At 39.3% G+C, this 66,403-nt stretch overlaps 1 pseudogene; it reads right to left on the bottom strand.

Moving 5' to 3' along the window:
- Window positions 1-27,457: 27,457 nt before the first annotated feature.
- Window positions 27,458-27,792, bottom strand: LOC116481702 (small ribosomal subunit protein eS27-like; annotated as a pseudogene).
- Window positions 27,793-66,403: the final 38,611 nt, after the last annotated feature.

Below are 66,403 nucleotides of genomic sequence, written 5' to 3'. Positions count from 1 at the left end.
AAAAATACGATTGTTCCCCCCTGGCTTAGGACCACTCTTTTTTCTGCTTTGAGCACTCCTCCTCTATAATTAGTTGGCTCACTCCTTTACTGCATTTAGGTGTCTGTTCAAATGTTTCTTGCAGAGAAAAGCTTTCTGACATTTGGATGGAAGGGTGTCTTCAATCTGAAATGAATCTGCATGGAGGATCCATTATTCCAGGGGAATAAATACTCAAACCTCAGTCATTTCTCTGAGCTCTTACCTGGCTCCTCAAAACCAAACCTAACTGAGTTTAAATGGGAACCAGCTGATGAAGTTGACACAGGCCAGTCATTATTAGCACAGAGCAGGATGGAAAAGGGTGGAGAGTAAATTTGGAGGGGCAGTTGGATGATAAACAGCATAACTGGGATGCTGCTTTCTATCTGGCGTCCCATTAGTTTGCTGGCTGCAACTGCTACAGATGTGTCCCATTTATAATTGTATGACAAGTTTTTTCTCCCAGAAGTCATTGATGTGTGCAGAGTGTAACAAGAGACATTGCCTGATAGGTTGTGCTCCCTCAGTTCTGGTGCCTGCTGCCTTTCATTTCTTAGGTTGTGACCTTAGGATGCTCTGGGTTTTTCACCTCTGGCTTGTAAACATCTCTAGATATTAACCCCCAGCTCTGCCAAGCAGGAAGGCTCTGCTCCCTTATGGGGCCAGCTCTTTTGGAAAGGTTACTTGTAGCAGAGCTACTGGGCCTTGGTGACATGGTTGTAGCTTGTCTCATTGCTCTTTGTTTTCAGTTGAGGGTTGGTAAGGTTTAGTTTAGGGATGCTACAGAGGAGAGTGCTTTAGGGGAGATCAGGCACAGCCTCACGCTGGACCTGGAACTATTATTTCCTTGGATGTGCAGGTCTTTTGTCCTGTCTGATCTATTCCATTAGACTTCAGTTTTCATGTTAATTTTCTCTCAGGGGTCCAGTTGTCTTTCTTTTCTGCCCAGCGGCTTCTCAAAAGACTTCTAGACAGATTAGTCTACCTTCTATATGTCAGTATAGACCAAGGTACAGAGATTAGTATCTCTTGATGAGGTCATTACATGGATATGCCATGGTTTATTTTATTCAGTAGACCATAAGATTAATTATAATTTTGTCACTAAAAAGATACTTCAAATATAATTTTACACATACCTGTACATATGAGTACACTTGGAGGAAAACTTACTGTAAGTGATATTGCTAAGTCAGTGGTATGTGCATTTACAATTTTAATGCAGTTAATTTATTCTCCCATCTAAAATATGTAAGGCTGTTTCAAAGGCATTTTCTTCCTTCCAAAGGCATTTGATGCCTCCAATTCCTGAGACCTTCTAGGATTCTGGAATATGAAGTGCGTTTTCGAGTTCACCCTACTTTATTAGTTACTAAGCATTATTTAAGTCTTCACTTTTTAGCTTCCAGAGCCTTTTGTTGACAGTTCTCATCTATTTATATTTTATCTATGTGGGTAATGTACTATTACTCCTCTATAGTCATTTTAGTGGGGATTCAGAGCGAATAGACAAATGTGCGTTCAACCTACCATGTTTAATTAGAGGCACACATTCTTAAATTTATTGCTAGGTATTTTCTTTTTCTTTTAAAAGTCACATTATCTCTACCTGATTATTTTTATGTACAGAATTTTGATTTTTATAACTATTCTCTAGATAATTCTAATTATTCATATAATTTTCTAATTGTCATTTCGAGATAGTATGAAAATGTGCTTTACAAAAGCTGTCCAGGAGAGGGATTTCATGAGTCATAAACTAGCATTACTTCCCTTCACCCCCACAGAAATCAAAACAAATTCACAGCACTAAAATCATCACCAGTAGTATGAGAACTCAAATACAAGGATGAGACAGTTACTGTGACCACAGAGGAGTAAAAACCTCTATGCAGATAAGAGAATAGGACCTCTATATCTACAGTGCCTTTGTCCAACCAGCTAGACACCAAGCATACAGAAAACTTCTCCCCAATTCATGGTTATTATACTGGAAAGAGTGGGATTGAGGTAGATACCCAGCTTCCCACCATCTTGGGTTCACTGACAAACCTGTGCCTGCCTCAGTCTGTGGGAAGCATTGCAAGTGCCTGAAGGGAGAAAAATTCCTGGGGACAGCCAGAGATGAAGGGGAGAGGTTTTGCAGACTGGCATCTCAGACTGGAAAACTATGCTGCCTGTTTTGGCGTAGCAGCCCACATAGTAGGAAGCATGTTCCCCCAGGTGCCCTGAGCATGAACCACTGTCTGTTAGGCCATTCTTGCATTGCTATAGAGAAATACTGGAGACTAGCTAATTTATAAACAAAAGAGTTTTAATTGGTTCACAGTTCCACAGCTTTTACAGGAAGCATGGTGCTGGCATCTGCTTGACTTCTGGTGAAGCGTCAGGGAGTTTTCAATCATGGTGGAAGTTAAAAGGGGAATTGGCACATCACACGGAAAAAGCAGAGCAAGAGAGACAGGGAGGTGCCACATACTTCTAAACAGCCATATCTCGTAAGAACTCACTGTCATGAGGACAGCACCAAGAGGATGGTGCTAACCCATTCATGAGAAATTTACCTGCATGATCCTATCACCTCCCACCAGGCCCCACCTCTGATACTAGAGATCATGATTCAACATGAGATTTGCGCAAAGACAAATATACAAACTATATCACCCAGCCAGCCTTCCCATGCTGCTGGGATATCCCCTTGGGACCTCCCCTATTCAGGATGGGCAGCACTTTGATGTCTGTTACAGTTGAGGCAAACCTGGGTCACCTAGTGCTGAGAAGGAGGCAGTGACCCAGCGGGAAAAAGATATTCAACAGGTACGTTGCAAAAAAAAAAAAAAAAAAAAAATCTGTAAGCAAACATACTCAGTAAAAACCATAGTAAGCCAAACATAGAAGAGTGGAATAACTAACCCTTCAATGCAAAGGTATAGATGTAAATCCTCAAGAAACCATAGCGAACAGGGAACTGTGACCTCCCCACACGGACAAAGCAAGAATCCAGTGATTGAGCCTAATGAGACTGTGATAGGTGAGCTGTCTGATAAAGAATTCTAAATAACAGCCTGGATGCAGTGGCTCATGCTTTTGTAATCCCAGCACTTTAGGAGGCTGAAGTGAGACGATTACTTGAACCCAGGAATTCAAGGCAGCAGTGAGCCATGACAGTGCTACTACACTCCAGCCTGGGTGACACAGCAAGACTCTCTCTTAAAAAAAATCACAATAAGAGTTTTAAGGAAACTTAGTAATTTCTGAAAATAATACAGAGAATCAACTCAGAAATTTATCAGAGAAATCTAACAGAAGTTGAGTTACTGAAATAAAATGGAAGTCATGTAACTGAGAAAAACATTTGCTGAGCTGATAAATTCACTGGAGGTTCTCAACAGCGGAATAAAGCAGAAAAAAGCATCAGTGAGCTCCAGGACAGGCTATTGAAAAATACACAGAGGAAAAAGAAGGAAAAAGAATGAAAGGAATGAAGAATGCCTATAATACGTAGAAAAATACCTCAAAAGAGCACATCTAAGAATTATTGCTGTTCAAGAGGGAGCTGAGAAAGAGCAAGCGGTATAGAAGGCTTATTCAGAAAGCGGAAAAAAAGAAACTGCCAATAAAGAATTCTGTTCCCAGCAAAGCTTTCCCTCAAACATAAAAGACAGAGGAAGCCTTTCTCAGACAAGCAAAAGTGGAGGGAATTTATCACCACCAGACTTGACTTAGAAGAAATGCTAAAGGGAGTTCTTCAATCTGAAAGAAAAAAAACACTAATGTTCAAAAAGAATACATTTGAAGGTATAAAACCCACTAGTAAAGGTAAGTACACAGAAAAACTCAGAATATTGTATGTCATTGTAGTGTGCAATTCACTCATAACTCTAGTATGAAGACTAAAATACAAATCTATCCTAAATAATTGCTATAGCAACCTGTGAAGAGATAGGCAATATAAAAATATGTAAACGGAGACAACAAAAAGTCAAAATGCAGGGGAGGGATGGAGTTAAAGTGTGTAGTTTAAGTTGTTTCTTTGTTCTATTTTTTTGTGTGAGCAAACATAATTTGTCATCTATTTAAAATAATCTGTTACATCTAAGTCTCACAGTAATCACGAAGCAAAAACCTAAGACAACTGTACCCAAAATAAAAAGCAATGAATTAAAAAAACGGCTTTCCAGGTTATTTTGAAAGTTATACAAGTTTGGAAACCATTGACTTAAACATCCTTCTCCTTAAATTTGAAAAATTGAGTCTTCTCATTTTCACTCTAAAGTATCCTAATGAAAGCTCATTAAGAACAGAGGTTAAGGTTTATTTTTGTATTCCCAGGAAGTACCTAACATAATTTATCCATCTCTGCATTTATCTGTGTGACACATAACACCTCTGTAAGGAAATGAACAAAATACATACATAAAAGGATGATTAAAATCAATAACATGTACAAAATTTATTAAGCTAGTTAGCCTGGAGATATTTATATTCAAATAGGACATTTAAAGAGCAGACCTAAAAGATGGACTCGAATCATGGACATTCTGGCATTGAGTGGTGTGCAGGCTTCTCAAATGGCCCTCAAGTCACTCTATGTACCTGGCCAGCTGGTCCATAGATTTGCAAACCCATTTCTGGATATATGACCACTGGGCTCTGTCCATCAGCCCTCGTGAGTGTTGCATTCTTGATCCAGTTTGTCTAGATTAAGCCTTAAAGCAGGAGTCCCCAACCCCCAAGCTGTGGACTCGTACTCGTTCATGACCTGTTAGGAACCAGGTTGCACAGAAGGTGAGCGGAGGGTGAGCGAGCATTACTGCCTGAGCGCTGCCTCTTGTCAAATTAGCTGTGACATTAGACTCTCACAGGAGCACAAACCCTACTGTGAACTGTGCATGTGTGGGATCTAGGTTGCGTGCTCCTTATGAGCATCTAATGCCTGTTTCATCCCCAAACCATCCTTACCCTGCCCCCTGGTCTGTGGAAAAATGTCTTTCACAAAGGATGTCCCTGGTGCCAAAAATTGTGGGGACTGCTGCTGCGAAGGACTCATATAGCTGCAGTGGTGATGGTGTGGCTGTGGAGCTGGCAATGGGTAGGGCTTTATCATGTAGTAAATGACGCTCAGGATCCAGAAGTAGGACCTGGTTTAAGTCCTAACTGATAATTGCTGGCAATATAAACTTAGATGACTTGACCTCTGTGCAGCTCATTTTTCTTATTGGCGAAGTGGAAATAATTGTTATGGGTTGAATGGTGTCCCCAAAAGATGTTGCAGTTCTAACCCCTGGTGCCTATGAATGTGACCTTTTTTAGAAATAGGATCTTTGCAGGTGTAATCAAGTTAAGATGAACTCACTATGGTGAGCCCTAATCCAATATGATTGGTGTCCTTATAAGAAGAGGGGACACCATATGAAGATGGAGACATGCTGGGAACACAGCAGTGCGAAGGTGGAAGCAGGGATTGGAGTGCTACAGCCGCAAGCCCAGGAACACCAGTTGCTACAAGAAGCTGAAAGAGTCATGGAGGGATTGTCCTCCAGAAGTTTCAGAGGGAGCATGGCCCTGATAATGCCTTGATTTCAGATTTTTAGTCTGTAGATATATGATACAATACATTGCTGTTAGCCTAAACTAAAAAGTTTGTAGTCATTTGTTATAGATAGCAGCTTGGGGAAATGAATACTATAATCACAGTTACCTTGCAGGCTTTTGTGAAGACCAGATGATATGGTGTTTATGAAAGCCATCATGTACTATAAAGCTAAGCAAAGGGAGCTTACTATTCTTAACTGGAAGAAGGGGTTCACATTTCCAGCTCTGCTCAGTACATCTCAGCATTGCCTCTTGTCTTCCTACCTTGTGGCTATGTAAGTGGCCTCTGCAAGCCTTTCTGGTGAACGACTTCCTCTTGGTGCCTGTGCAAACTCTCCTGTGGGAGTATATGTTCTGCTTAATTTTCAGAATGTTCTTGCCCTCTGGCCCTGACCTTGACCTAGTCTTATTTTTTCCCTCCAGTTTTGACTAACTGTGTTGACGGTTGTTTGAAGGAAGTTTTGGCCTCCTAATTCATGTTCTCAGGAAGGAAAACAGATTCTTGAAAAGTCAAGAGTGGTGGGTTATCCTACTTTCAATATTTCTACAAAGAATTTATGTGTAATGCCCTGAGGATGTCTCATTGAACTGGATTGACTTCAATATTGCAGATAAATGAAGTTCATCTCGGAGACTATCTCTTTGTTCTGCTAAGCTTGGCAACTTTCCTTCCAAGTCACCTTAACTGACTTTGCTGTTAGAGAGGTTATAAAAAGGACATTTAAATCTGTATGAGTATTTCTTTGTACGAGCAATGCTAAGATACTGACTTGGAACTTTATCTGTCAATCAGAAATTACCATCTCGTGCCTTCTCGCTCTTTCTGGGTTAGTATATGAGGAACAGCATGATGTATAACTCTCGTTCCTGACTGCCACTGTTGTATGATCTCTCCTTGGCTTGTGATGTTGTAGGCTGCTAGCAAAGATAAAAGATGTAATAAGGAAACAAAAATCTATTTCATTCATTGTACATGTATATGTGTACACTGTTGTCCTGCCATAGGGAAGAGTGCTGTGGAATGCTCAAGAAGGAATTGAAAAACGTGAGAACAATGTCTGTCCTATTTGAAGGTGAGGTTTTCCTTGAGAGAGGAATGGTTAAAATGATCTTCCATTAAGCAAAGCTCTCTTCCTTGTTTTCTGTATGGTGGAGGGTGTCTTTTACTAATAGCCTTCACTGAAGGTATTCAAAGCTGGGTTTCTTTGAGCCTTCAGGAGAAAATGGTAAGTGAAACTATTTAAGACCTCAGTCTACCAGAATCAGCTTGGAGTTCAGGAAACTGGACATGAACGTAGATGAGAAGCTTAAACTGGGAATGAATATTATTTTGTGAGTATACTAATCGGTTTTGGATAGTACCTAATTACAACTCCCAAAGCTCACTGTCTTAACACAGTTAAGTATTTTTTTCTCACTCATGAATTTGTAAGTCTTGTTAGAGCTTTCCTGAGTGTGGTGTGGAATGTCTAGCCTCAGTTTTGGATAGTGATTTGCATTCACGTCTATTCCTCATGTCTTTTTATTCTGGGACCTGTGGCTATTTGAGGCTTTTTCTCCCCCCCTCTCGTGGCAGAAGCTCCAAGAAGGCTGAAGGAAACTCACCAGGCTTCCTTAAGTGACTCAGTTTGAAACTGGATCATCGTTTCTTGTCTCCCTGTCCTATTGGGTCAAAGCAAGTTCAAAACCAAGCCCCAGGGAGACACCTGCAAAGGGCATGAATTTTGTATGTATTACTGGGAGGGACTGAAGAATTGGGAACAGTGAATTTCTCAGGTTGTTTCTCACCCTTGGGGGTGGGGGCAGGGGTACAGTGAAAGGGCCTTTAATCATGACCTTATTACCACCTGTATTTTTTTTTTCTGGGGCTGTCTAACAAAGTACCATAAACTAGGTCAAGTTGACACATAAAATTAACTATACATGTATAATAAAGAATTTGGCCCTGGCTGGGTGTGGTGGCTTACACCTGTAATCCCAGCACTTTGGGAGGCTGGGGCAGGATGATCGCTTGAGCCCAGGAGTCTGAGATGAGCCTGGGAAACATGGCAAGACCTCATTTCTACAAAAGATTTAAAAATTAGCCATGCTGATTGGTGCACACCTGTAGTCTCAGCTACTTAGGCTGAGATCAGAGAACTGATTTTGCCCAGGAGGTCAAGGTTGCAGTGAGCTGTGATTGTGCCACTGCACTCCAGCCTGCCTGATGGGGCAAGTCCTCCTCTTAAAAAAAGAGAAAAAAAGAATTTGGCCCAAAGAGAGATTTGGCCAATTTCCCAAAATCCTGGTTAGAAATGATTTATAAGCTCTTCGATCTTCTAAGTAGTAAGAAATCTTTGTTACTCACGGAGGGACCCTTAGACCATGTGATACCAACTTGACCTCTTAGAAAGCAGAGAGTAGAGATACATGCCTGTATAATGAAGCCCTAATAAAAACTCCAGACCATCAAGCTCAGGTGAGCTTCCTGGATTGGCAATACTCCACACCTGTTGTCACACATAGATGCTGCAAGGGTGACTTATCCTGAGGACAGCTGAAGCTTCATGTTTGGAACCTCCTAGGCTCTGCCCTATGTATTCTTCCCTTTGGCTGGTCCTAATCTGTATCCTTTTTCTGTAATATATGTAGCCATGAGTATAATAGGTTTCAGTGAATTCTGTAAGTTTTCTGTAAATTACCAAAACTGAAAATAGTTCTGTAAACCCCCCCAACGTGGGTTGGTGTGAGAAGTGAGGGTGGTCTTGTATAAACTCTTCCCTCTAACTTTGTAGTTGCACCCTAACTCCTTGTGGTTGGGGTCAGAAGTCTTGGGAAGACTTGGCAGTCTGGAGGACTATGTTCTTTACCTTGCAGTTTGGCTGCCTCTGGGTAGACACTGTAATAAAAGCTCTATTAAGATACATGAAAGCTTTAATGCAGAAACAGTAGAAACAAAGATAGGGGAATGGCTAAAGACAATTTAGGGATAGAAGCAACAGAATTTGGTAACTGATTAGATGTGTGATTATGTGGGGATATTGCTGGGCATGTCAAAGGAAGTATAATGAGCTCTTTTCTTCAGGATACTTCTCATTAGCATTTGAACATGGTGTCTCCCATTAAAATCAAGATAAAAATCTTCCCTTGAAGCCATATCACTCCCCAGCAAACTGGCATACGTCTATGCTTTATAACTTAGACTCTCTGAGAGTTATTGATATTGCCATTTTCACTTTCCATTTTCAGTCACGCTTCAAGTCAGTCCAGTGTGAATTTCACTCTTAAAACTCTATCTGCCCTTGCTAAAGTCAGCAGCGACATTTGTTTGTCCCACTTAATAAACAATTGAATCCTCATTTTAGATATTTTACAATTTCTGAACTTCTTCCTTTAGAAATACTGGCCTCTTGGATTCTGATTCCTGATTTCCCCCTAATTCTCTGACTAGTTCTTAATCTTAGTTGTCAGCTTCTCTTCAGCCAAAAAGCTCTAAATGTATTCTCAGTATTCTGTCTTTTTCCTCATTTTACCTTCTGTGCTCTCCCCATTTAAGGCCATCTATTTCCAAGGCTTAAAACCCCAGTGATCCCTAAATTTATTTCTAAACCATGTGATATGGTTTGGCTGTGTCCCCACCCAAATCTCATCTTGCCCATAATTCCCACGTGTTGTGGGATGGACCTGGTGAGAGATAATTGAATCATGAGGATGGGTTTCCCCATAATGTTCTCGTGGTAGTGAATAAGTTTCATGAGATCTGATTGTTTTATAAGGGGTTTCCCCTTTCACCTGCCTCACATTCTCTCTTTGCCCGCCTCCACGTAAGACATGACTTTGTTCTTCCCTCGCCTTCCACCATGTTTGTAAGGCCTCCCCAGCCATGTGAAACTGAGTCCATTCGACCTCTTTTTCTTTATAAATTCCCAGTCTCAGGTATGTCTTTATCAGCAGTGTGAGAACAGACTAATAAAACATGATATTCTTCTTAGCTTTAGATTCCTATATCCAATTTTTCATTTGCACTTCTTTGGATATCCCATAGTTCTTCCAAATATAGCATGTCCAAAAGAGTTCCATCTTTCCACCAGCCCTTTCCCCTGGTCATTTGTCTTTCTTACCCACCACCCTGCTGTGGGAGCCAGGCATTTGACAGTCATTCCTGATAATTTGCCTTCATCATCACTATCCTTTTTTTGCATTCTACTCATTAACACAATTGGCAATCTGAACTCCTAAACCCACCCTGTTCTATTTTCTCTTTGACTACCTTCTGCAAACCATTGTTTTTTGTTACCTGTTAAAATAGTCTCCAAGTGGGTCTTTTTGCTTCTATTCCTTTCCCTATCCTAATCCATTCTCCCTGTAACATCCAGAAGAATAAAAGTGAAAGGTAAATATTTATCCACTGGTTAAGAACTTTCGAGGTCATTCTGTTGCATTTAGACTGAACTCAAAATATTGAACACAGTCTCTAACATCCTGAACAATCTGTCTTCTGAACACCCCTCCACCTTCATCTCAGCACTTCTCCATTGCTCACTCTGTCATACCCTTCTGGCTTTCTTTCCATTCCTAAAATGAATCAATATATTTACTGCTTCAAAGGCTTTGGATGTGTTTTTCCTTCTTCCTGAAATACTTTTCCCCCTATTTTTACGTATGTCCTCTTTATCTTTTGGGTCTTTGCTTAAAAGGCTTTCTATCCTCCGTATAGCAGTCAGGTTAGACTAAATCATTTTGTGTTAACACCTTGAAATACCAGTAGTTTAAAACAACAAAGAATTATTTTAATATATCCAACGTAAATTGGCAGGGGGCTCAGCTTATCTATTATTTGGGGATTCAGTCTGACAGATTTCACCTTTTAAGATACTACCATTTCTACACTAGGCTGCTCATTGCTGAGGCAGGAGAAGAGCACATGGAAGATTGTGAACTCAGTTTTAAATGTTTATCACTAGAAATAATGCATCATTTATACCTACTTGTCATTGGCATAACCACTGGCCACAAAAACTTTTAAGGAAACTAGGAAGTATAATTCTCCCATAGGTCTGAAAGGAGAAAAGAATGGGCAATATTTGTCACCTAAATCCTTGTATTGTCTACTATATCCATTACCTCTGTTATACATTAGATTTTATAATTCTGTTCTTTGACTTTTTTTTAGCAGTACTTCTCAGTTAAAAATTATATATTTGAGTCTTTTAAATGTCTTTTAAATGTCTGCCAATTGAACTCTGAACTCCATGAAGGCAAGGTCCACACCTACTTTGTTCATCAATATTTTCCCTAGTGCCTAGCACAATACCTAGAATACAGTAGATATTCAGTAAATACTTGGTGGATGTTGAATAAATATCCTGAATATGTAGTACATCTTTTGATGTATAGAAGGAGTTTAGAAATTCAAATCTAGGGTCAAAGATTCTTTTCATCCATCTCCTGGGTAATTTAAGTTTTCTCAGTTTTCTATTTTATCTTTCCTAGTGACTATTATTTTTTTTTAAGGCTAACTATCTTTAAGTGGTTCCAGAAAATGCACAATACTTCATTAACTTACCAAGTCTATCTTCAAATAGATCACGATGTCAGAACCTCATAAAAGTATAATTCCATTGACTCCCAACTTCTTATCCTTAGTGCTATTGTTATGTATCTTACTTGGTATGTTTTATATCTACTATATGTTGTATTTACATTTGCAGAAATCAAGAGAGTGTGGTATTGGTGAAAAGGTAGACCTATAGATCAGTGGAGAAGAATAAATAATCCAGAAATAGACCCACACAAATATGGTCAATTGACTTTTGACAAGGTGACAATGTAATTCATTGGGGGAAAAGACAATCTTTTAAATAGCGCTGGGACAGTTGGATATCCATATGTGAAACAGTGAACCTGATCCATACTTCACATAATCTATGAAGTTAACATTCAGTATATCACAGACCTAAATGTAAAACCTAAAACTATAAAACTTTCTGAAAACACAGGAGAAAAATCTCTGTGGTCTTGAATTAGACAAAGATATTTTAGAAAACATAGGAAAAGCACAAACCATAAAAATATTATGAATTGGAGTCCATCAAAATGAAACATTTCTCTTCTTTGAAAGGTCCTGAATAATGAAAAAGTCACCTACTGCAAGAGAAAAGTTACATAACATTTATCTGACCAAGGATATGTACGCAGGATATATAGAGAATTCACACAACTAAATAAGAAAACAATCCAATAAAAATCACAGAATATTTGAACAACAAAGAACTATGAATGGCAAAAACGAGCATGTTATATGTCACTTGACATCACTAGTCACTAGGAACTTGCAAATTAAAACCGCAATGAGATGCTGTTCTCCAATTTGGTGGCTAAAATTAACATACTAAGTCCCAAGAGGATATGAGCAACTGGGGATCACAGAGCTGTTGGCCTTTGCTGGTGGGAATTCAAAATGGCACACCCTCTTTGGAAAACAGTTTAGCAGTTTATTATAACATTACATATACACTTATATAATCCAAATATTCCACTCCTGGGTGTTTATCCAAGAGACATGAAAACATATATCAACAGGGCTTGGTAGACAAACGTTCCTAGCAGCTTGGTGCGTAATTGCTGAACACTAGAAACAACCCAAATTATCAACTGGTGAATGGATAAATTGTGATTTATACATGTGATAAAGTGCTATTCAATAATAAAAATAATTACGGTATATGCAATAATATGCAGGAATATTTTATTTATTATGCTAAAATAACCTTGAACACAAAAGATACACGCTGTATTCTGTAGACTGAATGTTTATGTTCCCCCTCAAATTTATATGTTGAAACCTAAATCCGAATGTGATGGTATTTAAAAGTGAGGCCCTGGGGAGGGGATTAGCTCATGAGGGTAGAAACCTCATGAATATGATTAGTGCCCTTATAAAAGGACTCCCTTGCCCCTTCTACCATGTGAAGACACAGCAAAAAGATGGCCATCTGTGAACCAGGAAGTGGGCTCTCACCAGACATGGAATCTGCCAGTGTTTTGATCTTAGACTTCATAGTCTCCAAAACTGAGAAATAAATTTGTTTATAAGCCACCCGGTCTATGGTGTTTTGTTATAACAGCCTGAACAGACTGAGATACTATATGATTTCATATAAGTAATATCCTGGAAAAGCCAGGCCGTAGGAACAGAAATCACATCAGTGTTGGGCTGCTGATGGGAGTAGTGATAGACTGCAAAGGAGAATGAGTATACTTTTTGGAGTGATGGTCATATTCTATATTTTGATTATAGTGAACTACACTCTCTTGATTTCTGCAAATGTAAATACAACATATGGTAGATATAAAACATACAGAGTAAGACATATGACAACAATAGCACTAAGGATAAGAATTTGGGAGTCAATGGAATTATACTTTTATGAAGTTCTCACATTGTAATCGATTTGAAGGTTACCTAACTCTAAATGTTTGTCATCAAACCCTATACCCAAAAAAGATGAGTGAATTTTTCTTTCTGTAAATTATATCTCAATAAGCCTGACACTTAAAAAACTTAAAAAAAATCCTTTGACGTTATATGCCTGCCATATACACAGAAATGCAAATATGTGTGTATGTGTTTATATATAACTTCTGCTAAAGTGTTTTTCTATTATCTTGACATTGGCTTCTGGCCTCTATTGTTTATGATGAAAATTAATTTTTTTCCTCAAATTATCTCCCAACATGTAATACGTATGTGAGGTTTTTCCCTCGTTTTGAGATTTTTTTCTCCTTAACTTTATTTTTCAATCGTCTGACAATGATGTTCCCATGTATTGCTGTTACAAATCACACAAAAATGTAGTGGCTTAAAACAAGTTATTTGTCACCAGGCTGTGAGTTGAATGCATATTTTTTTCTGCTAGTTGCACCTAAATTCACACATGTAGTTGTATTCAAGAGGTAAGTTGGTTGGAAGCTAAGCTCATCTGGGACAGCTGAGATGGTTGCATCACTCTCTCCACATGGTATTTTATTCCAGGCTCTTCAAGTCATGGAAGTCTCTATGTAGAATCCGAGAGGGCCAAAGTAATAACCTCAGTGTTTCTTTAGGTCTATTCTCACATTAAGGCTCAGCCTTAAAATAAAGACTAATATAACTACTGCTGCATTTTTTTTTTTTTTTTTTTTTTAGTTAAAGCAAGAAGCAAAACCAACTTAAATTTAAGAGGTATAGAAATAGGTCTGCGTCTGTGTATGAGAAGAGTGGCAAAGTGACATCACAAAGAGGTGTAATTAGATAACTTTTTACAAGTAGTGGTCAATCTGCTTTCCAGCTATCCAATGAGGGTTTATTTCAGATATTTTAAGCTCTAGAATAATAATCTTTCAGTTTCAATTTCTCTGCCAAATTACTCTCTTCACATATTATGCTCATATTTTCTTATAAATCCTTTAATATATTTGAAATCATTGACGCAAAAATCTTTGGCTGCTAATTCCAATGACTGAGTCATCTGTAGGTCAGTTTCTACTGACTGTTTTGCCTTGATTATGGGTCACATTTTCCTACTTTCCATGTCTCATAACTTCTTATTACATATTAGATATTTTACATTACAGACTGATAATTTTTTTGTTTTGTTTCTAGAGAGTGAAGGTCTTTATTCATGAAGTGGTTAGGATGGGGGCTAATTATTTAGATTTTTCCTATGGCCCATTTGAGCTGAAGAAAGCAGTAACTTTAACTAGATTGAATTAATCTCTGCCTAACCTCCTGCACCACCACTGCCTCTTTGATGTGGTCAGTGGAAAAGATTGGGCTGTAGTATTGGGTATTGTTTATTGTCACCTTTATATTAACATCTAGCAAGGTCCTAAAATCCAGGCTCTATGGGAATGTATACGATTGTGCAGTTTTTTTCTGCTTTGTAGCCCTTCATCCACTGCTGCTTCTGGGGTGGGGAGGATTATTTGGTCAAGTAATTTTTCATTTTGGGCTCTACTAGATTCCAGTCTATACTGCCAACCTATAGTGCCATCCAGGCTTTAATTATTCCTGCAAAATCTACCCAGGCTAAAGCAGGCTTATTTCCTCATTGTTCCTACCTTTACCAGATGCCTTCCCCCAAGTATGGAAGCTGCTGCTGGTCTCTGCTCACTTAAAAATTCATCTTTTCTTTCTAGAATTCAGCTCATTAGCATTTCTTTGCTTTTACAGCTCTTTGTAGCCCTGTAGAAAAATATAACTTATTTGATCTGGGTTTATCTTGTTAACACAGGAGAGAGGTTTGTTCTTCTCCTTCTCTATCATAATCGGATGTGAAACTCAATATTCGTTGGGGGATTTTGACATGACTTTATGAATAGAAATAGCTATTAAACTCCAGAGGTATTTATATCCTGGAGGTTCTCTAGTTTCAATGTTAGTGGTTACTGAATTTCTTTTAATTCCTGTAGTTTTACGCTACAGCATGTTCGGGTGAAGTTAGCAAGGAGTTATTTTTGCTGCAATAAAGATTATTCTTCTATGTGGCCTGTGGGCATCAAAAACATAATTTGAGAAAGTCAAAATGGAGAAAAAGGAAAGTAAAAATGATGTGTACTTACAGCTAAATGGCAAAGGAATTAATAGTATTTTTTAATAAAATCTCCAGGCTTATAAATTTAGAAGAATTTAGCTACAGCTATGTATTATATTATGTGAAGTGGTCCTTAAAATATTCAGATTTCTTGCCCTTGTCAGTGGGCAGTAACTCTGGAAGATTTTCTTACCTAGTAAATAAGAATAGTCTTTATTTGCCCACCTGACACAAGCACTTGGCTGAAGGCTCCCATGATCACCCATGGTGGCTGTGGCAGTGAGGTGCAGTTGGAAAAGGATAGAATGCATTGAGAAGAGGCAGCACTGGGCACCATGGAGTCTGTATGATAAGATGAACATCATTGTCAAAGTTGTCTTTGGAACTAAGTCCTGGAATAAATGTTTCTAGAATGTGCAGAGATAGTAGTTTCAGGAAACATAACAACCCCAGTTCTAATGTTGGCTTTTAGAGATGTGTTGGCCTGTGTACTACCTGAAAAATGAGCCCAGGTATGTCGATATATACTCCTCCCCTAAAGAGCGTGCCTACTTGCCCTTTCCAAATATTGGCCATTGATTTTCATTTTCATTTTTTAAAAAACGAAATTGAGACCTCAGTGATGTTAGCAATTCCCACATCTGCTGCCCCAGCAGCACCACAACCCCCAACGGTTGTCAGTCGAAAAGCTTGTGAGGTCCTGGTTCGGGGAGGCCCTGTTCTGGGTTTCTTCCTCTTTCTGCCTCTCTTCAGCAGCAATATCAGTTTCACCTTTGGGCCAGGACTAGATACTCTCTTCTTTCTCCCTCCTCCTTGTCACCCTTTAAAAGGAAGTTTCACTGTCTACCTGCTGGGTTATTGGCCTTTCATTATGTTAATCATGCTGATGGACACAAAGAGCTAAAGACTTGGAGTAAAGCAAGACATTTCAAGCAGGAGACAAAGGAAGGAATCCTAGAAGGCAGAAGGGGCCAACGAGTCAATGTTTTGGCAATGGTTTTGTCTTATATTGAGTGAGAGAACTTTGGGGGAAGCATTGCCATCAAGAGGAGAGTAAGAATGGCCAAAATGGACTAAAGCATCTTAAACATTTTTACTATATATTATGTGTAGGTAGTTACACCTCTCACTACAGATTTAAATTCATTTCCATTTTTAAAAGTGTAGGAATCAAATTTTTCTTGTAATCAAAACCATGCCACTTGTGGCCTCAGCTATATTTGGGTTTTATTTTCAGTTGGTACTCTACCTTTGTGATATTGTCAATAAAAAATGACTTAGAATTTCCTTTCTGCCCTTTTCCTTAAAAGAAGGCCTCCTATACTCCTTTACGTTTGGACAACTGCATTTCCTTTTTAGGAGCTTAATCCCTTTATTTTGAAGCTTTGCTTCATTTGAAAAGGTTGCCCTCACTGAACTTTAGTGTGAGCTATTTATACTTCAGGGGAAGGAATGTCTTTTATACTGGTGATGTAGAACAGAGTTTAAGGGATACCATAAATGGGGCTACACAATGCAGGAGAAAAGAGGGAAAAAAAAGGATGCCAGGAAAAAAGATAAGAAATGTTGCCAGTTTCGCAGCTTTGCTAAGAGTGGGTTGTATATTGCCAACAGTGTAGATTCGGGCTTCAAGACCCTGAAGCTGAAGCCTCATTATGTTTTTATTTATCATTTTGTAAAGTTAGAAGGGCATGTTGGGACAAAAAGGAAGGGGGAGGGCAGGGAATGGTAGAACAGGGAAGGAAGTTTTCCATGGGGACAAGTTTGACCTCTTATTTTGGGAGACAAGAAAATGAAGCTTTTGAGCCAATAATAACAAATAACAACAACAATTGCATGCATAGTAATTACTGTCATTTGAGTATTTATGTGCCAGGCACCGTGTTAAGCACCATGCTTCCTGCCACAACATTAAGTCTGACTGTTTAAAATGTATAAATATGTGTTTCCCTGCAGTGCTAGAGAATCTGAGTTAAAATGATATGCCTCCTACCATTGCATTTCCTCGGCCTTTTAAAGTTTATTTAAACTTGCTGTGTTGTATGACTCTTTGTAAACTGCCTTAAACCTTTTTTTGGAACAAGACAAGATATAAATAAATAAAATAACCTATATACAAACTAGGAAACTTACAGATGCGTGGATATTTCAGACTCTTGCTATTCTTTCCAGTTCCATTTCCCAGCTCTAACTGAAGCTCTCCTTCACAGCTCTTTGGACCACTTAGGGAGTAGAGGCTTTTGGTGTGGCCTTTAGGTCACATTTCTCACACTCACTCAGATCTTGAGTCACCAACTGCTGCCCTCTTCTGAAATGTTCCTTTGGTTATTACTCATTACTTTCTGGTCTCTAATGTCTCTTTTTACTTCAAAATCCTACGATTCTCTGAGTCTCTCCTGCCATAGCTATTCATCCTTGGTGGGCAGCTTCTTCTAAATACTATTAAAAGATACCTAGGAAGGTGACTTAGGCACATGAGGATGAAAGGTAAAAATCGAAGCTTTCAGTCGAGAATACCTTCTTTTAATTCTCTATCCTGCCTTTTTCAAGGACTCCCTTAAATACTGTAATCTCCTTGGATTCCTGTTTATGCTCATATGTTTTATAAAACACAGGACACATTCCCATTTGTTTTCACTTTCAAAATTAGTTGGTGGAAGGAGGCTGTGAGTCACCAGGAAGCAAGAACATTCCTCACGGGGGCACAAAGTGTTAGCTATTACATAAATCGTAGATGCATAGAATATAGAAATAATTGAGCCCAATCTCTGTATTTCACAGGTAAGTAAACTGAGACTCATCACATTCAGATGGCTCAAAGCTGCCAGACACTTGGGACGTGCCTTTGCTGGGAGTCTCTCCCTTTTGCAGTCCATGGCCTTAGGTGAGCCACCTCCTTTCACAGTCAGATCACCACAGGCAGCCTCCTAGAGTAGTTCGGGAGTCATACAATTGGTGAGGAAAGAGTTTGTGATGTGATTTACAGTGAAGGTAAGTTCTGTGGAAGTACAAAACATCGTTATTGTGACTTGAGGTACTTGATAGCCCATATGACTGCTCACAAATGAAACCTAAAAATACTCCAGCATGTGGGATGTAACTTTGTAGGTGTCTGTGACTATAAACGCAGAACCAGAAATAGAACTGGGGGTACATGGTGTTGCTTAGCAATACAAGTGAAGATGGGATGAAAATGGAGTTCTTTAGCAGAGAAAAAGTTGTTTACTAGAAATAAAGACACACTGGGGGCTGGTTTTTTTCAACTTTATCTATAGTCATGAAAATGAACTTTGTTCTCTGAATTTCTGGGCTTATTGCTGTCACTAGCAACATCCAAAGAAAGGTTTTATCCTTTTAAATTTTTTTCTGAGGGGGAGTGTTTGTAGATGGAGTTGGCCATAGGCACCTTGGAGATGTTAAGAGGTTATTTCCTTTTTAATAGATACAGCATCTAGTACAAAACAGAACCAAAACATTAACACAAATGACTAGGATTTTCAGTGGCTTGAGGAAACACATCTCAACATGAAGGAACATGAAGTTATAAAAATCTTTGTGCTGGTTATGTCAAAATGTTAGTTTGTCTTTTAATAATTTTGTATGGTAAAGATTATCTTGACAGTTTTACAGGTGAGAAAGTTGAGGCTGAGAGAAATTGATTTCTCAAAGTCACATAGACTTAGGGTGGCAGAACCAGGATTCTAATTCAGGTTTGTTTGTACAGAGTTTTGACTTTTTTCCACTCCAATAAATCACCCAACGAGGAGCCTCCCAGGTGCCGGAGTCTGGGCATGGTGGCAGATGACTCTGTATGCACTGGAAAAGCATCCTACAGATAGTTGTTCTTGAGTTTAAACTGCAGAGAAAGGGGAGAAGGTTTTTTAAAGAGAAAAGTTGTGTTCTGAAAAGCTATTGTCTCAATGTCTTATTGAAAATGTTTATTGTTACTGACGTTTTCAAAAGTTAGCTAGATTGTAAGCACCTTGGGTGCAATGATCTCATTTTAAAGGTTCCATAATGCTTACAAAGTGTTCTACTAGATGCTTAATGAATATTTGTTAATGTAACTTGAGCTGTCACTCAAAAACTTAGGGAAAAGATGAATAGGATAATTTGCAGTGACCAATCTTATAGTCAGGAAATGAGTTTAACATAGAATAAAAGTGATAGGAATGGCCTTCCATGATCCAGTTTGATTCGATGTGCCAGTTTTAAACAGGCGCAAGTTAAAAGAAAGAAAAGGTTTCAGGAAAGAACAAGGTATTCTACTGTGGAAGGGCATCCCTTTGACATGGAAGACAATAACCATTGACAAACCATGAATGAAGTTGTTTATTCACTGGAAACTTGTTCAGGATTCTAACTTTCTATATGGGTTAGAGATGGATTGATTAAAACATTTGTTTATTCATGTAATAAATGACACCAGAGTGTCAGGCACTTGAGCTATGGAAAAGAGCGAGATACACACTCCCCTCAAGATACGTGTCCTATGAACAAGTAGACATAAACAGTGTCAGGTGTTCAGATGGTTTTATAAGTATATGGGACATAAAATTACTCCAGATGTTCCAAATAACCCTTGAACACCCTTGGTATTGGGCTGAGAGTCCTTTGAACTTGGCCATTGATAATTCTTCCTTTTCTTTGGAAAAGTGGAACTGTTGTTCCTAAAGTGTGGATGTTAATGCTCTGAAAACTCCATGCCAGGAGAAAATGGAAATTTGTTGCTTTAAGGGAAAGGAACCAAAAGACCTTATGTTGTGCCATATTTTAAAATGATCTAAAATGACGTTCTCTCTGCTTAGAAATTACACATACTTACTCTATTAGTGTTTCCAGTGCAAAATGGTGGTAAAAGGGAATTCCTCTCAGTGCCTTGCATGAGAAAACAAAACCTAAAATTAACTGTCATCTTTCTCTATTTTCTGCCCTAGAATAAGTAATCAAAAAGAGATCAGAAAGCCTACCTCCTTTGAAATAGACGCTAAATTGAGTCCTTGAATACTGGCCTTGAGGAAATTTTTCTTATTTCTGCTGGTATACAGTTTATTTTTGACGAACTTGAATTGTAAGAGCTAAAATTGAAAGCTGGAGTACAATTCTTACATGAGCTTGAATCATAGGAACCTTGAGAAGGGAATATGGGTCTTGCTGACAACTTGAACATCTAAAGGGCCTGACAACACCTGGAGAAACCGATCAAGACCAGATCCATAGGACTGGAAGTAGACTTAGAGAATTCTTTCCAGTTGTATTTTCTTGGGTAGTGTTAGAGGTTTAATTGTACATACAAGAAGTATATGTTGGTGTCTACTATGTGTCAAAAAACGTATGAGGCATTGGGAAGATAGGACTAAACAAAGACCCCTGTGGTCTTTGTGGTCATGGAGCTTCTAGGAGCAAGGAATGAATATAATTAGGTTTCTAGAGGTAAATGTCATTAAAACAGAGGTTTTCAGAGTAAGTTTGTTCTCTTCTAACTTATTTGCATCTGAATAATTTAAGCTGATTCATCAAAGTTTGACAAGGGCACTGGGAATCTTGCAAGATAGATGTTATTTCAGAATGCATCAGGCTTTAGCAAAGCATGGCTTCCTATGTAAGCATGATGAAAAAACAATGCAGTCAGCAAGGCAATAATACAGAGAATTAAACCTTGAGACTCAGTCGAGATTCTTTTTCTCAAGCAACTTCTCTTACAATGAGGAAAACAAGAGCAAATTTGAGGGAGAATGAGTTCACCTAATCATCTATAGTTGTATAATTAAAATTAATATGCATGATAAATCTCTACATGATTAGAAAGATTGAAGAGCTGTAAGTATTCAGAGTGTGAGTTGTTTTATTCTGGGTGGTTTTACATGACTGTTTTCTCCTCTTCAACTGCAAGCTCTTCAGGAGAAGGGTCCAAAAAAGCAGGATGAAATAACGATTACAGTTTTTGCTGTGTAAACTATACATTAAAAACATGGGAAGACGATACATTTTGTGATGTAAGACAGAAAAAAAAAAAAAAACACTCCAAAACCAAAAGGAAGCTGAATGTTTTGTTTAGAGATACACATTAAATATATCCAATTAAGCTAAAATCAATCAGACCCTTCTAAATAACTATTTCAAAAAGAATTAGAATTCCAATGTATTTTGGCTAATGGAAAAAATGATTCTAACAAAACTAGTATGCAATTAATTTTAAAAAGCCAAAACATTTCTTACATGATTTTGTGTGTATTTTGATAATGCTTATATTAAAAAAGATAAAGTTTAAAGCTTTCACTGATAAACAGGATTTCAATCACTCAAGTACAGACTTAAGGCTTGCAGAATCACACATTTAACTTTTTTGATGTGTCACCTGCCATTTAGGACTACTAATAGTTAATTACTACCGTATCACTAGATTTATTAGATGACTTTGTCTTAGTAGTCCCTTTTGTCCCCGTAATCAAATTCAGAACATCTCATGGGACATCATCATAATATGTTATCATGTCAGATTTTATTTACTATTTTGTGTGGCTTGAGGCCAAGTAACCAGTTACTGATTTTTCACTTGTAATATAAAACATGTTTCTCTTCCATGGATATGGCACCTGCATAATCTGCTTGCCCGTCCCTTCTCCTTTTTTGTAATGAATGTTATGAAATATCTTAAACCAGTCTACAGCATTCTCAGTTTCATCCTGTGTTTTCCCCTGACAAAGTCTATGATGAAAACTCAGAGAGAGATGGAACCAAACTAAATGGCCACCAGACTTGATCATATTATTGCCACTTCTGGTAGCACATGGGAACAAGCACATTTTGGGGCATTTGTTTTCATCTGCTGCCAGAAACAAGGATTCGTTTTTGGAGGCTCTTGGTTTTCCAACTTACATTATTGAATGAAAATGACTAATGTGAACTTTCCCATTGTAAGACATGTAGTTTTACTCATGAGCTCCCATAAAAGTATCCTGCTTATTAGTTCATCTCTTCTCTCCATGATGTCTCTGAATTGCAACAGAGTTTAAAACATCAGTTTTCTGGACCAAGGTTTTTAACTGGAGCTCTTCATTGCCCCCAGTGGCTTTCATACAGTTGAGTACATCCTGATAGTTTTGGTGATTCATGAACTCTAGCTACTCCAAGAGTTGGTGTTAGAAGAATTTCACAGCGCTGTTTGAATCCATTACTAGTATCTGAGCTTTTCAAGTCGTTCATTTCCTTTGGATAACGTTGTACTTTCTTAGAATCACCATTTGTCTTATTAATAGCAGTTGGAAAAGAAATTAATTTGTTTCCTTTCCTGAACTGAGCTGCAGTGTGAGCAAGATGGTTAAGAAAGTACCAGGCTTCAAACATGAAATGTATCCCTCGTTTTCCCAAGAAGGCCTGAAAAAGCAACAAGAGATAGCTCTGCTGGGAGTGGTTCCATTGCTTCCCCATTCCCTATGTTGGTTGACCCTTTCATCTCTTACTATCTATAGCTCTCAGAATCTGTGTTCCAGCATCACTATTTGTTATCCTGACAGTGACATCACTTGTAGTGAAGAAGGCAGAGGCTAAAAATTTGTCTTTTCTCTCTACTTTGTTCAGGATTTTATCCTGTGTTGCCATGACAGATACACAGCTATGAAGCTCTGAAACTTCATTATTTTTCTTTGTTTTTGCTTTTTTAAAAAGTAAAGGTTCACCAGTGACTGATTCAGAGCAAAACTTACAACTGGCTCCACAAGTTTCTTTGTAGAATCAAACTCTTCTAGTCACTGGGCTTTCACTCTTACTGAAGGGGGTACAGAAGATTCATTGTGCCATTTTCTTTCCCAATGAGATCAACAGAAATCCTTGTAGAAATTCCGTTTTTAGTGTTAGCACTGCACTTAGAAATGCACCGCAGCTTCTCCTTGACTTGGAACGTCGTTTTTATTTTATAGCTCGTTAGAAATTTTTAGGTGTTTCAGTTCATCATCCTGATATAAGGGATCACTCTCTAAATTCCCATTTCATCAGGTGAGATGGTATCTGCTCTGCTGGTTGTGCTTAAAGCACTGCAGTGTGTGTCTGTCTTGTTTGGGTGGCTTTTCAAAGTGTCAGGTTTCCTTAAGGGGCCGAAAGCCAGCGGTTCATCCTGGAATGAATAATCATTAATCTTTATCCACTCAGTGTCCTTACCCACTCAGAGTAACACTCTGAGGGCTATTGTTTGGGGTTAATTGCCTTATTTTTCAAGTCAATTTTTATTACAAACTTTGAAACAGCAGGATTCAGTTTGGAGACCTGTTTTAAGCATTACGTATGGAATATTTTGTCTCTGTAGCCTCCAAATGGACAGAGTTTTGTCCCTTCACGTGCAACCTTAGGATACTTTCCACAGAAGTACTTGGTTGACTTTCTTTGGTCTTAGCTCGGTATTGCTTTTGTCAGTTTTGCCAGCTTTGGTCTTAATCCTTGGCTCTCTATGGAAATCTTCCTTCAAAAATCAAAGCATTTGTATCTTTTTTTCATGAAGCCCATATTTCAGGGTGGATATTTCACAAATACAGCAAGGTATACAACAATTAAGGAAGAAAATGCACAGAGCTTATACATCATGCTTATGGTTAGAGGATTTGTTTGGGGACTCAGGTAGGAGAGCAAGGAAATGAGTAGGGAGGCCAGGTCATGATGCATTATTTAACACTGCGTAATTTTCAGGCAGCATACTTTGATGGGGATATTGTTAGAAGTAAATGTTGAGTTTCAGGTCACGGTGACTAGAGGTTGCTTCAGTTTACAGCTGTAGGGCTATGGCTATCGGAACAATGCCGCACCATACCACCTGATTACTGGGTAAAAGTCATCTCTTTTTGTTCTTACATTTCCTGAAACAGATTCCCCTTCACAGAAGCCCATAATGAGATACAGTCTTGCCATTTAAAGTGTGTCTGAGGACCAGCAGCATCAGCATCACTTAGAAACCTATTAGAAAAGTATACTACAAGCCTTACTCCAGATGTACTCAAGCGGTATTTGTATGTAAATATTAAAGTCCAAGCAGCACTGGCAGAGAGCAAGCCATCGTATGTTCTCTAGGAATACTTATAGACAACAAAACATTGTTTCAGCTAGGATGAGAGCTTAATTTCCTATTTAGCAGCTGGAAGCATTTGAGGGGTTCCTTTTTTTTTTTTTTTTAAACGCCATGTGCCTTGAAGTGACCTGATTCACAGGCTTACAGCCAGGCCATGTCAGTGGACAATAGGGCAAACCCACCTGCAGGTGGCCTACTCAAGCCCCGTCATGATACCTGCAGCATTTACAGTCCTATGAAGGTCCTCCTCGGGTTAAAGTAGAGCATGGCTGAGATTGATTCTGTATAATTTCTCCTAAAAACTAACTGATCTGCCTATGTTAGGCATTTGATTTGTTTGGTTAAAATGTCTGGGGTAGCTTCACAAATGATTTCTGCTTGGGAGATGTCCCAAGATGGCAGTTAGGGTGGCACTGCAGTAGACTTTCTCTGCTGTTAAAGGGCCTGCAGGTCAGTCTCACACCAACCCCAAAGGCCCTAGAACTGCAGGGTCACCTGGGATCTGGCTCAAACTGGGGTCCTGATGGGTCTTGATTTGACAGCCACTCTTGTCAAGAGGCAGGCTGTCTGGGGAAACCTGGCTTGGAGATGAACAGAACTTCTTGAGCAGTAACTTTTTAAAGGAATCTTTCTTCCTGCCCACTAATAAGGAATAGCAGTCAGAATAGTAGCTTGCATGTCAGGTTTCTGGTTTAGTGCTACATGTCCTAAGAAACTGAGTAAGTCATGTGATCTCTCTGAGTCTCTATCTTTTTCATTTAATGAAGAAGTATAGCACTATTATTGTCTCAAGCTGTGAAATTCTGTGAGTTCAGCACGCCTTTGGGATACTACATGGAGACTTCAAAATTTGAAGCTGTGCCTTTGCTTGAATTAAAATTCAAAAAAAGATCCTATCCTTCAAGTGGCTGGAGGCACAGCATAGATTTTCACATGGACTGTGTGAAACTGACCTGTAGAGGCCTTGTTTTACAAAGGTATTTAGGGAGAGTCTGACTGATGCAAGTATGATACCAGGAGACTTTTGAAGTGTCAAGGAGTAAGCAAGGTATACAACAATTAAGAAAGAAAATGCACAAAAGATGGGAGAGAGCAGGGGATTAGGTACCGACTCTACTGCAATAGTATTTTCAGAAATAATCTAAGGAATGGTATTAAAAGGAGCTGAAACTTTTGGGACCCAAAGGAGCATCTCTCTGGCATAATAGGAAAGCTGTCAAGAGTTGAATTGTCTTGTGTGACAATAAGATTAAGATTGCCTATTTCTAATGAAATCACAATCTTTACCGTCTCTGACCAATGTTCCCAAAACAATGCTAATTGCAGTCTCCATGTTTAGGGAGCACCAGTCTTTGAGAACAAGCGTTCAAATAATCAATCTAGGTTTACCTCTTTGTGGAGAAGGACTGGAATAGGGAGGAATTAGAAGAAGACAACCATCTGTTAGTCTAGTTCCTTCCTGGATTATTCTACAACAAAATATCTGGTACAGAGAACACAGAGCCTGCAGGGAGAAAGCCCAATATATGAATGCCGGGTAGTGCTTATCAGAAGGAAAACCCAGTGTACTCTAGGATCAGAGTGTCTTAGATTTGGCTTTAGAAAGTAATCATACTATAAAGAGATTCAAATTCATTAGTAGGACATGCAAATCAAAACAACAAGGATATGCTACTTTTTACCCATTGTACAGGGCAAACGTTAGAGTCATACGATCCCTAGTGCCTGTGGTGGCATGGATACTCAGGAAATTTTGTGCAGCACAAGTGGTAGTGATGAATGGAGAAGCCATTCTGGAAAGCAGTCTGGTAGCAAGTCTTAACATACGACTGCAGCTGTGTTTTGGCTGGGGGAGGGGAGAGGTGAGGGGCTTTGTATAGACTGATAACAAGTGGACTGTGTACTCGGGAGTCAAAGACTTAAGGAAAGAAGCAAAACATTGAATCAGTGGATTCAGGAAGCTATCTCTTTCAGCAAAATATTGGGAGACTCAGGTGACTCAAGGAGAAGGGGGAAACCATGGAGGGTGAACTAAGAAAACTACTGGAATCCAACCCAATGGAGCAGAGGCTTCACCTGATGGGACTGTGTGGGCAATCCTTCCAATGGCCTCAGTTATAATGGTCCTTCCTCCAGTTGGTGACTTCATAATGTGACAAGCCACATGCATATGAAATATTCGAGAAGAGCACTAGTTAGCTCCATTTTTGGAGAAATTGCCTGCAGTGGACAAAGAGTAAGATCACAGGGCTAAAAATAAAAAAAGCGCTCTGAGCAAGCAAGCACAGACATTTCTTGGGTTTTGCAGTCCTAGTATCTCTTCAACTACGATGGCTGCGGGCAGTGTACACAAAGCAAGTGTTGAAGAATTCACAGCACCTCACCTGTTACATTGTTAACACACAGTGTGGAAGGAAGGCCTTGGGGAATGGAGGAACTTTGTGTCTTGAGTAGCTTGTGTTGGGTCACCAGCAGAAGGCTACTGCTTTCATTATTATCTCTACCCTCTGCTGTCACGAAGTGGGGTCAGTTCACTCAAAGGGATTAGGATTGCTAGACAGGGGAATCAAGAGCTCTGTAACTTAATTATGAAAGTCATATATCCACAACACAAAAATTTTGGAATTTGGTATTTTGGAATTTTCAGAAAATAGCCATTTTTGTCGCCCAAAGCGATAGCTATTGGGATTTCTTTCCATTCTATTTCATTTTTTTTTTCTCTGAGAAAACATGGTGTTTCTTTTACTTAGCATTAAATCACCTGTGGCTGTTTTTCTAACATTAACGGCACCAGTATAAATAGATCCACATTATTCTACAGACTTGATTTTGACATCTAGAGCTGCTGCTTTATAATGGTATGGTCTTGGGCAAGTAACTTGTATTCCCAGGACCTGGTTTTCTACATGTGCAAGATGAGAGAAGTGGAGTACAATAAAGCCTCCCTCTCAGCTAATGACCTTTCATAATGGTGGTGAAGCTGAGGCTAAAGATCTGGTTCTTTCTTCTTCTTACATTGTGTCAATTCTGTATCAGTGAAAAAGATTTCAAAATATGCTCAATTAAAAGGTTCCTCCCGTTCAGAAATTTCTTTAACTTTCTTGACAGGCTGTCTTCCCAGACTCTGGTTAGATTCTCTGCTAGGGAGCTTTGGGCTTTCTAAAGCAGTCCATTGCTTTGCACAAGAGCTCAAATTGTGAGCATGTACTTTCTTTTTTTTTTTTTTTTTTTTTTTTTTTTTATCCAAAATGCGTTTATTGAGATGGTTTCCCACTCATCTTGATTCAGAGTGCTTTCAGTGCTGCTTTCTCCTGAAGGAACATCCTTCTGTAAGCTTTGCTTTTCCTCCTGTAGGCTGGCAGAGGACAGTGGAGCAGCCAACACACAAAACTACCGTTTGTGCATGGCTAAAGACCGTGGTGATTTTCTAGCATCCTGGGCATTTCACATCCATGAAGTAGGAATTGGGGCTCTGCACCAGGCGTTTCTTCTTGTGTTTCCTCTTCTCCTCTTCTGGAGAGGGATGAAGGAGATCCTTTGCGAGAGGCATGTTCTCGGGTGCGTAGGTCGTCACCGCCGGAAAGGACGAGCATGTACTTTCTTGATTTGGATTGAAACTAGCCACCGTGTAACCTCTTTCCACTGGCCCTGGGTCTGCCCCCTGCAATGGTACAGAGTTGGTCTAATTCATCTTCCACTCAATAGCATCTCACATATGTCTTCTCTTCTCTAGGAAAATACCCAATTTCCCTGGAATGATCTCTTAAAAATACATCTTCTATATTTCTTGATTGTACAGAATTTATTCTTTACATGCTTTCTGGTTTGTTCTTTATCCTCTAAAACTGTTATACTCAGCAGAGAACATAGTATGTGGTCTTGACCAGAACAAGGTATGTTGGAATAATCTTTCTTCATGTGTATATCACTATTAACCAGATCACATCAATGTTTTCAGCAGTCGGATTGTGCTGTTGACCTACACAAAGACTCCAGTCAAAACTTTCTTGGGTCTGTCTCTCTCCCTCTTAATACATAAACGGCTCTACATACTTTTTTTTAGCCAAATAAAGTTACACACATTACTGCTAAATTTCTTGCTGTTGGTTTTGGTCAGTGCTTATTGCATAATGAGGGAGACTTTCTGAATCTGAATTCTGCTTCCAGCTGTGTCATCTGCAAATTAAATCTTGATGCCATCTGAACCTTCATCTAAATTACTTGAAAGTGGTAATCAAACGAAAACAGACACATAGACCCACAGAACAGGATAGACAACCTCTTCCTGTCTTCAAGAATTCTTGGCTAAGTCACCAAAAGCAATTGCAACAAAAACAAAAATTGACAATTGGGACCTAATTAAACTAAAGAGTTTCTGCACAGCAAGTGAAACTATCAACAGAGCAAACACACAACCTACAGAATGGGAGAAAATACTCTTAGAATATGCATCCAACAAAGGTCTAATATCCAGAATCAGCAAAGAACTTAAATCGTCAGGCAAAACACAACTCCGTTAAGAAAAAGGGCAAAGGACATGAACAGATAATTCTCAAAAAATGACATAGAAGAGGCCAAAAAAATATGAAAAAATGCTCATCGCTAATCAGGGAAATGCAAATCAATACCACAATGAAGTAGCATCTCACACAGGTCATAATGGCTATTTTTAAATTTTTTTATTGTTGGTTTGCTGCACCCATTAACTCATCGTTTACATTAGGTATTTCCCCTAATGTTATCCCTCCCCATCCCCCCACCCCACAACAGGCCCTGGTGTGTGATGTTCCCCGCCCTGTGTCCAAGCGTTCTCGATGTTCAATTCCCACTTATGAGTGAGAACATGTGGTGTTTGATTTTCTGTCCTTGCAATAGTTTGCTGAGAATGATGGTTTCCACCTTCATCCATGTCAGTTCAAAGGACATGAACTCATCATTTTTTAAGGTTGCAATAGTATTCCATGGTGTATATGTGCCACATTTTTTTAATCCAGTATATCATTGATGGACATTTGGGTTGATTCCAAGTCTTTGCTGTTGTGAATAGTGTTGCAATAACCATACTTGTGCACGTGTCTTTATAGCAGCATGATTTATAATCCTTTGGGTATATACCCAGTAATGGGATGGCTGGGTCAAATGGTATTTCTAGTTCTAGATCCCCGAGGAATCGCCACACTGACTTCCACAATGGTTGAACTAGTGTACACTCCCACCAACGGTGTAAAAGTGTTCCTATTTCTCCACATCCTCTCCAGCACCTGTTGTTTCCTGACTTTTTAATGATCGCCATTCTAAGTGGTGTGAGATGGTAATTCATTGTGGTTTTGATTTGCGTTTCTCTGATGGCCAGTGATGAGCATTTTTTCATGTGTCTGTTGGCTGCATAAATGTCTTCTTTTGAAATGTGTCTGTTCATATACTTTGCCCACTTTTTGATGGGGTTGTTTGATTTTTTTTCTCGTAAATTTGTTTGAGTTCATTGTAGATTCTGGATATTAGCCCTTTGTCAGATGGGTAGATTGCAAAAATTTTCTCCCATTCCGTAGGTTGCCTGTTCACTCTGATGGTAGTTTCTTTTGCTGTACAGAAGCTCTTTAGTTTAATTAGACCCCATTTGTCAATTTTGGCTTTTGTTGCCATTGCTTTTGGTGTTTTAGTCATGAAGTCCTTGCCCTTGCCTATGTCCTGAATGGTATTGCTGAGGTTTTCTTCTAGGGTTTTTATGGTTTTAGATCTAACATTTAAGTCTTAATCCATCTTGAATTAATTTTTGTATAAGGTGTAAGGAAGCCATCCAGTTTCAGCTTCCTACCTATGGCTAGCCAGTTTTCCCAGCACCATTTATTAAATGGGGAATCCTTTCCCCATTTCTTGTTTTTGTCAGGTTTGTCAAAGATCAGATGGTTGTAGATGTGTGATGTTATTTCTGAGGGCTCTGTTCTGTTCCATTGGTCTATATCTCTTTTTTGGTACCAGTACCATGCTGTTTTGGTTACTGTAGCCTTGTAGTATAGTTTGAAGTCAGGTAGCATGATGCCTCCAGCTTTGTTCTTTTTACTTAGGATTGTCTTGGCAATGTGGGCTCTTTTTTGGTTCCATATGAACTGTAAAGTAATTTTTTCCAATTCTGTGAAGAAAGTCATTGGTAGCTTGATGGGGATGGCATTGCATCTATAAATTACCTTGGGCAGTATGGCCGTTTCATGATATTGATTCTTCCTATCCATGAGCAGGGGATGTTCTTCCATTTGTTTGTGTCCTCTTTTATTTCGTTGAGCAGTAGTTTTTAGTTGTCTTTGAAGAGGTCCTTCACATCCGTTGTAAGTCGGATTCCTAGGTATTTTGTTCTCTTTGAAGCAATTGTGAATGGGAGTACACTCATGATTTGGCTCTCTGTCTGTTATTGGTGTATAAGAATGGTTGTGATTTTTGCACATTGATTTTGTATCCTGAGACTTTGCTGAAGTTGCTTATCAGCTTAAGGAAATTTTGGGCTGAGAAGATGGGGTTTTCTAGATATACAATCATGTCATCTGCAAACAGGGACAATTTGACTTTCTCTTTTCCTAATTGAATATCCTTTGTTTCTTTCTCCTGCCTGATTTCCCTGGCCAAAACTTCCAAAATTATGTTGAGTAGGAGTGGTGAGAGAGGGCATTCCTGTCTTGTGTCAGTTTTCAAAGGGAATCCTTCCAGTTTTTGCCCCTTCAGTATGATATTGGCTGTGGGTTTGTCATAGATAGCTCTTATTATTTTGAGATATGTCCCATCAATACCTAATTTATTGAGAGTTTTTAGCATGAAGGGCTGTTGAATTTTGTCAAAGGCCTTTTCTGCATCTATTGAGATAATCATGTGGTTTTTGTCTTTGGTTCTTCTTATGTGCTGGATTATGTTTATTGATTTGTGTGTGTTGAACCAACCTTGCCTCCCAGGGATGAAGCCAACTTGATCTTGGTGGATAAGCTTTTTGATATGTTGCTGGATTCGGTTTGCCAGTATTTTATTGAGGATTTTTGCATCGACGTTCATCAGGGATATTGGTCTAAAATTTTCTTTTTTTGTTGTGTCTCTGTCAGGCTTTGGTATTAGGATGATGCTGGCCTCATAAAATGAGTTAGGGAGGATCCCTCTTTTTCTATTGATTGGAATAGTTTCAGAAGGAATGGTACCAGCTCCTCTTTGTACCTCTGGTAGAATTCGGCTGTGAATCCATCTGGTCCTGGACTTTTTTTGGTTGGTAGGCTGTTAATTATTGCCTCAATTTCAGAGCCTGTTATTTGTCTATTCAGTGATTCAACTTCTTCCTGGTTTAGTCTTGGTGGGGAGTATGTGTCCAGGAATTTACCCATTTCTTCTAGATTTTCTAGTTTATTTGCATAGAGGTGTTTATAGTACTCTCTGATGGTAGTTTGTATTTCTGTGGGATCAGTGGTGATATCCCCTTTATCATTTTTTATTATTTCTAGTTGATTTTTCTCTCTTTTATTCTTTATTAGCCTTGCTAGCAGTCTATCAATTTTGTTAGATTTTTGAAAAAACCAGCTCCTGGATTTATTGATATTTTTTGAAGGGATTTTTTTTGTGTCTCTATCTCCTTCAGTTCTGCCCTGAACTTAGTTATTTCTTGTCTTCTGCTAGCTTTTGAATGTGTTTGCTCTTGCTTCTCTGGTTCTTTTAATTGTGATGTAAGGGTGTAGATTTTAGATCTTTCCTTCTTTTTCTTGTGGGCATTTAGTGCTATAAATTTCCCTTTACACACTGCTTTAAATGTGTCCCAGAGATTCTGTTACGTTGTGTCTTTGTTCTCATTGGTTTCAAAGAACATCTTTATTTCTGCCTTCATTTCATTATGTACCCAGTAGTCATTCACGAGCAGGTTTTTCGGTTTCCATGTAGTTGTGCGGTTTTGAGTGAGTTTCTTAATCCTGAGTTCTAATTTGATTGCACTGTGGTCTGAGAGATAGTTTGTTGTGATTTCTGTTCTTTTACATTTGATTAGGCGTGATTTACTTCCAACTATGTGGTCAATTTTGGAATAAGTGCGATGTGGTGCTGAGAAGAATGTATATTCTGTTGATTTGGGGTGGAGAGTTCTGTAGATGTGTATTAGGTCTGCATGGTGCAGACTGAGTTCAAGTCCTGGATATCCTTGTTAACCTTCTGTGTTGTTGATCTGTCTAATGTTGACAGTGGGGTTTTAAATTCTCCCATTGTTATTGTGTGGGAGTCTAAGTCTCTTCGTAGGTCTCTCAGGACTTGCTTTATGAATCTGGGTGCTCCTGTATTGGGTGCATATATATTTAGGATAGTTAGCTCTTCTTGTTGAATTGATCCCTTTACCATTATGTAATGGCCTTCTTTGTCTCTTTTGATCTTTGTTGGTTTAAAGTCTGTTTTATCAGAGACTAGGATTGCAACCCCTCCTTTTTTTGTTTTCCGTTTGCTTGGTAGATCTTCCTCCATCCCTTTATTTTGAGCCTATGTGTGTGTCTGCATGTGAGATAGGTCTCCTGAATTTAGCACACTGATGGGTCTTGACTCCTTATCCAATTTTCCAGTCTGTGTCTTTTAATTGGCACATTTAGCCCATTTACATTTAAGGTTAATATTGTTATGTGTGAATTTGATCCTGTCATTATGATGTTAGCTGGTTATTTTGCTCGTTAGTTGATGCAGTTTCTTCCTTGCATTGATGGTCTTTACAATTTGTCATGTTTTTGCAGTGGCTGATACTGGTTGTTCCTTTCCATGGTGACAAAATCTCTCAGCATTTGCTTGTCTGTAAAGGATTTTATTTCTCCTTCACTTATGAAGCTTAGTTTGGCTGGATATGAAATTGTGGGTTGAAAGTTCTTTAAGAATGTTGAATATTGGCCCCCACTCTCTTCTGGCTTGTAGGGTTTCTGCTGAGATGTCCACTGTTAATCTGATGGTCTTCCCTTTGTGGGTAACCTTACCTTTCTCTCTGGCTGCCCTTAACATTTTTTCCTTGATTTCCACCTTGGTGAATCTGACAATTATGTGCCTTGGGGTTGGTATTCTTGAGGAGTATCTTTGTGGTGTTCTCTGTATTTCCTGAATCTGAATGTTGGCCTGCCTTGCTAGATTGGGGAAGTTCTCCTGGATAATATCCTGCAGAGTGTTTTCCAACTTGGTTACATTCTCCCTGTCACTTTCAGGTACACCAATCAAACATAGAGTTGGTCTTTTCACATAGTCCTATATTTCTTGGAGGCTTTGTTTGTTTCTTTTTACTCTTTTTTCTGTACGCTTCTCTTCTCACTTCATTTTGATCTTCCATCACTGATACCCTTTCTTCCAGTTGATCGAATCTGCTACTGAAGCTTGTGCATGCGTCACGTAGTTCTCGTGCTATGGTTTTCAGCTCTATCAGGTCATTTAAGGTCTTCTCTACACTGGTTATTCCAGTTAGCCACTCGTCTCATCTTTTTTCAAGGTTTTTAGCTTCTTTGCGATGAGTTCGAACATCCTCCTTTAGCTCGGAGAAGTTTGTTATTACTGATCTTCTGAAACATAGTTCTGTCAACTTGTCAAAGTTATTCTCCATCCAGCTTTGTTCCGTTGCTGGTGAGGAGCTGTGATCCTTTGGAGGAGAAGAGGCATTCTGGTTTTTAGAATTTTCAGCTTTTCTGCTCTGGTTTGTCCCCATGTTTGTGGTTTTATCTACCTTTGGTCTTTGATGATGGTGACATACAGATGGGGTTTTGGTGTGGATGTCCTTTTTTGTTGATGTTGATTCTATTCCTTTCTGTTTGTTAGTTTTCCTTGCAACAGTCAGGTCCCTCAGCTGCAGGTCTGCTGGAGTTTGCTGGAGGTCCACTCCAGACCCTGTCTGCCTGGGTATCACCAGCAGAGGCTGCAGAACAGCAAATATTGCAGAACGGCAAATATTGCGGAACAGCAAATATTGCTGCCTGAGCCTTCCTCTGGAAGCTTCATCTCAGAGGGGCACCTGGCTGTACGAGGTGTCAATCAGCCCCTACTGGAAGGTGTCTCCCCGTTAGGCTACTCGGGGGTCAGGGACCCACTTGAGGAGGCTGTCTGTCCGTTCTCAGATCTCAAACATCTTGCTGGGAGAACCACTGTTCTCTTCAGAGCTGTCAGACAGGGATGTTTAAGACTGCAGAAGTTTCTGTTGCCTTTTGTTCAGCTATACCCTGCCCCCAGAGGTGGAGTCTACAGAGGCAGGCAGGCCTCATTGAGTTGCAGTAGGCTCCATCCTGTTCGAGCTTCCTGGCCACTTTGGTTGCCTACTCAAGCCTCAGCAATGGCGGACGCCCCTCCCGCAGCCATGCTTGCCACCTCGCAGTTCAATCTCAGACTAGCAGTGAGCAAGGCTCCGTAGGCATAGGACCCCCTGAGCCAGGCATGGGGTATAGTCTCCTGGTGTGCCATTTGCTAAGACTGTTGGAAAAGTGCAGTGTTTAGGTGGCAGTATCCCAATTTTCCCGGTAGAGTCTTTCACGGCTTCCCTTGGCTAGGAAAGGGAAATCCCTGGACCCCTTGCACTTCTCTGGTGAGGCAATGCCCCACCCTGCTTTGGCTCACCCTCTGTGGGCTACACCTACTTTCCAGCCAGTCCCATTGAGGTGAACCAGGTACCTCAGTTGGAAATGCAGAAGTCACCCATCTTTTGCATCGATCATGCTGGGAGCTGCAGACTGGAGCTGTTCCTATTTGGCCATCTTGGGAGAAACATCCATATTGGCTATTATTAAAGTCAGAACAGGTGCTCAAACTACTGCAGAGAAAAAGGAACACTTTTATGCTGTTGGTGGTGATGTAAATTTAGTTCAGCCACTGGGGAAAGCAGTTTGGAGATTTCACAGAGAACTTAAAATGGAGCTACCATTGGCTGGGTACGGTGGCTCACGCCTGTAATCCCAGCAATTGGGGAGGCCAAGGTGGGTGGATCACCTGATCACCTGAGGCCAGGAGTTCAAGACCAGCCTGACCAACATGGTGAAACCCCGTCTCTAGCAAAAAATTCAAAAATTAGCCGAGGATGATGGTAGGTACCTGTAATCCTAGCTACTTGGGTGCTGAGGCAGGAGAATCACTTGAAACCTGAGAGGTGGAGTTTTGCAGTGAGCCGAGATTGTGCCATCTGCACTCCAGCCTGGGTGACAGAGTGAGACTCCATCTTAAATTAAAAAAAAAAAAAAAAAAAGGAAAAAGCTACCCTTTGACCCAGCAATCCCATTATTGGGTATATACCCAGAAGAAAGTAAATTGTTCTACCAAAAAGACACATGCAGTCATATGTTCATTGTCATGCTATTCACAATAACAAAGTCATGGAATCAACCTAGGTGCCTGCTAGTGGTTGACTCAATTAAGAAAATGTGGTACATATACATCATGGAATACTATGTAGCCATAAACAATGAAGTCACATCCTTTGCAGCAATATGGATGCAGCTGGAGGCCATCATCCTAAGTGAATTAATGCAGGAACAGAAAACCAAATACTGCATGTTCTCGCTTGTAAGGGACTGGTAAAAATGGAATACACATTGACAAATAGATGGGAACAGTTGACACTGGGGGAGTACTAGAGAGAGGAGGGAATAAGGGGGGAATAGTTTGAAAAACTACCTATGGGGTATGCTTACTACATGGGTGATGAGATCTTTCATACCCCAAATTCCAGCATCATACAATATATCATGTAACAACCTACACATGTACTCCTTTAATCTAAAGTGAAAGAAAAAAAAAGAAAGAAAATGGTGACCAAGGCAGGACCCAAAGACAGAACCTTGTGATGCTTTGTTCATCAGAGGGGGAAATAACACTGAGAGGATTTCTTGGGTGCAATTTCCCTATTCAAAGTAGTTAAAGAGTTTTGGCTAAAAGGGTGAATTTAAAGCCAGGGATCCTCCAGGCTGCTGATGGCTGCCTCCATGAAAAGACAATGCCACTTGATTAGAGGGGAAGAAAAGAAAATATAAAAAATAGAAACCAAGTCAAGCAAGCCTGGCTTTAAGAGTGGATAGTTTCTCTCCCAATCTGCCTAGGTCTGGGTGCCAATAATGTAGCAGATCAAAAGGAGAAATTTTTTTTCTAAAACTTCAAGGGAAACACAAGCCAAGAAATGGATTAACTCTCTGAAGTTATCTAGAATTCCATGCTTAGTAGAAGCTGGACCTGAAAAGATACTCTTTTATAAGGTCACTCAGATCTTTTTCAGAGGAGAATTATTTTTGCTCTTCTGGGCAGTGTTTGCGAAACATTTCTGCAGAATTATTGTCTCTTGTGACAGAAAAGGACCTACAATAACTTATGGATGGTAGAGCTGTGATACCTTGGGATGAAAATCACCTTATCTGGAGTGTTTGAGAAGGGATTCACATTGATTGTATACAACCTGTTAATTTCCATATAATTCTATAGTAAGTTATAACTTTAGTTCTGCCTGCTGGAGAAATGAGGTCTTCATGTGGAGTAGAAACATGTGGGTGAATGTTTTATTCTGCGAAAAACTCACAAGAACTGGGAGGATTAAAGGATATATGGATACTACCTCTAAAAGTCAGATGCATTTAGAATGCAACTTTCATGAGTTATTTAGTTAGTCCTCTAATTTTGGGAGTAAAAATAAATGAAGGGGTGTGTGTGTGCGTGTGCGTGTGCGTGTGCATGCACACATGTTGTTTTGAACAGGAAGTTCAGTGAGGATTGAGAACACTATATATTACTCTGTAGCCAGTTTCAGGGTAAACGAATCTTAACCTTTGAGAATGACAGTGTTGGAAAGGAGAGTAAAGCTGGCTGGCCATCTGGGACTTTTATGGAACAACTCATGGGGATTCTTCATATGAAGGAGTATCTGGGGATTTGGAAGTAATTAAACACATTTGAGATCATGTAACTTTAAAAAATGCCTTATAATACCTACAGCCGTAGCTACTTGAGAGGCTGAGGCAGGAGGATTGCCTGAGCTCAGGAGTTCAAGCTGCACTCCAGCCTGGGTGACAGACCCCATCTCTTAGGAAATTCCTTATACTTTATAGAATCTTAGATTTTAGAGAACATTTACTAAATATTTCATAAATGAGAGAATTGTGACCTAGACAGATAAAGAAACTTCCTCAAGGTCATACTGCTGGCCAGTGGCAGGGCTTGGCTAGAGCCCAGGTCTTCCAGTGTCCAGGCTGGTCCTGTTCATTCCTACTGCACTGCACCACACCATTTTCAACTTCCTCTTCTCTGTTCACCGCTTATAGTTCCCCTTCAGCCATAGCCACAGAAGAACAAAAATATAATGGAGTCTTACTTGCTAACAGGTGGTATCCTATGTAGGCCTCAGCCCATGGTCCATCATCATATCACCCTCACTCCATTCTCCTCAACTCCCATTCTTGTCAGGCCTCATCCTGGGCCTCCACTTAGATGAGACTTGTCTTGAATGACTAGAAATTCAGTATAAAAGCTTTGAATTCTAAGGACTACCCACTTCCTTTCTTAAAGTGTTGAGAAAAATTTCCTAGTTTTTGAAACATGTAGCTGCCTAGTCCTTGGAAAATGACCTCTGTAACACCACTGTAGTTGTGGGGGCAGAAATATAATAAAATGGAGGACTATGGGTTATTCTAGAATGAATACTGAATGGGTGGAGGGCCAAGGGAGAGTCATGCATATTTACTAATTCTTGATTAACTTCATTGTACAACAGATTGCTCACATAATGAGGCACCTCATGTGTTTTACATTTTTTTTTCCAAATTAAATGAAGTCTCAGGGCTGCTTCTGCAGCCAGATAGTTTTTGACCTTCTGTCACTTAAACTTTGGGTCACATGATCGTCAGTGTATTTTAGGATTGGCTCTGTCAGTATATAAACACTAGAAAGGATGAATATTTTGAAAAATGTTATGCCATTGATGCTCATTAGTGAAGACTTACTACACTTCAGACTGCCTCATAGAGGGCCACTGTAGAGTCAAGAAATGCAAGGACGGTTTTTGATTGTCAAATCCAACTCCTTCCTTCTGTAGAAGGGGGAAAGCTAGATCTACAAAAGGGTTAAATGGCCTCAAGGTTCACCCAGTTGTAACATACGCCAGAATTCCTTTCCTTTTTAAAGCTGAATAATACTTTACTGAATACGTGTACCACATTTTGTTTGTTCATCCGTCTGTCGACGGGCACTTGGGTTGCTTCCATGTTTTAGCTGTTGTGAATAATGCCGCTATGAACATGAGTGTAAAAATATCACCTTGTATCTTTCGTTTCCTTTAGGTCTATTACATAGAAGTTGAATTACCGTATTCTGTGGTAAATCTCTTCATTCTTTGAGAATCCAACATACTGTTTTCCACAGCAACTGCACCATTTTGCATTTCCACCAGCAGTGCACAAGTGTTCTAATATCGTCGTATCCTCTACATATTTTCTACTTTATTGATAGTTTGCTTCATATTTTGATCCTAATCTATCTATTCTTTCTTCTCTCTGCAGTTTTTGAGTTTAATTTTTATGGTATTTGAAAGCTCATCACTAAATTTTTCAATGAGTACTTCTTAAAGATATTTTCTTTTTTAAAAACTATATTTTTAATTTTTGTGGGTACATACTCGCAGGGTATGTGAGATTTTAATACAGGCATGCAATGTGTAATAATATCAGGGTAAATCCATCACTTCAAGTGTTTATCCTTTGTATTATAAACAATCCAGTTATAATGTTGTAGTTATTTTAAAATGCACAACTTAATTATTGACTAAAGTCACACAATTGTGCTATCAAATACTAGATCCTATCCATTATATAGAACTATTTTTTTGTACCCATTAACCATTCCCACTTTGCTCCCAAACCCCTATTACCCTTTCCAGCCTCTGGTAACCATCCTTCTACTTTTTATCTCAATTAGTTAAATGGTTTTAATTTTTAACTTCCATAAATAAGTGAGAAGATGCAAAGCTTGTCTTTCTGTGCCTGCCTAGTTTCACTTAACAGAATGATCTCCAGTTCCAGCCATGTTGTTGCAAATGACAGGATCTCATTCTTTTTTATGGCTGAACAGTACTCCATTGTGTATTTGTACCATATTTTCTTTTTTTTTTTTGACTTTTTGTATTTATTTTTATTTATTTATTTTCTTTTTTTTTTTCCATAATTTTTTTTATTATACTTTAGGGTTTTAGGGTACATGTGCACAATGTGCAGGTTTGTTACATATGTATCCATGTGCCATGTTGATTTCCTGCACCCATTAACTCATCATTTAGCATTAGGTGTATCTCCTAATGCTGTCCCTCCCCCCTCCCCCAACCCCACAACAGTCCCTGCAGTGTGATGTTCCCCTTCCTGTGTCCATGAGTTCTCATTGTTCAATTCCCACCTATGAGTGAGAACATGCAGTGCTTGGTTTTTTGTCCCTGCGATAGTTTACTGAGAATGATGTTTTCCAGTTTCATCCATGTCCCTACAAAGGACACGAACTCATCATTTTTTATGGCTGCATAGTATTCCATGGTGTATATGTGCCACATTTTCTTAATCCAGTCTATCGTTGTTGGACATTTGGGTTGGTTCCAAGTCTTTGCTATTGTGAATAGTGCCGCAATAAACATACGTGTGCATGTGTCTTTATAGCAGCATGATTTATAGTCCTTTGGGTATATACCCAGTAATGGGATGGCTGGGTCAAATGGTATTTCTAGTTCTAGATCCCTGAGGAATCGCCACACTGACTTCCACAATGGTTGAACTAGTTTACAGTCCCACCAACAGTGTAAAAGTGTTCCTGTTTCTCCACATCCTCTCCAGCACCTGTTGTTTCCTGATTTTTTAATGATGGCCATTCTAACTGGTGTGAGATGGTATCTCACTGTGGTTTTGATTTGCATTTCTCTGATGGCCAGTGATGATGAGCATTTCTTCATGTGTTTTTTGGCTGCATAAATGTCTTCTTTTGAGAAGTGTCTGTTCATGTCCTCTGCCCACTTTTTGATGGGGTTGTTTGTTTTTTTCTTGTAAATTTGTTTGAGTTCATTGTAGATTCTGGATATTAGCCCTTTGTCAGATGAGTAGGTTGCAAAAATTTTCTCCCATTCTGTAGGTTGCCTGTTCACTCTGATGATAGTTTCTTTTGCTGTGCAGAAGCTCTTTAGTTTAATGAGATCCCATTTGTCAATTTTGGCTTTTGTTGCCTTTGCTTTTGGTGTTTTAGACATGAAGTCCTTGCCCACGCCTATGTCCTGAATGGTATTGCCTAGGTTTTCTTGTAGGATTTTAATGGTTTTAGGTCTAACATATAAGTCTTTAATCCATCTTGAATTAATTTTTGTATAAGGTGTAAGGAAGGGATCCAGTTTCAGCTTTCTACATATGGCTAGCCAGTTTTCCCAGCACCATTTATTAAATAGGGAATCCTTTCCCCATTTCTTGTTTTTGTCAGGTTTGTCAAAGATCAGATAGTTGTAGCTATGTGGCATCATTTCTGAGGGCTCTGTTCTGTTCCATTGATCTATGTCTCTGTTGTGGTACCAGTACCACGCTGTTTTGGTTACTGTAGCCTTGTAGTATAGTTTGAAGTCAGGTAGCGTGATGCCTCCAGCTTTGTTCTTTTGGCTTAGGATTGACTTGGCGATGCGGGCTCTTTTTTGGTTCCATATGAACTTTAAAGTAGTTTTTTCCAATTCTGTGAAGAAAGTCATTGGTAGCTTGATGGGGATGGCATTGAATCTATAAATGACCTTGGGCAGTATGGCCATTTTCACGATATTGATTCTTCCAACCCATGAGCACGGAATGTTCTTCCATTTGTTTGTATCCTCTTTTATTTCATTGAGCAGTGGTTTGTAGTTCTCCTTGAAGAGGTCCTTCACATCCCTTGTAAGTTGGATTCCTAGGTATTTTATTCTCTTTGAAGCAATTGTGAATGGGAGTTCACTCATGATTTGGCTCTCTGTTTGTCTGTTATTGGTGTACAAGAATGCTTGTGATTTTTGTACATTAATTTTGTATCCTGAGACTTTGCTGAAGTTGCTAATCAGCTTAAGGAGATTTTTGGCTGAGACAATGGGGTTTTCTAGATATACAATCATGTCATCTGCAAACAGGGACAATTTGACTTCCTCTTTTCCTAGTTGAATACCCTTTATTTCCTTCTCCTGCCTGATTGCTCTGGCCAGAACTTCCAGCACTATGTTGAATAGGAGCGGTGAGAGAGGGCATCCCTGTCTTGTGCCAGTTTTCAGAGGAAATGCTTCCAGTTTTTGCCCATTCAGTATGATATTGGATGTGCGATACGTCCCATCAATACCTAATTTATTGAGAGTTTTTAGCATGAAGGGTTGTTGAATTTTGTCAAAGGCCTCTTCTGCATCTATTGAGATAATCATGTGGTTTTTGTCTTTGGTTCTGTTTATATGCTGGATTACATTTATTGATTTGCGTGTGTTGAACCAGCCTTGCATCCCAGGGATGAAGCCCACTTGATCATGGTGGATAAGCTTTTTGATGTGCTGCTGGATTCGGTTTGCCAGTATTTTATTGAGGATTTTTGCATCAATGTTCATCAAGGATATTGGTCTGAAATTCTCTTTTTTGGTTATGTCTCTGCCAGGTTTTGGTATCAGGACGATGCTGGCTTCATAAAATGTGTTAGGGAGGATTCCCTCTTTTTCTATCGATTGGAATAGTTTCAGAAGGAATGGTACCAGTTCCTCCTTGTACCTCTGGTAGAATTCAGCTGTGAATCCATCAGGTCCTGGACTCTTTTTGGTTGGTAAGCTATTGATTATTGCCACAATTTCAGAACCTGTTATTGGTCTATTCAGAGATTCAACTTCTTCCTGGTTTAGTCTTGGGAGGGTGTATTTGTCGAGGAATTTATCCATTTCTTCTAGATTTTCTAGTTTATTTGCATAGAGGTGTTTGTAGTATTCTCTGATGGTAGTTTGTATTTCTGTGGGATCGGTGGTGATATCCCCTTTTTCATTTTTTATTGCATCTATTTGATTCTTCTCTCTTTTCTTCTTTATTAGTCTTGCTAGCGGTCCATCAATTTTGTTGATCTTTTCAAAAAACCAGCTCCTGGATTCATTAATTTTTTGAAGGGTTTTTTGTGTCTCTATTTCCTTCAGTTCTGCTCTGATTTTAGTTATTTCTAGCCTTCTGCTAGCTTTTGAATGTGTTTGCTCTTGCTTTTCTAGTTCTTTTAATTGTGATGTTAGGGTGTCAATTTTGGATCTTTCCTGCTTTCTCTTGTGGGCATTTAGTGCTATAAATTTCCCTCTACACACTGCTTTGAATGTGTCCCAGAGATTCTGGTATGTTGTGTCTTTGTTCTCGTTGGTTTCAAAGAACATCTTTATTTCTGCCTTCATTTCGTTATGTACCCAATAGTCATTCAGGAGCAGGTTGTTCAGTTTCCATGTAGTTGAGCGGTTTTGAGTGAGTTTCTTAATCCTGAGTTCTAGTTTGATTGCACTGTGGTCTGAGAGACAGTTTGTTATAATTTCTGTTCTTTTACATTTGCTGAGGAGAGCTTTACTTCCAACTATGTGGTCAATTTTGGAATAGGTGTGGTGTGGTGCTGAAAAAAATGTATATTCTGTTGACTTGGGGTGGAGAGTTCTGTAGATGTCTATTAGGTCCACTTTATGTAGAGCTGAGTTCAATTCCTGGATATCCTTGTTAACTTTCTGTGTCGTTGATCTGTCTAATGCTGACAGTGGGGTGTTAAAATCTCCCATTATTATTGTGTGGGAGTTTAAGTCCCTTTGTAGGTCACTGAGAACTTGCTTTATGAATCTGGGTGCTCCTGTGTTGGGTGCATATATATTTAGGATAGTTAGCTCTTCTTGTTGAATTGATCCCTTTACCATTATGTAATGGCCTTCTTTGTCTCTTTTGATCTTTGTTGGTTTAAAGTCTATTTTATCAGAGACTAGGATTGCAACCCCTGCCTTTTTTTGTTTTCCAGTTGCTTGATAGATCTTCCTCCATCCCTTTATTTTGAGTCTATGTGTGTCTCTGCACGTGAGATGGGTTTCCTGAATACAGCACACTGATGGGTCCTGACTCCTTATCCAGTTTGCCAGTCTGTGTCTTTTGATTGGAGCATTTAGCCCATTTACATTTAACGTTAATATTGTTATGTGTGAATCTGATCCTGTCATTATGATGTTAGTTGGTTATTTTGCTCGTTAGTTGCTATTGTTTCTTCCTAGCCTCGCTGGTCTTTACAATTTGGCATGTTTTTGCAGTGGCTGGTACCGGTTGTTCCTTTCCATGTTTAGTGCTTCCTTCAGGAGCTCTTTTAGGGCAGGCCTGGTGGTGACAAAATCACTCAGCGTTTGCTTGTCTGTAAAGTATTTTATTTCTCCTTCACTTATGAAGCTTAGTTTGGCGGGATAGCAAATTCTGGGTTGAAAATTCTTTTCTTTAAGAATGTTGAATATCGGCCCCCACTCTCTTCTGGCTTGTAGAGTTTCTGCTGAGAGATCAGCTGTTAGTCTGATGGGCTTCCCTTTGTGGGTAACCCGACCTTTCTCTCTGGCTGCCCTTAACATTTTTTCCTTCATTTCAACTTTGGTGAATCTGACAATTATGTGTCTTGGAGTTGCCCTTCTCGAGGAGTATCTTTGTGGCGTTCTCTGTATTTCCTGAATCTGAATGCTGGCCTGCCTTGCTAGATTGGGGAAGTTCTCCTGGATAATATCTTGCAGAGTGTTTTCCAACTTGGTTCCATTCTCCCCATCATTTTCAGGTACACCAATCAGACGTAGGTTTGGTCTTTTCACATAGTCCCAAATTTCTTGGAGGCTTTGTTCATTTCTTTTTATTCTTTTTTCTCTAAACTTCCCTTCTCTCTTCATTTCATTCATTTCATCTTCCATCAGTGATACCCTTTCTTCCAGTTGATCGCATCTGCTACTGAGGCTTCTGCAATCTTCGCGTAGTTCTCGAAACTTGGCTTTCAGCTCCATCAGCTCCTTTAAGCCCTTCTCTCCATTGGTTATTCTAGTTATCCATTCTTCTAATATTTTTTCAAAGTTTTTAACTTCTTTGCTATTGTTTTGAATTTCCTCTCATAGCTCAGAGTAGTTTGATCGTCTGAAGCCTTCTTCTCTCAACTCATCAAAGTCATCCTCCATCCAGCTTTGTTCCGTTGCTGGTGAGGAACTGCGTTCCTTTGGAGGAGGAGAGGTGCTCTGTTTTTTAGAGTTTCCAGTTTTTCTGCTCTGTTTTTTCCCCATCTTTGTGGTTTTATCTACTTTTGGTCTTTGATGATGGTGACGTACAGATGAGTTTTTGGTGTGGATGTCCTTTCTGTTTGTTAGTTTTCCTTCTACCAGACAGGACCCTCAGCTGCAGGTCTGTTGGAGTTTACTAGAGGTCCACTCCAGACCCTGTTTGGCTGGGTGTCAGCAGCGGTGGCTGCAGAACAGCGGATTTTCGTGAGACCACAAATTCAGCTGTCTGATAGTTCGTCTGAAAGTTTTGTCTCAGAGGAGTACCCGGTTGAATGAGGTGTCAGTCTGTCCCTACTGGGGGGGTGCCTCCCAGTTAGGCTGCTCATCGGTGAGGGACCCACTTTAGGAGGCAGTCTGTCCGTTCTCAGATCTCCAGCTGCGTGCTGGGAGAACCACTACTCTCTTCAAAGCTGTCAGTCAGACAGGGACCTTTAAGTCTGTGGAGGTTCTTGCTGAGTTTTTGTTTGTCTGTGCCCTGCCCCCAGAGGTGGAGCCTACAGAGGCAGGCAGGCCTCCTTGAGCTGTGGTGGGCTCCACCCAGTTCGAGCTTCCTGGCTGCTTTGTTTACCTAAGCAAGCCTGGGCAATGGCGGGCGCCCCTCCCCCAGCCTCGCTGCCGCCTTGCAGCTTGATCTCAGACTGCTGTGCTAGCAATCAGCGAGACTCCTTGGGCACAGGACCCTCCGAGCCAGGTGCAGGACACAATCTCCTAGTGTGCCGTTTTCCAGGCCCATTGGAAAAGCGCAGTATTGGGGTGGGACTGACCCGATATTCCAGGTGCCGTCTGTTTCCCCTTTCTTTGACTAGGAAAGGGAACTCCCTGACCCCTTGCACTTCCCGGGTGAGGCAATGCCTCGCCCTGCTTCGGCTCGCGCACAGTGCGCTTCACCGACTGTCCTGCACCCACTGTTAGGCACTCCCTAGTGAGATGAAACCGGTACCTCAAGCAGAAATGCAGAAATCACCCGTCTTCTGTGTCGCTGGGGCTGGGAGCTGGAGACCGGAGCTGTTCCTATTCGGCCATCTTGGCTCCACCCTGTACCATATTTTCTTTATCCACTCATCTGTTGATGGACACTTAATGTTATTTCCAAATCTTGGCAATTGCGAAGAGTGCTACAATGAACGTGGGAGTGCATGTATCTCTTTGCTACACTGATTTCATTTCCTTTGGGTATATACCCAGCAGTGGGATTGCTGGATCACATGGTAGGTTTGTTTTTAGTTTTTCAAGGAACATGCAAACTGTTCTCCATAGCGGTAGTATTAATTTACATGCCCATCAATAGTATTTGAGTGTTCCCTTTCCTCCTTGTCCTCGTCAGCATTCGTTATTGGCTGTCTTTTGGATAAAAGACATTTAAACTATGGTGAGATGACATCATTGTGCTTTTGATTTCCATTTCTCTGATCAGTGATGTTGAGCACCATTTAATATACCTATGTGCCGTTTGTGTATCTTCTTTTGAGAGATGTCTATTCAGATCTTTTCTCCATTTTTTTGATTGGATTATTAGATTTTTTTAATAGAGTTATTTGAGCTCCTTGTATATTCTGGTTATTGTTCCCTTGTCAGATGGATAGTTTGCAAATATTTTCTCCCGTTCTGTGGGTTATCTCTTCATTTTGTTATTTCCTTTGCTGTGCAGAAGTTTTTTAAACTTGATGTGACATCATGTGTCAATTTTCGCTTTGGTTTCCTGTGCTTGTGGCATATTACTCAAGAAATCCTTGCACAGCCCATTGCCCTGGAGAGATTGTTTCCTTTGCTGTGCAGGGTTTTTTTTTTTTTTTTTTTGAGACGGAGTCTTGCTCTTTCACCCAGGCTGGAGTGCGGTGGTGTGATCTCCGCTCACTGCAAGCTCCGCCTCCCGGGTTCACGCCATTCTCCTGCCTCAGCCTCTCCGAGTAGCTGGGACTACAGGCGCCCGCCACCACGCCCGGCTAATTTTTTGTATTTTTAGTAGAGACGGGGTTTCACCATGGTCTCGATCTCCTGACCTCGTGATCCACCCGCCTCGGCCTCCCAAAGTGGCTGTGCAGGTTTTTAATGTGATATGATACCACATTTTTGCTTTGGTTGGCTGTGGTTGTGGGGTATTACTCAAGAAATCCTTGCCCAGTCTAATGTCCTGGAGAGTTTCCCAAAAGTTCTTGTAGTAGATTGGTAGTTTGAGGTCTTAGATTTAATTCTTTAACCTATTTTAAATTGATTTTTGTATATGGTGAGAAATAGAGGTCTAGTTTCATTCTTCTGCATACCGATATCCTGTTTACCCAGCACTATTTATTGAAGAGACTATTCTTTTCCCCATGTATGTTCTTGGTGACTTTGTAAAAAAATGAATTCTCTGTAGATTTATGGATTTGTTTGAGTTCTCTATTCTGTTCCATTAGTCTACGTGTTTGTTTTTCTGCCAGCACCAGAGTGTTTTGGTTATTATATTTCTGTAGTATAATTTGAAGTCAGGTAATGTGATTCCTCCAGTTAGTTCTTTTTGCTCAGGATAGCTTTGGCTATTTTGGGTCTTTTGTGGTTCCATATAAATTAAAGGATTGTGTTTTCTATATCTGCAGAATGTGATAGTGAGGGGTGAAGCCAGCTGGACTTCCTGGGTCAAGTGGGGACTAGAAGAACTTTTCTGTCTAGCTAAAGGATTGTAAAAGCACCAATCAGCGCTCTGTGTCTAGCTAAAGGATTGTAAACACACCAATCAGCACTCTGTAAAATCACACCAATCAGTGCTCTGTAAAATGGAACCAATCAGCAGGATATGGGTGGGGCCAAATAAGGGAATAAAAGCTGGCCACCTGAGCCAGCAGCAGCAACCAGCTCAGGGTCCCCTTCCATGCTGTGGAAGCTTTGTTCTTTCGCTCTTCACAATAAATCTTGCTGCTGCTCACTCCTTGGGTCAGCACTAACTTTATGAGCTGTAACACTCACTGTGAGCGTCTGTGGCTTCACTCCTGAAGTCAGCGAGACTGTGAACCCACCAGAAGGAAGAAACTCTGGATACATCTGAACATCTGAAGGAACAAACTCTAGACACACCATCTTTAAGAACTGTAATACTCACTGTGAGGGTCTGTGGCTTCATTCTTGAAGTCAGCAAGACCAAGAACCCACCGGAAGGAACCAATTCCAGACACAATAGGAGTTTTGATAGGTATTGCATTGAATCTGTAGATTGCTTTGGGTATTACAGACATTTTAACAATATTGATTCTTTGAATCTATGATTATGGAATATCTGTCCACTTTTGGTGTTCTTTTCAATTTCTTTCATCAAGGTGTTAAAGGTTTTATTTTAGAGATCATTTATTTCTTTGGATTAAATTCCTACAATTTAAAAAAAAATTTGTAGCTATTGCAAGAGGGTGAAAAAAACTAATAAAAAAGTGTAGCTTTTGTAATTGGGATTACTTTATTTTTCAGACTGTTCACTATTGGCATATAGAAATGCTGATTTTCATATGTTGATTTTGTATCCTGCAACTTTACTAAATTTATCAGTTCTATTTTTTTGGGGTATAGTCTTTAGGTTTTTCCAAATATAACATCATATTATCTGAAAACAAGGATAATTTGGCTTCTTTCTTTCCAATTTGGATGCCCTTTTTTCTATTGTCTGATTTCACTAGCTAGGACTTCTAGTACTATACTGAATCATAGTGGTGAAAATGGAAATCTTTGGCATGTTCCAAATCTTAGAGGGAAGGCTTTTTCCATTTGTATCCATTCAGTATGATACTGTTGTATATGGCTTTTACTTTGTTGAGGTATACTCAGTTATTTTGAGGGCTTTTATCATGAAGGTATGTTGAATGTTATTAAATGCTTTTTCAACATCAATTGAAATGATCATATAGCTTTTGTCCTTCATTCTGTCGACATGATGTATCACATTTCTTGATTTGCATGTGTTGAACCATCCTTGCATCTCAGGGATTAATCCCACTTGGTCATGTGAATGATGTTTTTTAATGTATTGTTGAATTCAGTTTGCTAATATTTTATTGAGGGATTTTGCATTAATGTTCATCACGATACTGGCCTGTAGTTTGCTTTTGCTGATGTGTCTTTGTCTGGTTTTGGTAGAAGAGTAATACTGGCCTAGTAAATGAGTTTGGTTTTCTCCTCTTTTATTTTTGGAAAGAGATTGAGTAGGATTTGTAATAGTTTTTTAAATGCTTGGTAGAATTCAGTAGTGAAGCTCTTGGGTGCTGGGCTTTTCTCTGCTGAAAGAGTTTTATTAAGGCTTTGATCTCATCACTTGTTTTTGGTATGTTCAGGTTTTGAATTTTCAATGTTCAATCTTGGTAGGTTGTATGTATCTAATAATTTATCAGTCTCTTCTAGGTTTCCCAATTTATTGGAATATAGTTGCTCTTAGCAGCCCTTAATGATCTTTGAAATTTCTGAGCTATCGGTTGTAGTATCTCTTTTTCCTTCTCTGACTGATTGTTCTCTCTTTGTTTTTTAGTCTGGTTAAAGGTTTGTTAATTTTGTTTATCTTTCCAAAAAGCAACTTGTGTTGCATTGTTCTTTCGTATTGTTTCCTTTGAATTTCATTAGTTTCAATTTCATTTATTCCTTCTCCTTACAATTTTTCTCCTAACTTTGGGTTTGGGTGGCTCCTTCTCTTCTAGTTCTTTAAGATCCATTGTAGGTAGTTTATTTGAAGTTTTTCTTTTTTGATGTAGGCACTTACAGCTATAAACGTCTCAGTACTGCTTTTGTTGTATACCATGGATTTTGATTTATTCTATTTCCTTTACCATTTGTTGCAAGAAAATTTTCAATTTTCTTAATTTCTTCATTGACCCATTGATCATTCAGGAGCATATGATTTAACTTCCACGTTTGTATAATTTCCAAAATTCTTCTTATTGTTGATATCTAGTTTTATTCCATTGTGATAAGAGAAAATACTTAATATTATTTCATGTTCTGAATGTTTTAAGACTGGTTTTGTGACTGAACATATGGTCTGTCCTTGGATTCAGAAGCCATTGGATGAAATGTTCTGTAAATATCTATTAGGTCCATTTGTTCTATAGTGCAGATTCAGTCAGATATTTCTTTGTTGATTATCTGCCTAGATAACCTCTCCAATGCTAAAAGTGGGGTGTTGAAGTCCTCAGTTGTTAATGTATTTGTGTCTAACTCTCTCTTAAGCTGTAGTAATATTTGTGTCATATATCTGGGTGCTCCAGTGATGGGTATCTACATATATTTATATTCTCTTGCTGAATTAACCCCTTTATCCGTGTATCATGAATTTCTTTGTCCATTTTTATAGTTTCTGTTTTAAAATCTATTTTTTCTTATACAAGTATATGTACTCTTGCTCTTTTATGGTCTCCATTGACATGGAATATCTTTTTCCATCCCTTTGTTTTCAGTCTATTTGTGTCTTTATAGGTGAAGTGTGTTTTAGGCAACAGATCATTGGATTTTATATTTTTATCCATATTCAGCCACTGTGTCTTTTGATTGGAGAGTGTAGTTCGTTTACATTCAATGTTATTATTGATAAGTAAGTACTTACTCCTGCCATTTTCTTATTTGTTTTCTGGTTGCTCTGTGGTTTTCTCTTCCTTCTTTTCTTCCTCTTGAGCTTCCTTTTAGTGAAGGTGATTTTCTCTGGTGATATGATTTAATTTCTTGCTTTTTATTTTTTGTGTTTCTGTTGTATGTTTTTTGATTTTAGGTTGCCATAAGGCTTGCAAATAATATATTATAACCCATTATTTTAAACTGATGACAACTTAACACTGCAAAAACAAGCAAAGAGAAAACTAGTAACTCTACACTTTACTTCATTCCCCTGCTATTTAATTTTTTGTAGTTCCTATTTGTTTCTTACTGTACTCTGTCTTGAAAAGGTGTAATTATTATTTTTGGTCAGTTCCTCTTTTAATCATTCCACTTAAGATATGAGTAGTTTATGTATCATAATTACAGTGTTATAATATTCTGAGTTTTCCTTATGTACTTGCTGTTACTAGCAGGTTTTGTGCCTTTAGATGAATTCTTAACGTTATTAGTATCCTTTTCTTTCAGATTGAAGAATTCGTTTTTGCATTTCTTGTAGGATAGGTCTGGTATTGATGAAATCCCTCAGCTTTTATTTATTCTGAGAAAGTCTTTATTTCTCCTTTATGTTTGGAAGACATTTTCACCAGATAAGCTATTCAAGTTTTTTTGTTTTCCTCCAGTGCTTTAAATAGGTCATGCCTCTCTCTCTAGGCCTATAAGGTTTCCACTGAAAAGTCTGCTGCTAGATGTATTTGAGTGCCATTGTATGTTATTTGTTTCTTTTTTCTTGCTGCTTTTAGGATCCTTTCTTTATCCTTGACCTTTGAGACTTTCACTATTAAATACCTTGAGGTAACCTTCTTTGGGTTAAGTCTGCTTGGTGTTCTATAACCTTCTTGTACTTGAATATTAATATCTTTATCCAGGTTTGGGAAGTTCTCTGTTATTTCTTTGAATAAACTTCCTACCCCTTTCTTTCTCTCTCCCTCTCTTGTGAGGCCAATAACTCTTAGATTTGCCTTTCTGAGACTGTTTTCTAGATCTTGTAGGCATGCTTCATTGTTTTTTATTCTTTTTTCTTTTGTTTCCTATGACTGTGTTTTCAAGTAGTTTGTCTCCAAACTCACTAGTTCTTTCTTCTGCTTGTTCAATTTTGCTCTTAAGAGACTGAATTCTTCAGTCTGTTAATTGCATTTTTCAGCTCTAGTGTTTCTGCTTCTAATTATTTCTTTTTGTTAAATTTGTCTAAGATTTTGAATTCCTTCTGTTATCTTGAATTTCTTTGAGTTTCCTCAGCACAGCTATTTCTGTGTCCAGCTAATTCTGTGTTTACAGAATTCCGCATCTGAAAGGTCACATGTATCTGTCTCTCCAGGATTGGTCTCCTGGTGCCTTATTTAGTTCACTTGATGAGGTCATGTTTTCCTTGGTGGTGTTGATGCTAATAGATGTTTGTCTCTAGGCATTGAAGTTTAGGTATTTATATTAGTCTTCACAGTAGGGGCTTATGTGTACCCATCCTTTTTGGGAAGGCTTTCAAGGTATTTGATGGGACTTGGGTGTTATGATGTATGTTTTTGGTCACTGAGGCCATATTTGCATTAGGGGGCACCTCAAGCCCAGTAATGTGGCTTGTGGAGACTCATAGAGGTACCATATTGGTGGTCTTGAACAAGATCTGGAAGAATCATTTGGGTTACCAGACAGAGACTCTTGTTCTCTTCCCTTACTTTTTCCCAAACAAACGGAGCCTCTTTCTCTGTGCTGAGTTGCTTGGAGCTGGGGGAGTTGTGACACAAGCACCCCTGTGGCCACCACCAATGGGACTGCACTGGGTGAGACCTGAAGCCAGCACAATAGTAGGTCATGCCCCATGCCCCAACCACTATCTGGCTACCGCCTATGTTCCCTCAGAGCCCTAGTACTCTATAATCAGCAGGTGGCAAAACCAGCCAGGCTTGTGTCCTTCCTTCAGGGTGGCAATATCCCCTCAGTCCTGACTGGATCCAGAGATGCTGTCTGGGAGCCAGGGCCTAGAGTCAGAAACCTTAGATATCTACTTGGTGTTTTATCTGACTGTGACTGAGCTGGTGCCCAAGATACAAGACAAAGTCCTTTCCATTCTTTCTTCTCTTTTCCACAAGCAGGAGTCTCTCCCCATGGCCACCACTGCTCCAGGCCTGTGGGGAGTACTGCTAGGCTATCACTGCTGTTCACTCAAGGCCCAAGGGCTCTTCAGTCAGTTTATGGTGAATGCTGCCAGGCCAGGACCCACCGTTCAGGGTAGTAGGCTCCCCTCTTGACTCAAGGCTGGTCCAGAAATACTCTCTAAGAGCCAACACCTGGAATTGGCATTCCTAATCACCTGCTTTGTGCTCTACCTCACTGTGACCTAGGTGATACCTAAGCTGCAAGACAAAGGCCCCTTTACTCTTGCCTCTGCTTTTTTCAAGCAGAAGGAGCCTCTCATCACAGCCACCACAGCTGGGAATGTGCTGGGTCTCACCTGAATCCAGCAAGTCTCAGAGTCTCACCCAAGGCCCATGGCATGTACTACCTGGCTACCATTGCTGATTATTCCAGGACCAAGGGTTCTACAGTCAGCAGTGATGAATCCTGCCAGTACTTGGTCTTTCATTCAAGGAAGTAGGTTCCTTTCTGGCCCTGGGTGTGTCTAGAAATGTCATCTGGGAGCTAGGGCCTTGAATCACAACTCTGTCTGGTGCCCCATCCTACTGTGGCTGAGCTGGTATCCAAGTTGCAAGACAGTTCTCTTTACTTTGCCTCTCCTCTCCTTAAGTGGAAGGAAGGAGTCTCTCTTGGGGCTGCAAGCTGTGCTGCCTGGGATTTGGGGAGGGCTGATGCAAGCACTCCCTTGGCTGACCTGGCTGGTGTCTCTCTGGGTCACTTGCCACCCAAATCCACTGGTTCTGAGCCCAATACAGCAACAGGACTTGCCTGGCAGTTGCAGTCTTTGTGGCTTAGGTTGTCTTTCAAGTTTAGAGCACTTAGTCCATGGTAGCAAGGGTTTCTGGAGCTCAAATTTCAACTGCTGGGATCAACAATTCCCCTCTGGCTAGGGCTGGCCTAGATGCTCCCTCTGTGTGTGTCAGCTGAGTTCTGTCTAGGTTTGCTCTCGGCTGTAACAGGACAGCACTGAGGTCCAATGTGAAGTCCCGTCATCACTGTTCTCTCCCTCCCCAAAGTGCACAGGTTCTCTGTGCCACATGGACACTGCTGGGGGATCGAGGAAGGGTGGTGTTGGTAGTTCAAGACTTACTTTCCTACCGTTTTCAGTGCCTTTTTCCATGATACTAAGTTAAAACCAGGCACTGGTTGGTCAGTTGATTTTTTCATTCTTACTTAGATGCTTCTTTTTGTAGATAGCTGTTGAATTTGTTGTTCCTGTGGGAACGTTGATCAGTGGAGGCTTCTATTCAGCCATCTTGCTCTGCCCCCTCTGAAGCTGCTTTCTTAAAGGTCTCTTTCTGACACTGGCCTGACTTACTCTAGGCCAACTGGGCCTAGATCTCCAGGTCTGCAGTTCAGTTTTTTCCTGCAATTTAAGATGTTTCTGGCCCTCTCCCTCCCTTTGGTTGTGTACACAGATTCTTGTATCCCATGTTTTCCTTTATTCTAAAATTATTTCTTTTTCTGGAATATGCCTTCAAGTAATTTTGTTAGAAAATGTGCATGGCAGATAACTTTGAGTTACTAAATTTCGGAATTTCTTCCACTTCTCCACTGACATTATAAAGAAAATTAGACTCTAGAGTGCCACTACTCACACTAGAGACCTATTCTTTCCCAGATGATCTGTATGCCTTCCTTCCTTCCTTCCTTCCTTCCTTCCTTCCTTCTCCCTCCTTCTCTCCCTTTCTTTCTTTTCTTTCTTTCGACAGAGTCTTGCTCTGTGGCCCAGGCTGGAGTGCGGTGGCGCGATCACGGCTTACTGCAAGCTCCTCCTCCCAGGCTCAAGCAGTTCTGCCTCAGCCTCCCAAGTAGCTGGGATTACAGGCGCATGCCACCATGCCCGGCTAATTGTTTTGTATTTTTAGTAGAGACGGGGTTTCACCATGTTGGCCAGGCTGGTTTCAAACTCCTGACCTCAAGTGATCTGCCCACCTCGGCCTCCCAAAGTGCTGGGATTACAGGCATGAGCCACTGTACCCGGCCACTGCCAGCCTTTCTTAAGTAATACTGCTATGTGCAATTGTTTTAATGGCTGTTTAACAGTCCATTATTTATTTAACTAAATGGTTAGTGGACACTGAGGGTTTTAAAAAAATACTTTTTCTTATAGAGCATTCTTATCTTTATTTATTAAGAGCAAACACTGGCCAGGCCTCGTGGCTCACACCTGTAATGCCAGCACTTTGGGAGGCCAAGGTGGGTGGATCACAAGGTCAGGAGTTCGCGACCAGCCTGGCCAATATAGTGAAACCCCATCTCTTCTAAAAATACAAAGGTTAACCGGGTGTGGTGTTGGGCTCCTGTAGTCCCAGCTACTCGGGAGGCTGAGGCAGAGGAGAATCACTTGAACCCAGGAGATGGAGGTTGCAGTGAGCCAAGATCGCACCACTGCACTCCAGCCTAGGTGTCAGAGCGAGACTCCATATAAAAAAAAAAAAAAAAAGCAAACTCTTAGAGATTTATGTATAAAATATAAAGTACTGGTCTATGTACTTTATATGTATTAACTGCTTTATTCCTACAGTAACTCGAGGACATTGTTTGTTGTTGTTATGTCCATTTTTCAGATGAAGAAATTGAGGGATAGAGAGGTTACATGACTTCAAGACGGTTTGTAAATGGCAAAGTTAGGATTGAACTCAAGCAGTTTAGCTCAAAAGTCCCTGCTTTTAACCCCTATGCTGTTATTTCCTTAGCATAAATTCCTGAAAGTGGAATTGAGGGGTCACAAAGAGTATCCCATTTTTATTAAAAAAAAAATAAGTACTCTTGGTGGGGTTTTACTTAAGCACATAGAAAGTAGAACTTCAGTGGTGATGTAATCTGAGGTTTTGAGTTGGATAATGAAAAATCTAGAGACTGGCTTAAGGGTAGCTCAGAGGGATTCTAGGTGTTAAAGGACCCAGCTCTGAGAGTTGAAGGAATCCTATCCATTTAAAATTCTGTAGGGGAAAATTGCTTTCTCTGCTAGCAAAAGTCCATTTCATCATCTCTGCCTTGTAGGGAGCTTTATGTTTTCCTGTCTATTCCTTGGAGAGGGAGGAAAAAACAAACAGAATAAAAAATGAGGTTAACTATGGCCTTGCATTTGTACCACGCTGAAAATGGCATTTGGAGCATGTCATCTGAGCTCATGCTTGTAGATACCCCTTGAAAAGTAGAATCCATGGCTTCTGTGATTTTTATTTTAAAAAGATTTCTTCAAAGAGAATAAAATACCTAGGAATCCAACTTACAAGGGATGTGAAGGACCTCTTCAAGGAGAACTACAAACCACTGCTCAATGAAATAAAAGAGGATACAAACAAATGGAAGAACATTCCATGCTCATGGGTTGGAAGAATCAATATCGTGAAAATGGCCATACTGCCCAGGGTCGTTTATAGATTCAGTGCCATCCCCATCAAGCTACCAATGACTTTCTTCACAGAATTGGAAAAAAACTACTTTAAAGTTCATATGGAACCAAAAAAGAGCCCGCATCGCCAAGTAAATCCTAAGCCAAAAGAACAAAGCTGGAGGCATCACGCTACCTGACTTCAAACTATACTACAAGGCTACAGTAACCAAAACAGCATGGTACTGGTACCACAACAGAGACACAGATCAATGGAACAGAACAGAACCCTCAGAAATAATGCCGCATATCTACAACTATCTGATCTTTGACAAACCTGACAATAACAAGCAATGGGGAAAGGATTCCCTATTTAATAAATGCTGCTGGGAAAACTGGCTAGCCATAGGTAGAAAGCTGAAACTGGATCCCTTCCTTACACCTTATACAAAAATTAATTCAAGATGGATTAAAGACTTACATGTTAGACCTAAAACCATAAAAACCCTAGAAGAAAACCTAGGCATTACCATTCAGGACATAGGCATGGGCAAGGACTTCATGTCTAAAACACCAAAAGCAATGGCAACAAAAGCCAAAATTGACGAATGGGATCTAATTAAACTAAAGAGCTTCTGCACAGCAAAAGAAACTACCATCAGAGTGAACAGGCAACTTACAAAATGGGAGAAAATTTTCACAACCTACTCATCTGACAAAGGGCTAATATCCAGAATCTACAATGAACTCAAACAAATTGACAAGAAAAAAACAACCCCATCAAAAAGTGGGTAAAGGACATGAACACACACTTCTCAAAAGAAGACATTTATGCAGCCAAAAAACACATGAAAAAATGCTCATCATCACTGGCCATCAGAGAAATGCAAATCAAAACCACAGTGAGATACCATCTCACACCAGTTAGAATGGCCATCATTTAAAAGTCAGGAAACAACAGGTGCTGGAGAGGATGTGGAGAAATAGGAACACTTTTACACTGTTGGTGGGACTGTAAACTAGTTCAACGATGGTGGAAGTCAGTGTGGCGATTCCTCAGGGATCTAGAACTAGAAATACCATTTGACCCAGCCATCTCCTTACTGGGTCTATACCCAAAGGACTATAAATCATGCTGCTATAAAGACACATGCACACGTTATGTTTATTGCGGCACTATTCACAATAGCAAAGACTTGGAACCAACCCAAATGTCTAACAACGATAGACTAGATTAAGAAAATGTGGCACTTATACACCATGGAATACTATGCAGCCATAAAAAAGGATGAGTTCATGTCCTTTGTAGGGACATGGATGAAACTGGAAAACATTCTCAGTAAACTATCGCAAGGACAAAAAACCAAACACCGCATGTTCTCACTCATAGGTGGGAATTGAACAATGAGAACACATGGACACAGGAAGGGGAACATCACACTCTGGCGACTGTTGTGGGGTAGGGGGAGTGGGGAGGGATAGCATTAGGAGATACACCTAATGCTAAATGACGAGTTAATGGGTGCAGCACACCAACATGGCACATGGATACATATGTAACAAACCTGCACATTGTGCACATGTACCCTAAAACTTAAAGTACAATAAAAAAAAAAAAAGTGCTAATGTGTTTGAGGAAGTAGAACTCAAGGCACGTGAAGGGATGGGAATGTATAAGAGCCAAAGGGCTGTCAAAACACACTGCTAGCAACTTGATGTTTATAGTGAGATCCTATGGTCATTAAAGAAAGTTATTGCTAAATAGCAACTGAATTTGCCTGTTTATGGAGGAGGAATGGAGAAGGTTTTGAATTATTATTATGTATTTGTTTTCACAATTTCTGCTTCCAGACTTCTGCATGCCAAGAGATGAAACTTTCAGAAGCTGATGCTGTAAAGAATGTGGAAATTACTTATTTTTAAAGTTGGTAACAGCCAATTGGTAGCAGTAGAATATTAAGTTTGAAGGAAAAGGAAATAATCCATACAGTTTAGCAATAAACTAGCCACTGAGAGGGTTAGTGTTTAAAAATGTACAAATTAAGATTTTCTTTGAGATTAAGAAAGTATATTTTCAAGGAAGCAGTCATGAACTGGAATACAACCACCAGCCTCAATCTTTTCCTTAGTTGCTGAGTTGCACCTGAGTTGTAATTATCTCTATTGAATCAAGTTTTGTGTTTTTTGAGCAAATCTTTTCAGAATTGTGCATAGGAATGAAGAGAAGGAAAAATCAGCTGTTACTGAAGAATAGAAAGAGGAGGATGAACATTAATTCTGCAGGGCAGACTTATCAGGGTGGTAATGCTGGTGAAAATGGTCTATTGGGAGTCTCAACATTTTTTTCCTTTTAAGGAACTATTTCCATTTCTACTTGTACACATAGTACGGTGTTCTCTGTAAAAAAAAAGTGTCTAATAGGATCATACTCCCCTAGGTGGTAAAATAAATGCCAATACTTCCTTGGGATATTTAGAACCTAATAGCAAACTGTTAAGCTAAAAAAATAGTTGAAGGCAAGAAAATTTTGGGGAAAAAAGTCGAGAGACTTGGCCTTCTAAATGTCAGGATTTGTTTATTTTAGTTTTATGAGACATTGTGGTACTGGTGTAAGTACATACAAGTAGATCAATGAGATTAAATAAATCCATGAATATACCTGCACATATATGGAAACTTGATAAATAACAAATGGTTTTCAAAGGCATACGCAGAAGACATAAGAATCAATTGAAGATCTAAAGTTGGAAAACAGAATTTAGAATATAATAGGGGTTCAGCTTTACGACTTACAGAAGAGTGTCTTAACACAAAGTATAATTTAGAGGGGAAACTATTGGATAACTTCAGGTACATTCAAATTAACAACTGCTTTTAATCTAAGGTACAAAATAAAAGGTGAGCCACAAACTGAGAGAGATGTAATGCATGTAACTGGTGAAAAAATAGTATCCAGAGTATATTAAAGGACTGTTATTATTAAGACTAACAACTCAGTATAAAAATGGGAAAAAGATATCAACAAGCAATGATCAGAAATGGACAACTGAATGGCCAATAGCCTCTGACCAAGATGGTCTTAACATTCCCCTCAGCCTGACTAAACTTTAGGCAGGCTTCTTCCTGATTCTAAGCCCCCCGACTTCCCTTTTCTTAGAGCATTTACCTTGGAAAACTTCTAATTATAATTATTTCCTATGTCCCTTTGAGATACAAATCTTTTAAAAAGCCTCTCATGAGTTTTACAGTCTAAGAATTTCTTTCCGAAGGACCTGGGAGCTATCCCTTTGAAATGTAATCATCAAGGAAGATCACCCTTATCTCCCAGTCTTTGTGGAAGGGTAGGCACCTGAATTTAGTGGGCACCAATTAGCAAACACAGGTGACTTAGTCACAGAGAAAAACATTTGCAAACTGGCAAATAACTCCATGTCCTGACACATCCCACTGAGAGACCTCATTCCTAATGTTCTCTTTTCCATTAGCTCAAACGATGTTTAAAAATCATCTTTCTTCCAGTGGAAGTTGAGTTCAGACTGCATTTTGGTCTCTCTCCACTATTGGAATAGGCTTGAATAGAGTCTTTATTTTAACTTTCTCCATTCAAGTTTTGCTTCGACACCTCTGATCAGGAAAATACAAAATAAAGCTACACATGCATACGATTTAAAAGCCACCAGAATGGCAAACGTTTGTAAGATTGGAGAACAACAGGAGCTCTTCTGCAATCCTGGTGCAAATAGAAATTGGCATAATCCTTATGGGTTACAATCTGGAAATCATAGAAAAGTTGAAGCTGTGCCTATCCTCTGATGAGACTATATATCCCATTTCTAGATATATACCCTAGGGAAACTCTCACTCAGGGGTACAGGAGATATGTAGAGTAGTATTTATAGAAGCTTTGTTTGTGATGACAAAAATTGGAAACAATCTAACTGTCCACAAGGGAGATAATGGGTAACTAAATTATGGTATACCCATAAAATAGTATACTATCGAGCAGTGAATAAAGCTTGTAAATATGAAGTTGACCAAAGAAATGAAGTTGCAGGAGAATATTTATGGCATCATAGCATAAATATGGATTTTAAAAACATGCTAAATAATATATTTGTACACATCATTTAGCTCCCACTTGTAAGTGGGAACATGAGGCATTTGATTGTTTGAGTTGTTTCACTTAAGAAAATGCCTTCCAGTTCCATCTATGTTGCTGCATAAAACATTTTTTTATGGCTGAATGATATTCGTGTGTGTGTGTGTGTGTGTGTGTGTGTGTGTAACATTTTCTTTGTCCAGCTATCCGTTGATGGACAATTAGGTTGATTCCATATGTAAACCAAAAAGTATCTGAGACAGATATCAATCAATTTAGAAGTTTATTTTGCCAAGGTTAAGGGTGCACCTGGGTGACAAGTCTGTGCCTTTATCCAAAGATGCTTTTGAGGGTTTCAATATTTAAAAGGGAAAAGCAGGCTGGAGGGGAAAGAGGGAGGATATAGTCATATTACCGAATTAATACATTGCAAGAGAAAATGAGCAGGTACGGGAATAATCAATCATGTTTTCAGCTCGTGCTCAGTAAATTGGCACTTTTCATAAGATAAGGTGAACATAGAGTAGCCTCTACGGAGATTTTTAACCTCGCGTCTGTAGCTATCTGCTTACGAACAGTAGGAAAGGCAGCTTCTTACATGATTCAGTTTTCAGCTTAAATTTTTTCCCTTTGGCGTAGTGAATTGTGGTGCCAGGTTCATATTTGCCTTTCACACATGTCTTTGCTATTGTGAATAGTGCTGCAATATATGGGTACAAGTATCTTTTTGATGTAATAATTTATTTTCTTACTACCCAGTAGTGGGATTGCTGGATTGTAGGGGAATTCTAGTTTGGTTCTTTGAGAAATCTCCATAATGTTTTCCATAGAGGTGGTACTAATTTACATTTCCACCAGTGGTGTCTAAGTGTTCCCCGTGGAACAATAGACATTGGAGACTTGGGTGGGTGGGTCAAGGATGAGAAATTATGTAATTATTCGGAAGATGTTTACATTGAAAACCCAGACTACGCCACTATGCAGTATATTCATGTAACAAAACTGCACTTGTGCTTCCTAAATTTACACACGAAAATCTTATATTTCCTAGAGATCCATACATATTACTGTGTATTTCTTTATATTTTTCTATATAGTGAACATCCAATTCTGAGATCAGTTGCCTCTAATGATAGAGGTGGAGAAGAGGGTCATGAATTAGCAAGGAACACATGGGGGATTTCATGTAGGTTGACCGTGTTTTACTTTATAAGCTGAGTAGTAGAAATACAGGGGTTATGATAGTCTTTGTACATTTTATATGTCTAAAATATTATTACAAAGCGTGATTTTTGAGAAGAATTGGGCACTTCCGTCTTATTTCCACATCTGGGTATCATTTCATTTTTTTACTGTGTTCTTGAGGCAGAACACTCACAGAATTGTAAATGGAATTCAGCCAATTTTGAGCTGACTTTTGGATATAACTCAAATCCTACCTCTGCCTCTGGAACACAGTGTGACCTCTGAGTCACTTTTTGGACACTCAAGCTTCCTTCAGGGATAAATGGAAATGGCAGTACTTGGCACACATGTTTTGGGAACAGTATTTGGCACTCGGAGCCAGTTATGCTTCTTCTACCTCAAAGGCAGGATAGTCAGAGACAATCACACCAGAAGTCCCAAGTAATTATGATTGAAATAAAAAAGTAGAGCAGGACTTGGAATTGAAGACGAATTCCTTCTAAAATTCTTACCCTTCTTCCAGCTCAATTTTTGTGATGAGGCTCCACTTTTCCTACACATTTGGAAGTTCCCGGGAACACAGGTGGGCTCTGGCAGCATTTCTAATGGTAAAGGCTCTAAATAGGAATAAGAGGCCAAGTGGGGTCTTTGTGCTGAACTCCCTGAGTGAGGTTGGCTGATGGTAGGGGAATGCCACTGCTGCTTATTTTCTACTCACTGCTGAACTTCCAGGTGAACCATGCAGAGAGACTTCTACCTATTTTAGAAACCTGTCAGAGAATGCTATCAGAAACTAATGGTGAAACATATAAGATGAAAATTAATGGAGACATACAGAAATTCTTGCATTTGTTTTAACAAATAAATGCTATAATAGAGTTATAGATTGGTTGCTCAGTAGTTGTGAGAAAAAGGTCTGGGAGATTTTAGTTGATGAAAAAGCTCAAAGTAAGCCAAGAGGGTGATATCATCACCAAATAGTTTCATTTTATTTTAGGCTGCATTAATAAAAGTATGATACATAAAATGGGAGAGAGAGGTGGTAGTCCCTGCTGTACTGTGAGATAGCAAGAAAACATCTAGAGTATTGTGTTCAGTTCCAGATAACACACTTTAGGTTGGATATTAATGAACTGGAGTCTCCAGAGCAGCATTTCAGAGCTGATCGATGAATTATTTGTATCCCAAATGAGATGTTAATAGGTGGTATTCTGGGGAAAAACGTGACATTGTCACAAAAGACTACATACTAAAACTGCTTTCTATATACTCAAAATTAGCATATTGAGGAATCTGTCTAGTCCTATATTAGAAATCCGTCTGACTTGATTATGCTACTCAAACATTTGACAAAACAATTTTTTTTAAAAAAGTGTTTCAGATATGTATGAAGACCTTAATACATTATAAGGCTCCTCATTTTAGGACAGCTAAATAAGTCCCTACAGCAAAGAAGCAATGTTTTTGAGTTCTCTGTAGTTAATCTTACCACTCTTTTTCTATTAAACTCGCATTACAGAATGCGTTTTTGATTGGCAAGAGAAATTAAAGAATGACTTACTCACATTCTAGCCCACTCACAACCTCCCACTTATTTGAACAAAACAGCAGGCACTAAATAAGAGGAAAGATGCTTGTTTGGGTTTTTGTGCATAGGTAGTAGGTACAGAAAGCACATGTAGAGGTAGCGCTGAACGCACTTATTCCTATACTTGGGCTCTAGGTCCCAAGGCAGAATACCCTTGATGAGAGGCAGCTGATGGTGCATGCGATGATAATGGGCCTTCTGGCACTGTACCATGGACTATGCTATATCTCCAGTTTGGTTCATTGGTTGAAATGGGAGAAGTTGTCAAAAACCAGACTTGTTCTCAAAGACTGTCTGAGCAAGAAAGATGTGTCCTCTAGGAAATCCACCCTCTGACAGGCCCACTGATAAAAGAGCTAAAATTTAAGAGTGACATCTCATTCTAGCAAGGAGGTGAAACAGCTGCAATTCTCAGAGGTTATTGGTGGGAGTGCAAAATGGTACAGCTACCTAGAGAAACTTTGGTAGTTTTTTATAAAGTTAAACATAATTTTAACCAAATGGTTCAGCACTTTCACTTCCAAAGGAATTCACAGCATATGTGCAGACAAAACTTATATGAAAATGTTCTTAGTAGCTTTATTCACAATCCCTAATCCACTCCTATGTGCTTACCTAAGAGAAAGTGTGTCCACGCAAATAATTGTATATAATTGTTAATAGTAGCTTTACCTGTGATAGCCCCAAACTGGAAACAACAGAATTGTCATCACTGAGTGATTGACAAATTATATATCCACACAATGGAATATATCATTCAGCAATAAGAAAGAACATTGATTCATGCAACAACATAGATGAATATCAGACGCATTTTGCTAAGTGAAAAAAGTCAGACATAAAAGCAGTGTACTGTATGATTCCATTTATATGACAGACAACACATCAGTGGCTGTCCGAATCTGAGGATCGGGGAGGGGGGACTAAGCATAAAGGGACATGAGGGAATACTTTTGGTGAAGGAAATGTTCTGTATCTTGATTGTTGTGATGGTTATGACTGTTCGTCAAAATTAGTATACACTATAAGAAAGGTGAGTTTTATTATATGTAAACTTTACCTTGAACCTTGGAGCAAAATTAAGACATAGACAGAAAAATCCCAGAAAAGCACAAACAAAATGTGAGTGAAAATATTAATATCAAACAAACTGAAATTTAGTGTTAAATATATTAACAGGGTAATATTAACAAGCCATGTTTAGATGACCTGATGGTCATGGACTGTAAGTACCTGACAGTGTAGCAGCCGAATATATAAAATAGGAGCTATTGGTTGTGTGTGAAAAACTTGATGAAGTACAATTACAATGTGGGAGATTTTGCTATACTTCTTTCAGAATCAAATATAGTAAACAAAAAGGCAGATAAATTGAATACAGTCATCCCTGGGTATATGCAGAGTATTGATTCCAGGACCACCACATTTACCAAAATCCACACATATTCAAGTCCCACAATTGGTGCTTTAAAACCCATGCATACTAAGAGTTGGCTCTCTGTAAAAATGAATTTTGCTTCCTGTGAATACTGTATTTTCCTTTTGTGTTTGGATAAAAGAATCCGGATATAAGTGACCTGTGCAGTTCAAACCCACATTGTTAAAGGGTCAACTGTAATACAAAACCTAACGTGATATATATATATATATATCTTCTATATACAGAACTTGACAGTCCTTGAAAAGAGAATATATACTTTTTTTCTAAACACATGGAATATTAAAAATTGACCATATACTTGGCCAAAAAGAAAACCGTAAGTGCTAAAATCATAAAACAAATTTTGGGGTTTTCCATTTTCTATTATCTGGGTATATACATAAGTAGATTTAAAAAATAGGTTTCCTGTGACCAGAAATATGCATGAAATAATACTAGAGAAAACATATTGAGCAATAGCAGAGGGGATTATGATTGTTTTAGTTAAAAAGCAAAAAAATTTGATAAAGTGACAAATGAAAATGAAAATACTTGTGCAAGTAAGGAGAGGATATAGAGGGACACATGCTAGATCATTATCATTGGTTATCTCAAAACATGAGGGTTTGTGGGGAGAGGATTAGCATTTCCGTCATACGTTTTCCTGATGTTCATGTGTTACAATTCTGATTTGTTGGAAATAACATTGAGTAAAAAAAAACTTAAAAACAGCGAATAATGGACGTAAAGCTTTTGATGTTTTTCTTTATAGATTGTCTTTATTCTCAAGTCTTAATCCTTAATCTTTGGGGCATAAAGCTTTTGATGTTTTTCTTCATAGATTGTTTGTTTTCATTCTCAAGTCTTAATCTTTGGGTGACATTTGCAGTCCCTTCCTTGTCTCTTCTCATTCCCTACGGGTGTTCTATAGATTGTAGAGGAATATAAAGTAGCTCTTTCTTATAAGGGAATTTGGTATTCTTAACCATCCCTGATCCTGAAGTTTCAGGTCTATCCTTGTTTGTAATATGTGCATGTGTATCTTCTACCATTAACTAGTTTTAGAAATATTTGTGTGACATGCACACGTATGTTTATTGTGGCACTATTCACAATAGCAAAGAGTTGGAACCAACCCAAATGTCCAACAACGATAGACTGGATTAAGAAAATGTGGCACATATACGCCATGGAATACTATGCAGCCATAAAAAATGATGAGTTCATGTCCTTTGTAGGGACATGGATGAAACTGGAAACCATCATTCTCAGTAAACTATGGCAAGGACAAAAAACCAAACACCGCATGTTCTCACTCATAGGTGGGAATTGGACAATGAGAACTCATGGACACAGGAAGGGGAACATCACACTCTGGGGACTGTTGTGGGGTGGGGGGAGGGGGGAGGGACAGCATTAGGAGATATACCTAATGCTAAATGATGAGTTAATGGGTGCAGCAAAACAACATGGCACATGGATACATATGTAACAAACCTGCACATTGTGCACATGTACCCTAAAACCTAAAGTATAATAATTAAAAAAAAAAAAAGAAATATTTGTGTGAATACTACATCCTAGCTTCTCTGCTAGACCCTGCAGATACAGTCTGGAAATAAGCTAGGCCTAGTTCCCTCCCTTAAGGAAGTTATATTCTGGTGGATGTACCCAGAAGGGACAGGAGTGTTTCCAAGCAGAGACATTCAAGTTAAGGCCTAAAAGGGAAACTAGGCTAACACCCTAGAAAATGTTCTGAAAATAAAATAAAACCAGTCATTTTAAACATTTTACAGAGTCTTTATGCTAAGAAAGACTAAGATTTCCAACTTATGAACTTCTCTCTTACACTAACTGAAGCCCCATTCAACTTGATCAAAGAACTTAGTGCTTGGGTTTAATTGAGTGAAAATGAAGTTAACATATCATTGGCAACAAGTGAAAACCATAGTTATTCAACATGAGCACTTAATTGCAGCTTGAAATGCCATGAGTTATTCATATAAGGTTTCTGCTATAGCTGAGTGGGAGGCAATACAGCATATGCAGTCTCTCTGGGACCCTCAGGACCCACAAAGGAAGTGACGGTTGCTTTATGAAATCTTCCTGTTCTTTTCAAATGCATTGCACAGCAAAAATCTCATTCAGCGCTTTGTTAGACCTTCTTCTGTTAAAGCAGATGTCTATAGTCCTAAAATAAATTTTTTCCCTACTTAATGCTTCTATTAAAAGTCTCTTCATTCTCAGCAGACTAACACAGGAACAGAAAACCAAGCATCACATGTTCTCACTCATAAGTGGGAGTTGAACAATGAGAACACATGGACACCGGGAGGGGAACATCACACACCAGGGCCTGTAGGGGGGTCGGGGGCTAGAGGAGGGATAGCATTAGGAGAAATATCTAAGGTAAATGACAGGTTGATGGGTGCAGCAAACCACTATGGCATGTGTATACCTATGTAGCAAACCTGCACATCCTGCACATGTATCCCAGAAGTTAAAGTGTAATAATAAAAAGTCCCTTATGGCCATACATAGTAGTAATCTCCATGTTACTAGAAACACTTCAGAAG

The sequence above is a fragment of the Hylobates moloch genome, unplaced genomic scaffold (assembly GCF_009828535.3).
Source record: "Hylobates moloch isolate HMO894 unplaced genomic scaffold, HMol_V3 SCAFFOLD_14, whole genome shotgun sequence".
Taxonomy (NCBI): Eukaryota; Metazoa; Chordata; class Mammalia; order Primates; family Hylobatidae; genus Hylobates; species Hylobates moloch.
Note: the sequence above shows the minus strand (reverse complement) of the source record. Positions and strands in the feature narration are given on the sequence as shown.